The sequence below is a fragment of the Dermochelys coriacea genome, chromosome 10 (assembly GCF_009764565.3).
Source record: "Dermochelys coriacea isolate rDerCor1 chromosome 10, rDerCor1.pri.v4, whole genome shotgun sequence".
Lineage (NCBI taxonomy): Eukaryota > Metazoa > Chordata > Testudines > Dermochelyidae > Dermochelys > Dermochelys coriacea.
This window is the reverse complement of record NC_050077.1, coordinates 8,864,034-8,925,469: the sequence shown is the minus strand read 5'-3', so window position 1 is coordinate 8,925,469 and position 61,436 is coordinate 8,864,034. Positions and strand designations below refer to the sequence as shown.

The window sequence follows — 61,436 nt, the reverse complement described above, 5'->3', positions numbered from 1 at the left end:
TGGGAGGGGTTTTGCTCATGCCTGCCTCAGCCATGTACAGCCCCACCCAGTCTGCTTGAAGACAAGCAGGTTTCCCAACCTGCAATGCTGCTGCCCTGGTTTCATAACTCTACCTGCAAACATGTGACCCAAAGCTCGCACCTCCAGTGGGCCATCCTCGCATTTGAGTTCAGCACAGCTTCCAGACAGGTGGGGGCTTTTCAAAGATGCAAATAACAAGCTGTGTGGTGTGTGCACGTTATCTTTCCAAAGCACTTAAAGATACAAGGGGATAAAGATGGAAGAAAAAAAAAAAGAAATCGTTCCTATTGGATTTTAACCAGTCGTGTCCACTTCTAAACATCTCCTTCTCCAGACAATGCCAGGTCATTGCATTGCTTCCTGCTCATTTATACAGACTTCCAAGGATCATGTTCTGGCGCTCAGCTAGAGGACAACTCTCTCCCAGTAGCAGAGTGGTATTTTTGATTGTTGGAGTTTACATCCCCACTGTGTCTGATCACAGGCGGTTCTGAGAGACACTTATGAAACAGGTGTTTAACATGGAAGACTCCATGCAGATCAGATTATCAGACACTGATCAAACCTTTACGGATACATCATACTCCCTCTACAAACATTCAAGTCAGGGCTTTCCATGCTAAATACATCCTCTTTTTCCTCCCTCCAGAAACCCCACACTAACCCCCACTCTGATGCCACTCAATTCTGAAAGGTGTAACAGTCCAGGGTTAGCTCTATCCACACCGAAGAGGACATGGATTGAAAGAAGCTAGAGGACAATTATCCCCTTCCACTAAGCTAGCCAAATGCGTGTGTAGAGCAGATCGAATGAGATGTCCACCCGAGCCAAGCAGGGAAAGCACATTACCTTCAGGCTGTAGCTGTCGGTACAGTCCAGACGCTCCAGTCAGACTTGTCCTATTGGCTCCATTTTGACAGTGCAAGCAGCGCAAAATGCCAGGCAAGCAGCACAAAACTGACATGAAATAGCAAGTCACCATCATAGCTCACAGGCACTGGGCATCTCCCACAAGTTGTAACTGGAAACCCCGCAGAAGCACACCCGGTGCCCATGAAGTTTCATGCTGACATGCACAAAAGACAAGGGCAAAGCATTTACGATAATTTAAATTTTAATCAGCCAAATATACATGTTTGGGTTGGGTTTTTTTTTTGTTTTTTTTTTGTTTTAAATTTATCGAGTTTTTCTTTTTACCTGGGTGTTTGTACAACCAATGAAGGCTTTGCTTTAAACAAAGGATGATGTGGTTAAAAACGGACACTATCCCTAGTCAGAGGAGAAAAAAAAGGAGGGAAAAGGGTGGGGGTGGAGGGTGAAAATGGGAATGAACAGCACTGCAGAAAAACAGCCATGAAGTTAGGCTTCCAGACTATTCTTACAACACTCTGCAGCTCAATTTCATGGGCTGTTTGTTTGCAGAAGAGGGTCCTTACAATACACGCCCCCCCCCGACCTTTGGATTTTCATCAAGATTGCCCACCCCATGCCCCACCCCCAAGCTGACAGAAAATCTAGGTTTTGCAATCTAATATATGAAGCATTTCCCCTCCCACCTTGCTCCCCCACCCTGCCCCTAATGTGTTTAGTCCTAAAAACAGCAAAAACATTCAGGTTTCCAAACTGTTACACAGAGAACTGCTGTTCAGCACGGTTCTGCCCCGAAGATAGCAGCTGCCCCCCCAACCCAAAATGGAATTCTGTGCCAAGATGAAGACAAACACACTGTCAGTGTCTCTTGGAGGTGAATTTGACTTCGATGTTGCAGTACACCCTACGTGGTATGCAACATGGCAGAGTTCCTGGCAGGCACCAGGCACAGTTCCCTGGAATTCTTCCTCCTGCATGTCCTGTGCTTATTTGTTAAGGGATAGTGATTGCAGTCTTTTTCCTGCCACAGACGCGTCATCTTTTGCTGTGGGAGTGGGGAGGAGGGAGGGGAAAAAAAAAAAAAAAAAAAAAAGAGACTTGTCAATGTTTCTAGATGCACGTGGGGAATTGGTGCTGTCTCAGTGGCCCTAGAGAGACGGAGCTCCATTTAGCCACACCACACACATAGCAGCTTAGCAAGTGTCCCTCTGTCATCCCCCTCCTTGGATGCTAAAATTCCTGGTGGGCCCACATCCAGAGTTAAAGGAGAATTCCATCTCTCTGGTCCATTCTGACCCTGGTCTCTGTCATTCATGCCAGCTGTGGAGAGATTTGTGCAGGCCGAAATGGACTGAGACCAAACCCCCATCACCAATTTGGTTCACTAGAGACTTCAGCTGAATTAAGAGTCAGCCTGTGAGCTGGAAGTGCAAAGCTCTATATCCCATTACCAATTCCCTGAGCCATTTAGGTAATGTCATATGTAATTCTGGTAAACAAGATCCACGCTGCTTGCAAGGAATTCACTGAACTGCTGGTGTGAACATGTACAAAAATCCCTTTCCCTGTTCAGCTGAAGCATTGTAGGTGTAGAGAGCAATTCCCTCCTTACTTTGCCTGCTCACTGCCTACCTAATCTACCACTTTATGAAGCAGCATAAAGCAGAGATGAAATACAACTGACTCTAGGGTTGAACAGAATAGCTGTTTAACAGCACTGGTAGGAAGGGAATACTATGCCTACTTCACTTGTGATACTGAGATCACAGGTCCTGGTGGCATGGCTGTCGGTGAGGGCAGTTACAGGTGGACTGAATGAGGAACCATTAATATAATTTTAACAGCCTTACCTTTTCTTTCCTCCTCTTTCTTTTTGGCAGCTTCTTCCCTCTGTTTCCGGATGATGGCTAGTCGAGCGAGATCTGCCTTTGCCTGTTCTGTTTTACCAGCTAGGTGCATTTTCATGTATCTTTCTTTTGCTTTCTGCTTCTCTATTTCTTCTCTGTTTGAGTGAAATACACTAGTCAACATGATATCCAAATTAACACACAGGTATCGTTAGAGTTAGAAAGGGGATTAAGAGAAGGCATGATCTCAAGCAGCCTCGACCTCTGACCTTGGAGCACAAATACATACAGTCATTTCAATCTCCAATGATCATGTTAATGATCTAGCAATTCAAGGAGGCTGAAGATCAAAATAATGTTTAAATTTTTCAAAGTAGTCCTGGGGCTTGGGAAGAACCATGCTGAAGATAGCTTTTCAAGCCAGAAACTATTCAATATAATGAATATCTAAATAAAGGCTTCTTTCTAACATTCATTATCACCTCACCCAAGTATCTCACAGTAGTCCAGTGAATTAGGGATTGTTTCTGTTCCCACTGTGCCAGGGAAAACTCTGGCACAAAGAGTTGTGACTTAGCCTAATATCCCACAGCAGGACAGTGTCAAAACAGAGCACAGTCCTCCTGTTTCCTAGTCTAGTGCCCTACCCAGAAGCTGTCCTCCAGCTGAAGGAATTGAATCAAACTCGCACTTTTCTCTCTAAAAACTCACATGTGAAATGGCAACTGAGTTCAAGACTGAAAACAAAATTTAAGCGTCCACTGGGGCAAGTAACTTCACTCTGACCCGAGGAATCTGGAAAACGCACTCCCATCAATACCAGGGCTCCCGCCACACCAGGAATTAACAGGGTGACCCTTGGTATGGTATTTTTCTGGCACTACGTGCTAATGCACAGGGGCAGTTATTTCTGATTATTGACATCAGGCTTTTAGAAAGGAAAACTAGATAGCCATGGTCCATGACTAGGGCTCTTAGGCGCTTAACACAAATAATTAATAATCATTATAATAATTATCAGAGGAACAAACATTTATGCCCATCTCAATGCATTTCGCAAAGCTGCCTGATTTTAGGATGACAAGGCGGGTGAGGTAATATCTTTTATTGGACCTACTTCTGCTGGTGAAAGAGACAAGCTTCCAAGCTTGTACAGAGCTCTTCTTCAGGTCTGGGAAAGGTGCTCAGAGTGTCACAGCTAACTACAGATTGTATAGCATAAGTAGTTAACACATGAAGGATGGCAGCCACCAACATAGGCTGGCTCTACTAAACCATGTAAGTTCCTACCCAATGAAACTGGGATCCAAAGCGAATCCCGATAATTATCTTCACACCTACTGTGACGGTGGGCTCAAATAAATAAAGGACCTCACTGAGAAATCAGCTTCCCTCCCAAAGGATCAGATTTACTGGCACCACATGGCTTGGCCATTGCAGGGGGAAGAGCATTATTCTAGGAACAAACAGCACACACACATCTCCAAGCTATAAGAGAGTAGGAGGATTGTTACCGCTCTCTCCGCGACAGCTCCTTGGGTCCATCCAGATCCAGCTGAGTTACTTTTTTGGCTGTCTGAACAACTCGATTGGGATTCTCTATGTCTATCAACCCTTCCACGCCTTTGCGCTTTTGCTGGAGTTTAGAAACAAAGGACATGCATGTTATCAATGAGTTCTGTAGCTGTCAAGGCTCAATGAGTCTTCTTCACATTCGTCCTGGTGGAGAAAGTTTGCTCATGTGGTCATTGCCTCTGAAACCAAACCTAGACAGATACTAAAAAAATTCTTAATTACCAGGGAATACACCTGCTGCCACATCATATTTTACTTTACCACATGTTTTCAACCCCACTGTTAATCATGAAAGCTATCACCTCTGTTTCTTACACTTCAGTGTACGGCAACGAACAAATTATTAATGGAGCGAAGATTAACTGGGAGGAGACACACACTAAGTTTAACTTTAAAAAATCCCACCATTTTTACAAATCTGGGCTCAGGAGCCAGAAGATTCATGGGGAAAATAAAAATCAATGATTAGCAGGTTGGTTGTGCCTTGAGACTGTGGGGTGTTCATCTACATTAAATGCATTGGGAGTTACGGTACCTGATAGTCCTCGTCATCTTCATCACTCTCGTCTGAATCTAAGGATTTCTTCTCTTTTTTGGGGTCTCCTATTGCCCCTTCTCCCCCTTCTTCTTGCTCCTCCTCTTCCTGTGAGTTTACAGGAGATTAAGAAAAAATATAAACTGATGAAATTGCAACCTCTAGCAATGATTCTTTAAAAGAAGTGAAAACATTAGCAGGTAAGGGATACAACTACATGGTCGAGAATGTCAGTATTATTTGCACATTTCCTATAATCAATTTTATTTTTATTGCATCCAAGAGCAAGATACATTTAGGGCACAAAATGTGTCCCATTATTCACATCACCTGCATTAACAGGGTCCTCAATAAGAGACTCCACTGCTTTCTATATACAATATGATATCCATTGCTAGGTAACTTGATCACCGTATTCTATGTTTCACATTTTACTTCCCACAGAGGCAGAGAATAAAGGACACATTCAGACTTTGGTTTCAAGTGCTCGATACCCCATTGATTTTGAAAGAAACTGTCCAAACATTACTACAAACTAGATCCAGCTCTAAAACTCTAGGTCACCAACAGAAAATCTGGAGAATAGCAGATTGTCAAACCCAACATAAAAGCTTTTCCTCATATTGTAATTAGGTGACAGAATGATTTACAACACTTGACTCTAAGCTGCCTTTGCTCATGAACTGCAAAATAATTGAACTATAAGAGCAGCAGTTTATCTCACTAAATATGTGACCAGAGAGAACACATACCCTGGCCTTTTGTTTTTCTGCTTGGAGCTGTGCATCAATCTCTTCAGGGCTTGTGTACTGTCTTGCTCGGCCTTTGTGGCCTCCTTTTCTACCTGCATGAGAAATTAAGTCAGTAGCTGATTTAGTGAGATGTTTCCACAAACTCAAAAGCCTGTCCCCCATTTTCTCTTGGCTGTGGTTGTGCATAGTACAGACCAGTTCTTCTTCTAGTAAAAGCTAAAAGAACACAGAAGGAGCCCAATAATTCACCGACCTTAGTCGAGCACTTTGAGCCCTTGGATAAATACACAGAGAACTGTTCTTGAACCACAAAAGTGTTCAGAGAAAAACTTTCAGACCACCCAACAGTTAACTTACCCCCTCCAGATTCTAGGGAAGCCTGCACCACTTGGACCACCTAATCCAATGGTCTGTATTTGAGAGGGCCCAGTTTATACCTGGCATCACCAGAAAAGAACATAGCCCATCATCTCCATAAGTATATCTACATCATGTTAGCAAATAACAGCTATGATCAATTTCAACTTTTCCTGTAGTTCACTAGGTATGTTCTCATCACTCATCAAGGTAGGTACTACTGTTCTCATCCCTCAGCTACTACAGACACCAGGCATTGCAGCACAGTTCTGTCAGGCTATAGAAGATTAGGAGAATTATGCTTCCAAGTGCTCAGACAGTGAGTAACGACACCATCCTTCCCCTTCCATCCACATCCACAATTGCCTCTGATTCACTTCCTGGGTTGGCAACCAAATATAAATCCCACAACTGTTCCTTACTCGGCATTTCCTGCACAGCAAGGCGCTGCACTCTAACTATGCTGCCAGAGAAACACTAGAGAATGACAGCAATTGTAAGCGAGTTTCTACTAGAACCCTGATTTTTCCTGGCTGCCCGCTGCCCCTACACACACACACTGAAAAATGAGAGATGAAATCAGTTTCCCTGGATGGACTGCCCTGGCTGAGATCTGGTACCTACCACCAAATGTTAATTGATTGATGTGAAATCACTGAAACTATTAATGTTTCCTGAAGTATGGCAGCTCCTGTGGTCTTGGCACAAGACATCCAAAGACTGATGGAGACCTGAGCTTTCTTTTTTAAAACAGTCTCTACCTTTCTGCCTGCAGACACAGAGCTCAGAGTACAATCTGACCATTAAAAGTACTTTGCAATTATTTTTTTTGCCAAACAGTTCATTAAGAGGTTCTCTTCTCCTGCAGATCTCAGGAGGGCCATGGGCAGGAGCCATGGGACATCCCTCTGACCTCTTTATCCCTCCCTGTTTATTCCCTGAGGTCAGTCGGTAGCCTTGGGGGGAAGGGGTCGGAGGAGAGAGATCAAGGGAACACTTCTTGAGATCTGTATGAGGGGAGAGCCCCCAGCTCCCCTACAGAGGTTCATTAGCGCCTAACTAACCTAATTTGCTGAGCTGGTTGAATAATTGGAAAATGTTCATGAAAAAAACTGTCCCTTTTTTGGCTGTAAGTTTGGCAACCAGCATTAGTAAGTTGGTTCAGCAGAGGCAGGCAACCCCTGTTTTCTTGATCAGAGCTGAGTCATTTACTGTGACTGTGGGAGGAGTCATCTTGAGGAGCCTACCAAGGCTGGGGGGGCACAACTGTTCATGAGGAGGGCTCTCAATAACTCAGTAGCTCCAACATACCTCCTCGCCCCATCCCCTTTCTTCACACTGTTTATCACTGCAGATTTTCTGATCTCTCTAGGAAGGGAGCCTTGAACCTGCAGCTCTTAGAAGATCCGAAGGGGGCAATGAGAAAAGCAGGCGGCTTGAGGGAGAATTCCCAGCCAATCTTAGGGAGCTCAATGAGCTACCTCCTCACAAATTTTAGGAAGCCTGATGGCCACCTTCACCTCTGCATTTCTAAGTTTTCTAACATGAGAGGTGAGGTTCTGTACACCAGAGGTCTTGAAAGGTGATATTCACTCAAGGAACTTATATGTGCCTGCCGCCTTCACTTCACCTTAAAAAAGCATGTGATGGATTTTCAGTTGTGATTTCAACAAGAGCGTCTGCTGCCACCGATAGATGGTGCTGTACATTAAAGGACTTTTATCTACCCCTTTAAACCACCCTTTCTTCTCACAGCTTACTAGAGCTGCCAGAGTAGAATTACAACTCAAAATTGGCTACTTATTTAAAAAAAAGTGTGGAATGACCGATACAGGTACAAAGTAACTACTATGATGTCAACTTTATGCATTATTCTACACCATGAAGGGCTACATGATCTAAAACAATGATCTGCTACAATACTACCAGGGTAACTAGGCTTATTGTTGTCTGGCAGATGCATTTTCAGACATTTGTTTTCTTTATGTGTAAGGTCAGCTTATAACAGCAGATTTCAATGTACTTTTTCAAGAAAGAAAACTAGCCTGTAACCCTTTGGTCTTCACATTAGGTGTTGTCAAAAGCAATAGATAGGAAGAGCAAAGCTTATTAGTTCTAAGCTTTACTCATTCTATATTCAAGCCTGTACCAAAGAATTAAGTATTGTACCACTCAATACTTTTACTATCACCTCATCAACTAGAATGAGATGAGACTTGAGTCACATTAGTATGCAGATATTTCATCAAGGAGGGCATAGGAAAGGCCTTTGCTCATGGTAAGGAGGCAGGACTGTAAGGGGCTTTGGACTGCGAGTCATGCAACCTGAGTTCTATTCCTAGCTCTGCCACTGACCTGCTGCATTACGTTGGGCAAGTCACTTCACCTCTGTGCCTCAGTTTCCCCATCTGTAAAATAGGGATAATGATTCTTATCCTCCTTTGCAAAGCACTTTGAAACCCACAGATGATTGTATTTTTAAATTATGGTAAAGGCACACAGAGCCTAAACTAGGCATGGTTTTAAATACATATTTATTTCAGTTTATAAGAGTTTTACTATTAATGTGAATTTAAGCTTAGCAGAATTTTATGGAGCTATGAGTTAAAAAAAAAATTTGGGAAAACTCCTAGTTTCTACAGCCTTTAAACAGAGATTGAGAAGTACTTCAGAAACTACTTGTTCTGTATTAGCAGAGAAGCTCATATTTGTGCAGCAGAAAGGGTCTCTCCCCCCAACACATTAGGAACTACTTCTTCAATAGCGCTATTTCTATACAGAATAGAAATGATAAAAAATTACACACACACATATTACAGAAAAGAGAAGAGCATTCACTGAGTGGATCATTTTGGAGCAAGATGTATTTGTAACATACGCAGCTGGGGTTTTTGTTTTTGTTAATTATTGACAGGATTAAATCCAAGTCTGCTACCAAACACTGCAGGCAAAACCCTTACCCCCCTGAAGTAAATGGCAAAACATCCACTGATTTCAATGGGGTCAGGGTTTCACCCCGCAAAGCCATAGACAAACTTGAGGGGCATGTTTAGAATTGTGTGATGAATTTGGAATGGGAAAAATTGAATTGATTGAGTTTTCATTACAAAAATAATTATATAATTATTATCAATACAAATAAGTCTGGATCCTTTTCTTTATCTAGGAATAGTTTTATATAGTATGAACTGGTATAAAGGATGTCTGGCCTAGATCAAGACATCAAAGAAACTGTATAAAAAAACTGGGAAACAAATCTCATGATGTTAAAGGGGGGGGAGGGCGGGAGGAATACTGTATTTGTTGCCTAAAGAATTCTCTAACGGTCTGGCAACAATTCACAAACTCAGTTAATAGACACTAATAAAGTAAATTGGCAGAGACTACAGGAAGGGCAGAATGGGGAATAATAATTGACATTAACATAGTAAGATTTGATTCCATAGTAAGTATGCCAGAGCCAATTATATGGACAGATTTAGTGCATCTAGAGAATGATCTGGGTAGATCCAGCTCAGACTTGATGACCTCTCATTCCCTCATTAGCTCTCCTGTATCACACGCAGGCAGGTTGGTACCTGCTACATAACAGCAAGATGCTGTGAGTGAAGCTATTATGGTGGTGGGTTTGGAGCCACTAAAAACTCTAAAATGATATATTAAAAGTCATCTGTGTGTTTTCTTCTGTACTGTCTCTTACACAGCAAGTAACCACCTTCTCTTCTTTTAGTTCCTTTCTCCATATCCCCAGAGGCCTCTCAAATATTAATCCACTGAAAGAAGAATCTTAAAGAACCACATGCCATTAGCATCCCTTTGAAACAGGCCCCATCCCGTCAGTACATTGGGTACATGTGAACTGCATTCTGTGCCTGATTTAGCTTGTGAGCTCAGTGCCTCGTGTATTCAGTACAGCACCCATCATACGCTCCATGCTCAACAAATGCCAGCCTCCTCCCCAGTGCAGAACAAACCCCATCACTCTGCACTAGATCTGCGATGGGCCACTAGTCCCACTACTTTTCCCCTGCACACAGTACCCCTACAGCTTGCACCCCCCCCCAGGGGCTTATGCCCCCTCATGCTTCTCCCATCAGCCACATGGGCTTTAAGCTTGTGCTCCCCTGAACCGTCCATCAGTCCATGGGGACTTGCACCCCAAAACCCACCGCTCCATACCTGAGGTTTGCCTCTCCCTCTTAACCCAATCGCTCCTGGGGGCTTATACCGCTCCCCCAGGGCTTGTGCCCTCCCTTGATCCCATCACTCCTGGGGGGCTTACACCCCTCCCCAGAGCCCTAAGTGTTACCTCCACTAACCCCACTGCTCCTGGGGGGCTTATGCCCCTCCCCCAGGGACCTAGAGCGTGGGCCCGCCCTTCTCCCACCACTCGTGGGGGGCTTATATCCCTCCCCCAAGAACCTAGGGATTGCCCCCCCCAACCCCCTCGCTCCTGGGGGGCTTATATCCCTCCCTCAGGGATTTAGGGCTTGGCCCCCCCTTAGCCCCACCGATCCTGGGGCCTGTTTCCTCTCATCCGCCCCTCCCTCACCTCCTTTAGGCATAGCGGCGGCGATGGCGGCTCCGGCAGCAGCGGCCCCCCCCAGCCTCCAGTCCCCGACCCGGAAGCGGAAACCGCAGCCCCAACGCGCGGCTCTCTCCTCAGCCCAGTCACCAAGCCTGGCCCTGGAGCACGAGGCCCCCAGCACAAGGGCTACCCGCGGCACTGCCTGCGTACAAACCGGGCCGCTAGCTTCCCACGGCACCAGTGCGGGAGGCCTGTCCCTGCTCCTTCCTTCCGCACCCGCCACCCGGGGAGAGGGGAGGAGAGGGAGATTCCTTACAGGCATTGCGATAGACACCAAATGCACGCGCCGATTGCTGTGACGAGCCTGGAACGCGATAAACCCGCGCTCCCCACCCAGAAAACAGCGAGCGAGTAGACGGTCATTAAAGCGACTAGGCAACTGAAGGACCCCCAGCTGCTTGCGACGTGATACGGGAGCGACGGATTTGAAAAGGCGGAAGCAGTAAGTAGCGATCGTCTTTCTCTCCCCACTTGGCAGGTGAGCTCCCTTCTTTCAGGGAGGGCGACGTCCCCTGGGGCGGCTGTGGGTCGCGTTGCACTGCCCGACACGCTGCTGGGCGGGCTGAGAGTCGGCCAGGGGGTACTAGGCCATTGTAAGGGGTAGCACGTTCTCCCTTCGAGCCTCGCAACAAGAGACCGCGCCTGCTCCTTATTCCCCCCAGCCCGCTTCGACCATCCTTGGGGCGTCTAGGCTGGGTCTCGTACAGAGATAGTCCCCTAGGTACACGCAGCAACCACGGGTCAATATTACTAGCTTTCAGCCCAGGATGTTTAAACTCGGGTTTTCTTTGACTTGGCTAGGTGGTTTCACAATATTTGTGCATAATGGTTATGGCCGCAGTCCGTGGTTAAAAGCAAATGTGAGGGGAGCTAAAACTCTGAGATTTCCATCAAAGTCACTGACTTGCTGGGTGCTATCTGGCTTCCCTGTCATTACAATGGCAGTTATGATGCGTATGTATCTCATAGTAGTTTGTGAAGCATAATAGATAGGTCTTGCTTTTCTCTAATGCCTTTAGTCCAAAGTACTATTAACTGGGAAACCTTCCCTAGTTGGCCCTCAAAAGTGAAGAAATATTTTATGAATTATAAGGGCAGTTAGGAAAGGCTCACTCCCTCCTATACCCTGGTAACACGTTAAACACTTATTCATTGTATAAAAAAAAAAGTGTTGGTTTTGTTCCTTAGTTTCATTTATCTCTAAATTAAAAAAAACCACACCTTTATCATTGAAAAAGGAGTAATGACAGCAAGGGAGTCAAAATAATCCTGAAAAGTCTCATGGGCTTCCTTATGCTTCCCGCCCCCCACGGTGGGGACATGATGACTTTATGGTGTCTGGAAACAAGTGCTATTAAAACTTGACCTGCATTTGTCTCTTGAACAGCCTTTTTTGAGAAGATGCCCAAAGTAAAAAGAAGCAGGAAAGCTCCTCCGGATGGCTGGGAACTGATTGAACCAACATTGGATGAGCTGGATCAAAAAATGAGAGAAGGTAAGTTATGAAGCCAGATGCTGGTTAGCATGTGACTTTGTGATTGTACAAACCGTAAGAGCTTCAGGATACATGTTTTATAAAAGGACAGCAAGTGTGTTTTCAGTAGGGGCTAATAATGATGAAACATTTTGATGGTGATAACTTAGTATGTAATTTCCTGCATTGAAAGTTACCCCTAGAAGACAAATTCCTAATTCTAATTTAAGACACGTGGGGTTGGGACATGGCTGAATGAGTTAGGTGGATCATCTCTGGATCTATGGCTTGATTTGCAAATGAAATGAATGTTGTTGTGAGTGAATACTACTCCACCCAACCTCTAAGGACTACTATAGGCCAGGATTAAAGCACACTGGTATAACTATGTGCAGGGGGAAGCTTGCATTGCAAAGGCCAGCAGTGTTTGGTTCCAGTCTGTGCTGTCACTCTTGGTTTCATGGGTATTCAGATGTGCCTGTCTTATCCAATCACTATACCTGCATTTTCCTTACCATAATCCCTTTAGCTCTCTGACTCTCTTTCCAACGGGAGTGCATGAGAGTTAAATACCTCCCTTGTGTGTTTTTTCTACAGTGAATTTTGTTTCTTACTATCTCCCCAGGCCCCTTTAAAAAGTACATTTTTTTTCTCAGAATAATGGTGCTTTTTTAGGATATATACTGCTGTAATAACTTGCAGGCCACTGACAGCAAAATCTGACTTCTGTGCCCTCTTTCCTCAGCGGAGACTGAGCCTCATGAAGGGAAGAGGAAGGTAGAATCCCTCTGGCCCATCTTCAGAATTCATCACCAGAAAACACGCTACATCTTTGATCTCTTCTATAAGAGAAAAGCAATTAGCAGAGGTAAAAAGCTTAAATATTTGCTCTTGTAGTGAAAAGATCTCAGCTTCCAGATGGACGGTCTGAGTCATTAGCCAGTGAGTGTAAACCAGAATTAGATTGATGAGGAAAGGATTAAATAATTATTTTAAAAAAAACAACAACTTTTCCCTCTGCTAGTTCCACTTGCTACCAAATACAGACAATGAGAACTAGATTCAGTGTAAAGACTAAAACTTTTTAAATAAACTATCCATTTATCTTCCCGCAATGAGAATTCTGTAGTGCTGACCAGTCACCTCTCTCACGCAGAACTGTATGAATACTGTATCAGAGAAGGATACGCTGACAAAAACCTGATTGCAAAGTGGAAGAAACAGGGTTATGAGAACCTTTGCTGCCTGCGCTGTATCCAGACTCGGGATACCAACTTCGGAACTAACTGCATTTGCAGGGTCCCAAAAAGCAAGTTGGAAGTGGTATGAATTTTTTATTTGCTCTGCTATTTTCCTTGCTTGGATTTTGAGCCAGCAGTTTGATTTACCGTAATTATACTCTACTACCTTTGACAATAGTATCAATTTCTAATTTCCTTACCACGGGATTCTGCTGTTAAGTGGCTATCCTCTGTTTTTCCTATGTTTGTTGAAGCATTTGCTCATGAAAAATGACATTAAGGGGGCAATATACACTTGTCCCAGTTACCGTCACACTTAACCAACTAAAATTCTGGTGCAGTGTTTAGGGTGCTAGAACAACACTTGAGACCAGAGCACTGACTTCCTTTATATAGTGTCTGGAACCTAATTAGATGCCACAGCAATACACATAGGAGCCCTAGTCCTAGACCAGGACCTGATTGTACTAGGCGCTGCACAAACACCGAACAAAGAATGGTCCTTGTCCCCTGCAAGTCAGACTGAGCTATTTTTGAGAGGGATTTGACTGTGGCAAAGTGCAGTGAAAGGAATCTTAAAATACCCAAAAGGAAATACAACCGTTTAGTTTCTGATGTGTTCGCTTTCTTTTTCATAACTTGAGCTTAGAACATCGCTATAGTGCAGAAGCTCCGACTGCTTTAAATGAAAATTTGTATAGTAGGAAGGAAAACTGATTAACTGGTCCAGTGACTATTCCTTGAATCTTCTATTCATAGTTCCAGACAGCAGAGCCCCAGTGATGCACTTCTTGGCCAAACCAAGTTCTGTAGGATTCCATAATGTTTCCTGGTGGAATATTCACTTCCATTTGTTTTTATAGTAATGCCTGATTCCTCTGCATAATGTTGAGTAAAGTGGTGGTAGAGACTGTATGTAGAGTAGCAGGAAATTTAGAGCTATGGTCGCTTCAGAGGACTTCCCCTGTTCGAGACATAGCATACTGCACTAGCTTATTAAGAATAATTGTTCTCTGTATAAAGTAACTTATCTGGAATGTGGTGACTAATGCTTGTTTTTGCTTTATAGGGGAGAATCATTGAGTGTACTCACTGTGGATGCAGAGGCTGCTCAGGGTGAAATCTTTAAAAAACTGGACACTTTTGAGGTTCTGAAAAGTGCTGATTCCACATCATGGACTATTACTGCTATAATTGTCTTGTATAAACCCTGCTGTGAGTCAAGCTTCCTTTAACAGTCTGAACAGCAATATAGCCACCTGGATCGTAAAATGCAGTAGTGAGTGATTTTGATTAGTCTTGTATATCAATTTTATTTTAAAATAAAATCTTATTTCCCCCACAGTGGAGTGGCACAGTCCTGTGACAAGGTTCAAAGATTGATTACACATTCTCACGCACACGCACACAGAATGGCATATGGCTCTTAGCAGCAGAGCTGTATTGTCAGTAGTAGAGGCACCTGTGAATGGGGTGTAATCCTTAACAAGTGACAACTCTATGCCATACCCAGGAAGCTGACTTTGTATAACTATCCTTTGGTCTCTAATAGTAATGTCCTAATTACTAAGTGACTCACTAAAGCAAGATAGGGAGGCAGGTATACAGAAACTAGTACAAACTTCAATACAGGTTTTCTATTACTTCAAATTTCAGTACTAGTGAGGCTAGCTGGCCTGGTTGTGTGTTGTACCACTGGAAAGTCAATCTTCCTCGTTCTCCCTGGGTTACAGCTTTCTGTTAGGAATGAGTTCCTGGGGTTTGGAATTCTTGTCTGTTACTAAATCTAGCAAGTCCCAGACTGCCAACTTTCAAGCCCTGAAAGCTTCTCTAGGTGGAGGGGATGGCAGCTTTCAATAAATTGCTTAATGAGAATTGCATTGTAAGTTAGTGGGACAGCATGGAGGTACAAACTGAGTACTTAATTTCATGGATAATCACACCATTGGCAAATACTAAGGAAAGTAACATAGGGTCAAATCTGTATTGTCTCCTATTTGAGCCAAGAACTGGCCTTAGGTTGGTCATTCACATTACAAATGCTTAGCAACTGTATTCCACAAGCAGCTGTTAGTGTTAAGTATTTTAAGTTCTCCATCTCCTCTGCCACATATGATCACATTGTATCCCTTCTAAAAACAGCAGGAATGCTTCTCTGGAAAAGTAATGGGAAAGCGTTTGCATCTAATAGGTGTTTTGGCCTTTGAAAAAGAGATAATCCTCTTACTTTTTACTTTATTTCCTTTGTTGCTTATGTTTTAGGGGTGAAGTTAGTTTCCTCTCCTAGGGAGCAGCAGACATTGGTTGCTGTTCAGTTCTAAAGGCCCTCTTCTTCAGTAATGCCTGGACACAGAGAGGCAGATAGAATCAAAACCTGCCTTATGATCTACCTCTGCAGATGAATTAGAGAACCACTAAGTTGTTTCTAACAACTCTGGCAATTCAAACCTCTAACACAAGTGCACCACTACTAACAAAGCATCTGTTAACAGTAGTGGTAAGCTATGCTATGACCACCCACTTATTTCTGTTGAGATGGTACTTTATTAAAATAGTCAGTACATACAAATCAAGTGTTGCCTGCTATAAGGCACCTGAAGGAAACAGCCCTCCAAATTCCTCTGTCTAGGTAATTCCAGCATCTGAAATAGTGCACATTCCACACATGGAAAATACTGACTTGCTCTCAATAGTTACTGTTCCATGGTGCCCTGGGACTGCATGTCCTCTGCACTGCCCTTGGCTGCTGAATCCTTAGTTCTGTATTTTGCCCACGGGTGTGGAGTCTCCTCTGCTACCATTGCTTTCAGCCAGCGGAAATAGTAGCCTCGGAACCCATCAATCTTCTCCAGATATGTGTTTTTTGACTTATACTGCAAGTAAAAACCCAATAGTACATGTTATACTATGGAAGAGTAACTAGGCTGCTCTGATTTTGCAGATTGGAAGACAGAATATTCCACTACTAAGCCAATATAGAAAATATTTGGCAGGTGCACTGGACTCTCAACTGTCACTATTTCAGCTGATGCTAAAACAGGTGGTAGATGAGGAAGATATAAATTTATTCAGGTAGGGAGGAAAGATAAAGATCTTAAAAATTACTCATTCTCCTGCTAGGCATTATAAACAGACAGTCCTTATCCAAAAGAGCTTAGTCTCATCTGTGCTTTTCCACATTACAATGTTCACTTCAGCCTTAATCAGTTAATAAATGACTGTGGTACTTACCCTGTCAAACTGAGGTGGATACTGAGCTGCAAACTCCAGCTGGCGTATGACAACTTCGTTTGGGGGGACCTGGTTCTCTCTCATGTCTCGTAGGATTTCTGTGAGGTAAGTATAGTCCAGCTGCTTCACCGCTGCATTGATAAGGGTGCTGTATATGTGGGTGTTAGGAGTAATCCCAGACTTCTGAAAACACATCAGTGGCAGAATTGCTAGTGCCTGCTATCTACTACAGAGCTGATCTCTGCAGACCTTTCTGCCTGAGAGAGATGAGCACATCCTAATTGAGGATCTTTGACCAATGTTATTATGTGACCTCAGTGCTGGCAAGTCACATCACCACTTAGGCATCCGATGAAGTGAGCTGTAGCTCACGAAAGCTTATGCTCTAATAAATTTGTTAGTCTCTAAGGTGCCACAAGTCCTCCTTTTCTTTTTGCGAATACAGACTAACACGGCTGCTACTCTGAAACCTAGGCTAAGAGTGCAAGAGCTGAAACAAATACTTTTGCCTGCCAACATGCACTTTGGGAGACACGTGTCACAACTCCACTACAGATAAGAGGGAAGGGTCCATTGCCTTGGGATTGCAGCTGCCTTTCCTATTATGTTTTTGGTTACCTGTTCAATATTATTAGGTAAGTTTACAATCCACTCCTCCTTCCCATGACTCATGCATTAAGCTAGGATACTGTACCACAAAGGAGGAGTTGCAGAAGATCTGACTAGAGGGAGTTCAGCTATTTTAGCCTCAGTGAAAGCTCATATAGAGAAAGGTGTAGAATCACTGAATGAAGGAACCCCATAGTTACTCCTATACCAATAACAAAGTAACAACACTTTCCAGTAGCCAGAGCTGTAGTTTTTGTACCTTCATGTCCAAAAGTAACTGCAGTCCATCTTTCTCTCTGCGGCAGGCTATTGCCAAGTTACAAAACGTCTGCATGTTGGGTGATATTCCCCTCTGCACTAGAGCAGTCAGCATGCCCTGCAAAACAAATACTTAAATACTCATAGACCATTCTAGATGATTTACAGTGCAGCACTGATGGTTTCCAAAAGAAGTTCCACCTATAGTTCTCTTTAGATAGAAGGCTCCTATCTGAGAATGCAACAGAATCCTCAGGGCTCCAATAAGTACTTTAAGGGTCACTTATGGGGCAGGAGAGAGGATATAGGATTCTCTGCCTTCTGCTGTGAGCGGAGAGTTGATCTCCTCAGAGGTTAAAAGGCAGCTAACACAACACCAGTAGGAAGATAAAAATTTGCAGTATAGTCATCATTTAGGGGCTCTTATTCTCACCTTTGCACCTTCTAGGTCTCCCAGTTTACTCTTCTTTCTCAACAAAGTATTAAAAAAGGTCACATCTACTTTCACTTTATATTCATCCAGGACTGTCAATAAAGAGGATTCTGACTGGCTCAGAGGTTCAACCAGCTCAGCCAACAGGGTGAAAGTCTTAATGTTGGGTGCCACATTGTCCTCTTTCATTTTATTCAAAAACCCTTCCATGTTCCCCATCAAAGCCAGCTTATCGGACGGCGTTGCTATTGTCCCTAAGGAAACCAAGTTCTTACTGGAGATTTTCAAGTCCAACAAATTGGGGAGGTTGCAAGCAGGCTCAAAAAATTGACCTCGGTTTGCTTGAGGTGAATCTGAAATAGCCTGGTTTCTACTGAAGTCTCCAGTCCTATGGCATTCTACTGTCTTATTGGTGATTCCAGCCAATCCAGTTCCTGGCTCAGGCTGAACCTCACTCACTTTGTCTTCATGGTTGATTAAATGTTCCTCAGCTTTTCTGGAATTTTCTTGAAATATTTGTTTTTCCATGGTTTCCACATCCAACTGGGTAGAAATTCGACTGTCTGCTCTCTTCCTTTTCTGATCTTTCACCTTTTGACCCCATCTACCCGATATGAGCTTTACTTCAGCAGGGTTTTCATCTGTGCTTGTTAGCAACAAGTCAGAAGCCACAACTGGGTCACCTATTCCACAATCTCTTGCAGCATGGAGCATCAAATTGTAATTGTAACCATCAGGTTTAATTCCCAATTTAGTCATTTGTCGCCAAACCTGTTTTGAAAGAGAAAAATGTAGAGAAGCTTAGATAGAGTTAATGTATGTGAAATGTGTACAGCATTAAAGTGAGGTATTTTTAGCCAGAAGTAATCAGTCATATGTATTGTCCAATTATTGTAACATTTTAGGTGCCCACCATCAGGGTTTCTAGCTGCACAAATGGGAATGAATACACTTCCTCAACAGAAAGACCTCCACACCAGAGAGTGGACACTCATCCAAACTATGATTAGTACAATCCTGTAGTGCACATGGCACTTTATGGGCATCAGATAAGGAGCCTGACTGAGAAGCTTACAGTTTAAGCACTTTCCACCTCCATCAGCTCCAAAGGCATGCCCCCGCAGGTTCCAATCCCAAGTTACAGATACAAGAGTTACATGAAGAAACACTTTAATGGCAAAACACAGGATAGAGCTAGACCTGCAAGGCATATCTGAGGCCACTCTCCTTGTCCTTTATGCAGCCCATGAGAAGGAAGCTGAAGGTCTCTGTGGTGACAGCATGGCCTTTATGCACAATTTCCTAGAGAAGGAAAAGGAAGCTTACAGTTACCAAGGCAGCTTATTCAGCAGCTGATTGCTTAATTGAAAGTACTGCCTCTCTTGCTGCTCAATGGAATCACTTTTTGGAGACACATCTGCAGCAAACTGCATGGGACGTCTACGGACTCCCAAGTATTTTAAGCAGAATGATAGCAGTAGAAAAGAGGAAAACATCTGACAGCTACTTCAATCTCAGCCTGTCCCAGCTGAAGGTACTATAAAGGAATAGTGTAGGAAATTTGGGTGGGATATGGGAAGGAACCACTCAGCTGCTCCACTGTCAGCCTTTCAAGGGGGAGCTGCAATAGGGGCAAAAGCAATCGCTTTAGATGAATACACATTTGCAAAAAAGGGGACTGTAAACCTGACCTTTACACAACAATACTTCAGGTTTCAGAGTAGCAGCCGTTTTAGTCTGTATTCGCAAAAAGAAAAAGGAGTACTTGTGGCACCTTAGAGACTAATAAATTTATTTGAGCATAAGCTTTTGTGAGCTACAGCTCACTTCAACAGTTGCATCAAATAAATTTGTTAGTCTCTAAGATGCCACAAGTACAACAACACTTAATACTTAAGGGCAGAATTTCAAAACCTTTAAGTTCGAGTCTGCAAAATCCTGTTTTTGTCTGTTTAAACCGAATACTTAAGATATCAAACTACCCAGTTTGATTGCACAACTCAACGCAAGCACAAAAGTGTGATTTTCCTTTTTTTTTTTTTTTTTTTATAAAAAGGACCTATCTATTCTTCCAAGCTTAAAGGCTAATATAACAATGTATAATTACAACCTGTCTGCAAGGAAAGCCACATGCTTCCCTAAAGTGCTTTGATTAGAGATGGAGATATGTATAGTACAAGAAGAGACTCCTCTTTACCTTCAGTACGTCAAAGCATGTCCTGAGATCTGAGCAGATGGCACATACTTTCAGCAGAGCGTGGTATGTTATCAGATTCAGCTCCAGATTTTTGCTCTTTAGTTCTTGCCGTAGTTTTAGCGCACTCTGCAGGCCTGAATCTTTCCATGGCGACTCAGCACAGGCATTGAAGAGGGCTGTGTATGTAGCATCTGTGGGGACTAAACCCCGCTTTTTCATCTACTCTCAGGGGAAAAAAAAGTTAAGGAAATAATATTAAATAAAGAGCCCAGAATTAAGATAAAAAATAGTTCCACTTTGTACGGATACCATGGAGATAGGCACATTAGGAAAACCTAAATAGATTAGATACAACATATATGATTCAAGGCTACAGTAAATTCTTGAGCTCCAGTCTTCCGAGTCCCCAAGCAAAGTGGAAACATCCATGGAAAGGCATTTGGAGGAAGCATCTCCAGAATGGGCTCTTTCTATGGGATAGAATGTGAATGGGCATACTTTAATTCATGAACGATCCCGCACTGTACTACCTGGCCCCTTTCTTAGGGAAACAGCTATAATATTTACATCGTTGTAAAGTCTGAATGCCTTCTTCACATAGCCGACCCTGCCACAGCCACCAATCAGAACAGTGTAGTTGCTCTCCTCTGGCTGCAGACGCTCTTCCTTCAGCATCTGCACCTCAAATAGCTCCAGAGCCTCTCCCAGCTACGGACAGGAGAGACAAAGATGAGAAGAGAAGCAGTTCCTTAACTAACATTTAATAAAACAGATACATATACAAATATGGAGACACACACTGAGACAAGGGGTGCATGTTTATATTTCACCTTAGAATAGAAACCACTATCCCTCCATTCCTTATGAAGCCACAGAAATGTCATCATAATTCCTTTGCCTAAAGGGGTGACTAGTGAGAGGCTCTCTCCTTCCCACTCAGAGGTTAAGAGCAATTATCATTATTTATTATTCATATTACCATGGTGCCTAGGAGCCCCAGTCACGGACCAGGACTTCCTTGTGCTAGGTGCTGTACAAATACAGAACAAAGAGACAGTTCTCTGCCCCCCAAAAGCATACAATCCAAGCATGGCTATGCAATACTCACAGTCCATGCTAGCCTGGAGAAAGACCAGGACGTGAATGAACATTCACATGACATGGATTAGCATTTGTTTGCCTCGTTTCTCACCTACAAGAAAGGACTTGATGCCAGGTGAGCAAATTGACTTTTTTTGCACAGTAGAGATGGGACAGAGAGCTGCAGGGCTTGGGATGAAGAACTGCAAAAGGTGAGGTGGAGAGCCACTGAACAGGGAATTAGTACCTGAGCTCAGGGTGTTTTCCTGAACCAGGGTTGATGGAAGCAACAAGCACACAGAAAGGGCATGCACCAGGACTGTACTGTTGCACTTTTTGTATTAGTATACTTTGCATCTTATTAGTAGTGTATTTCTCCAGATGGTATCATGATGGACTGATGCTTTTACAGAGAGAAGATAGGTGAGGTAATATCTTTCATTGGACCAACTTATGCTGGTGAAAGAGACAAGCTTTCACGCTTATACAAAGCTCTTCTTCAGGTCTTTTAACGTCTCTATTACAGCATCTATATATGTTTGTGGTGGTCCCTGCATGAACTTCTTCCTCTCCCTACTCACTGTCCAGAAACAACTACCATGTTTCCTTGACCCAGACATCAAAGTCACTGGGGCAACAAGTCCAACAAAAGAAGAACTTTTAAACATGGCATCTGAACAAAAAAGAATATAGCTGGACTGTGCTTTTGACCTATACTGATGACTTGGTTCAAGAAGTATGAAAATGCTGTATTTCCTGTGCTCTTCAGAGGCCACAAGACTGATAATACACTAGTAGTCATTTTTGTGCGGTTTATTAAGATACTCTAATATAGACTAGTGTTCATTGCTCAGCACTTTTATTAGGGTTTCACCAGCCACTAAACACCATTTAGCATTCAGACAGATTGCACTCTTTAATGAATTAATCCTCTCAACACCCCTGTGAATTAGGTAGATAGATATTATCCCTGGGGAAACTGAGGTATATAAGGAAGTAGGCAAACTGTCCTGGGCTTTAATTCTACTTCAGAATTTTTGTCTCCCAGTCTCACAATCAATCTAATAGATCATACTGCCCCATAATCATCAAATGCCGTTAACTACTCCAGTGATTACAAGACTTGAGAAACCAACCTTGTCTTTCTTTATCAATGCCTTGCATTGCAGGAAGTACCAGTATGGTGTGTTCCTACGACCTCGTCTAGGTTTCCATTCTGGCTCTTTTTCCTCCTCTGCTTGAAATCTTAAATTCTGCAACTCTGATGTTGTTTTGTGAAAATATTTTCTAGAAGAAAATTTATTAGATAGTGTTCCAAAGCCTTCATCTGCATCACCATCTTCCAATTCTTCTTCATGTTTCCTGATAGCTTCAGGAGAGCTGGCAGGGTCAATCTGTTTCAAGTCTCTGTTGTGTAACTTATAGAGACCCTGTGATGAGCTGAAAGGCCTCAGCCTCATGCACTGCAGTCTCTGGCCCAGCAATCTGAGCAGACTCGGTATATTTTTGGGACACCCTGAAAAGCTCTTTGGAGTTGCCCACACCATTCGAGTGTGACACACCGAGGGATAGCAGCATTTCAGGGAGAACAATCCCACAGGGAGCTGGCGGGGCACCAACTGCGTGAACCTCATGATACACCTCTTGGGTCACTCCCCTTCATTACGAGGTTAGACGTCCATCTCCTAAAGCCAACAAGAAAAAAAAGAGATCCGATGAGAGGAGCCTGAATGGGGTCCGCGAGGGGAGCCCTCGGAGACAGCGGGTGGTAAGAGGCACGGGCTGAAGGGGCTTCCCCGGCGGAGGGTGGAGAAAGCCCAGGATCCTGCACACGCTGCCAGGGCTAGTCCCGGCCACTGCACCTGGCTCCTTCCTGAGCACCGAGTTGGGGGGGGCGGGGGCGGGGGCGGGGGGTGTCCGTGCACCTTGTGAGCTGCTCCCTCCCGCCCCGGCCTGCAGGGGCCAGGCCCCACGAGGTGCCGCTGCCCCCGGGAGGGAGGGAGGGAGCGGGGGGGGGTCTATACCGGGTAGTGCTCGCGGGGGAGGGGACGGGACCTGGCCCATCCCGCCCCTCAGCCCAGAGCGCGCGGCACAAACCCCTTCCACTCACCCGCCGGCCCGGCCTCAGCTCGCGCTAAGGGGCGGAGTCACGGCAGGCTCCCCTTCCCATTGGCGGAGGCGGCCCCGCGCGGTGCATGCTGGGAGGAGGGGGTCAGAGGCGGCGGCGGGTGAGAGTTGAGGTCCCAGCATCCCGCGGGCGGGCGGTCCGGAGCGGCTGAGCCGGTGGCCCCCCCCCGCCCCCCTCCCCGTCCCCTCCTCGCCGGCCCAGGCCCCGGCCCAGGCCCCCCGCCCCGCCGCCACCATGCAGGAGCTCATCGCCAGCGTGGACCACATCAAGTTCGACCTGGAGATCGCGGTGGAGCAGCAGCTGGGGGCGCAGCCGCTGCCCTTCCCCGGCATGGACAGTGCGTGAGGGGCCGGGAAGTCCGCTCCGCATCGCCACCCCCGGGAGACCCCCGCCCTCGGGACCGGGGATGGGAACACCCCCCTCCTTTCCTGGGGAGACCCCGCCTCGCGGCCCCGGGCGGGGGGGAAACACTCGCCCTCTCCTGGGGAGCCCCCCCCCCCACGGACCTGGGGGGGAACACCCCCTGCCCGCTCTCCTGGAGAAACTTCTCCCCTCACGGCCCCCGAGGGGGGAAACCCCCCTGGACCCCGGGGGTGGGACACCCGTCTCTCTCCTGGGGAGCCCCCCCCCACGGACCTGGGGGGGAACACCCCCCGCCCGCTCTCCTGGAGAAACTTCTCCCCTCACGGCCCCCGAGGGGGGAAACCTCCCTGGACCCCGGGGGTGGGACACCCGTCTCTCTCCTGGGGAGCCCCCCCCACGGACCTGGGGGGGAACACCCCCTGCCCGCTCTCCTGGAGAAACTTCTCCCCTCACGGCCCCCGAGGGGGGAAACCTCCCTGGACCCCGGGGGTGGGACACCCGTCTCTCTCCTGGGGAGCCCCCCCCACGGACCTGGGGGGGAACACCCCCTGCCCGCTCTCCTGGAGAAACTTCTCCCCTCACGGCCCCCGAGGGGGGAAACCTCCCTGGACCCCGGGGGTGGGACACCCGTCTCTCTCCTGGGGAGCCCCCCCCACGGACCTGGGGGGGAACACCCCCCGCCCGCTCTCCTGGAGAAACTTCTCCCCTCACGGCCCCCGAGGGGGGAAACCCCCCTGGACCCCGGGGGTGGGACATCCGTCTCTCTCCTGGGGAGCCCCCCCACGGACCTGGGGGGGAACACCCCCCTGCTCTCCTGGGGAGACTTCCCTTCTCACGGCCCCCGAGGGGGGAAACACCTCCTCCTTCCTTTCCTCACCCCACCCTTGTGTGAGAGACTCCTCCAGATCTTTCTTCCTAGGGGAACGTTCCCCTCAAGGCCTTGAGGAGACACTTCCTTCATCCCTTTAACCTCCCCCCACCACCCCAGCATTGAGTAGATGGCCCCACAGGTTCTCATTCATGGCCTAATGCAATGTTTTTTGTATTTTGATGTCTGATCTGCATGCTTATTGCTTGAAAACAGACGTTATCTCATTAATGCTGGATAAGGGACACTAGGGACCAAATTACTGTGAGGTAGGTCAGCATCAGAATCCCCACCTTATTGATGGGGAAAACAGTTGGACAGAGGGGTGAAGTGACTTGTCCCTGGTCACACCAAGTCTGTGGCTGAGCCTCAAAACCTTGTGTCCTGATGATAGGACACCAGTAGTGGGAGGAGAGTCACAGTTTAACAATATGTGCTGGCGAGCCTAGTGTCCCTGTGTTTGACTCTGCTTGCACTCTTCAGATGCTCTAAGTCAGGGTCATCGTATATCACAAGGGGCAGTGTGCTGCTGACCATGCTGTACTTGGTCAGTGGATCAATACTGTATGAGATGTCCGTCTCCAGGACTGTCAATTTCTTTCACAAATGTGAAACTGACATAAAAGTAACAAAAAATACTCTGAAAAGCCAAATGGCTGAGACTTGCACAAGAAAGTTCATATATTCCATTAACATGCAGTCTGCCAGGGGTATTTTTAATACTGCTCTACTGCTTTTGATGCCCAGAACTAGCTCATCTCCAGATGGAAGGAAACACTTTTAACATGGCTGCCGAGTTTCAGAAACCTTCATTGTGAATTTTTTTCTCCACAGAATCAGGTGCTGCTGTCTGTGAATTTTTTTTAAGAGCTGCTTGTGGAAAAGGCAAGTGACATCCCTAATACTGTATTCTGACAGAAACAAAAATAGGAGAAATAGGGGGGTTGGCAGTTCATTAATTATATTATCTTAATTTATAATACCCTAGTTATATTGCAGGGGTTGGGGAGATAGAGAGAGACAGTGAGATGGAGATCAAGAGGGACCATATTTCACGCACTGGAGCTCTCCAAAGCGAAGATGCAATGGTGGGATCCCTGTAAAGTGGATGATGCGTGAACTGAGATATTCAGGAGGGTGAGGCTTGAATTGATTACATGCAAACCCTTTTGAGGGGTTTGGGCAATGGTAGTGGAAGGCACTGGGTACTAGACTGCCATGCAGAGGATCTGGCTGTTGAACTCCTAGCCATCTACATGGATAAACAGAAGACCTCGCTTTCTAGGGCTGTCAGTTCAGAACATGTCACCAGCACTAAATGGTAAATTCATATGCAAATGTAAAGACTTCTGAAATTCCTCCTCTTCCTGGATTCAAACAAAGGACCATCACTGCCTTGTAAGCCTGCATGAAACTTCTTGCACTAAAAGTTCCAACTTTTCATTCTTGCTTCTCCCCTCTCCATCCACAGGAGGCATGTGTCCTTTCCGACACATCAGTGGAGAAAAGACAGTTGTTTGCAAACACTGGCTCCGAGGGCTGTGCAAGAAGGGAGACCAGTGCGAATTCCTGCATGAGTATGACATGACCAAGATGCCTGAGTGTTATTTCTACTCCAAATTCGGTAAGGGGTGTTGTGGCTCCTCATTGACTTCACTTGCTAGTATGGGAATAGGCAAAGAGGACCACCACCTTCTATGTCTGCTACTGATGCTTGTTAGATTGTAATTTACGAGCTCTGATCAGATCGGTTTAGTCCCACATTATATTTTACCCCCTTAACGCTTCACACATTTAAAATGTTTTGTCTTTCACTGCTTGTCCCTAACTTGAACTCTTTGCCCTTTGACTTTAATGGATTTTGTACCCGTTATGCTGATTTGGATCAGAGTTGATTTGGATGAATAGGTGGTCTCTACATAAATTAATTTTTCAGCAGATGATGAGTGACAAGAGGCTCAAGGGTCCAGAAATTTAATGCATCAGCCTTTCAGCTCTGGAGACCTGGGCTAAATTAACATATTGAGGCAACTTGTTAGAAAATTATAGTCCTGTAGGTTTCCTTGAATCAAGATTAGCATGTAATTTGTAATTTCGCCACACTTTTGCTGCATTAAATGTTTAATTTGGCTGTAATGGCTTCCCTTTCCAGTGTACTTTATTTTTAAATGCGCGTCTAAATAACCCAGTTGAGCAAAATCTTTCTCACCTGCAGTGAGTATTTGTTGTTGTTCGTAAAGGGCAGCAAATAGATTTTGTGCCTGGATTTAGAAATATTCATGACAGTTTTGCTGGGACTAGTTGACTTAGGAAACACAGCATGAATGAGGTTGAATCCCCTCCCAAAACAATACCTAAGGTGTGTGTTTGGCTTTGGTACAGGAGAGTGCAGTAACAAAGAATGCCCATTCTTGCACATTGACCCGGAGTCTAAGATCAAAGACTGCCCCTGGTATGACAGAGGCTTCTGTAAACACGGTATGTATGGTTCATAGGTGCTGCTTTTGTGGCTATAAAAATGAGGCTAATGTAATCCACCTCCCATATGTGCTACTGGTAGGTGCTGGGGTATGTGTGTAATATATGTGATCTATGAAGTTTTATGTTGTAGGTCCCCTCTGCAGACACAGACACACTCGAAGAGTCATTTGTGTGAATTACCTGGTGGGATTCTGTCCAGAGGGGCCTGCTTGTAAATTCATGCAGTGAGTATGTTCTAGGGCCTTTTCTATCATCTGTAGTTTCCTTTCTGATCAGTTACCCATCAGGTCTGTTTTACCTATATTGCACCCATCAGTGTAGAATATTTGCAGCACTGATGCAATAACTGTACTGTACCACAAAGCTGAAGTTTTGTTCATATTTGAGTTTACCTCTTAAAAGTGAAAAGAATTTGTAGTCAGGATGACCAAAAGGGATTGGGCAAATCACACCAATGTTCCCCAAGAAGACATTGAAAATGTCAGTCAGTGCTTACATGGTCAATACAACTTGTACAAAGCAGTTTAATTAATGACAGTTGATCTGGTCCTCTTAACTCGAGACTTGTTACTCCAACTGTTATGCTTTCAGCTGCACATCTGTTTTATTTTGTAGTATATATTTTTTTAATCCTTGCATATGAGTCAGTTAATTCAATGGCCAAAATTGGTATGGACATTTACTATATTGCATTGCATTTTCCAAATATCAGATTAAGGAGGCAAGTGGCTATTTACATATTTACAAACACAACTCTGGGACATCAAACAAAGGTTGTGAGGACACCTGCAGATTCCATGAGTATATATCCCAGAATGCTTCACAGCTGCATACAGAAATACTCTTTACTGTCTCAGTACCTCCCCTACCACTTTAGTTTATAAAGGCTAAGCAGCAGAACGCAGGAGAGAAGGTCCACCTGTTGTGAAGCACAGTTTAAATAACTAAACGTTTGCTTTGCTCTCTGGACAGTTATTGGTCTCTTAAGGAACTGGTTCAGTGCTGTGCTGGTGGTATATGCCAATTTCTGGTTTTAGTATCAATTCTCTGTGTGTTTTTTCTCTTTGTGTGTTTATAAACCAGTCCTCGATTTGAACTGCCTATGGGAACCACAGAGCAACCACCGCTGCCTCAGCCGACACAACCCCAGCAAAAGGTACATGACTTCCCTGCCTTTCCCAGAGACAACATATTTGAAGCATAGCTCAATTAGATAACAAACAGATTTGACTTTGTTTTTTAAGAGGGCGTATGGTGTAATGGTTAGAACAGGAACAAGCCATCAGGACTCTTATCCCACTCATTGTGTCTTGGAAAACAGCTGTAAAATGGGTATAATCCTTTCCTATTTCACAGGCATATTGAAACTTGACCAAAAGTTTTTAAAGAACTTTGAGATCATTGGAGGAAATCCACCATAAAAATGCAAAGTATTATCCTTTTCCTCTCTCCTCTTACTTCTGGCATTGATCACAATTGCTGCCTTCTTCATTCTGGGGTTGTTTTTTTTTTTTCTCCTAACTGAACCCATGATTTCCCTCTTCCACAGTCATCATTCTGCTGCTGCTACCTTCCTTCAGCTGAGAGAGCAAATGCATGGCCAGTAGTGACAGTTCTGTTCCGTGGACTGTCTGGAAGGTGGGCACTGTGTAAGCATTAAGCAGTGCACCTGAGCTCTGCTACACTGACAAGCACAAGTCCTAAGATTACTCGTATATTGCCCTGTAAGCCCTTGGTCACAGAGCACTACCATGTTACATAGTATATCATATACATCTGTTTTTTCTTTATTCCAAGAACCGTCTGCCAGATTAAAAAAAAAATCTGCTTGACACCTGTCACAGAGCTATAATGGACATATCTGGCAGCCTAGCCCAGCTCTGTAGATCTGTTTTGTGAGGGAAGTCTCGGTTGCTAGGTCAAGCCCTGTATGCTCTACTGTTTCTGAACTTTCATCTCTGGTGCTTGGGCTGGCAGATAACCTTCTAAATAAATTCAGAGGAAAATTTTTCATTCAATGTATGGGATGTTCTCTTCCCTCCCAGCAAAATAACAATCCGCCATTACAAAGGTCATCATCCTTGATCCAGTTAACAAGTCAGAACTCTTCTCCCAACCAGCAGAGGACCCCACAAGTCATCGGAGTTATGCAGTCTCAAAACAACAACGTGGGGAACAGAGGTCCCCGGCCACTGGAGCAGGTCACATGTTACAAGGTAACTCTCAGAGGGTGTTTGCATTTGAAAAATGCAAGGTAAAAGTCACCTAAACTGACTAGTGCATCCTTTGTGCTGCTAGTCACCTGTCACATCACTTTTCACCTTGGTGCAGAGTGCAGTAAAGGGAACAGGTGGCTGAGTTGCTGGGGCAGCAGACCCTGTGAAGAAGCATTGACGTGAAGAAAAGTATTGAAATGTATGCACTGGTTATTCAACATGTATTTTGGGTAGGGGGTGCAGCTTGGGATCAGGGCGTTAGTATTGAGCTATGGAACCAGTGGGTTGGTAATGACGGTCAGGTGGCTCCTCAGTGGTCTGTATGAAATGATTCAATGCACTTGATCCACTTGCTAATCACAGAAAACCCCACTGGTGGCAGTTAAAAGGACATTGTCAACCCGAAATTGAGCCAGTTTCAAAAACATTGTTAAAAGTAGTTTCAGATGCTACCCCTGCCCCTGAATGTTCTTCCTTGCATTTTCCTATTTTTAAAAAGGCCTCTACCCTGTTGCTGTGTGGAAAAAATCACCCAAACAGGGGAAAGTGACTATACACAATGCAGTTAAATCCAGAAAGGCTGAAGATGGTTATGCCACAGCACACTTAGTTCCTGACAAACTGAGGAACAAGACATCAAACCCAAATTTCTCAGTTAGTGTTGCAGGCAGCTCCTCAATTAAATTGAAACCTCTGTTTCCATTAACATTTTGCAGAAACATCCCCAAATGCTACTGTAGGTAGCAAGGATCTTCTTAGCCACTCTTTTCAGTGAGTCGGGCCAAGATGAGCATTAGCACTGAACCTAAACATTTCTTTATTCAAAACTAAGTCACTTAATAATCCAAACATACAACTAAGACTGTTTTGTTTTTTGGACTCAGACTCCATCATTATCTTCTATAACTTGACATTTATTCTGGCTAGATGATTATAACAGCAAACATCCAAATCAGTTTCATTGACAAACCTCTAAGGTTCCAATTTAATACAAGACTTGGGTTTCAGTGAAGGCAAAGGGCCTAAACCTACCCACTAAAGTTATCCTTGTGAGTTTTGCTATTAACTTCCTTTGTAGCAGAAACTCTAATTGGGGCTAGTTGTATGTCATAGTTCGGGGGGAGGTGGGGAAGGGACAACAGGGGAGAAGTCATAGGCTTCCAATGCTCTTTTACGTCTGATCTAGGCAATGCTGTTGCCTTTGTCAAAGATAAAGCAGGAAAGCAGCACAAAAGAGGACATGGGGGCAGCAGCAGTTGTCTTCTCCCTCCCTCCTGCCCTGTTCTCTCTTACCACAGAGCTTCCCCACCAGGCACTGAGATCGTATGTTTAATGGTTTCTAACTTTCAAGTCAGATTTTTATTGAAAAATAAAGGATATTCCGATTTAAATTAGTTACCCCATGACTCTTGTCATGCATTTGTTTGGTTTGATTATCAATGCATGACTTTCCATTTTTCTGCAGCTGGAGCACTGAAGTCACTACCCTACCCAAGGCTCAGCAGTTTTTCTGCATAGTCATCAATAAAAGAGTGCTGTCAGGCTGGGATTTAAAGAAGTAATTCAAATAAATTGTACATCTGGAGAAAGTAGGAGGGTTGGACTACGATATGTCATGGCTTCATAGCTTAGAAGGCTATTGCAGAGCATAGAAAGCATCTTTTGTTCAAATTGAGTTTTATCCTTGTAGTCCAGAGTGGCTGACAAGGAAACTCTCATATCTGAACTTCCATGTTCATCATACACATTGGTCGGAGCAGAGTCCTTGAGGCTTCAGGTGCTGAAATACAGCAGGTAAAAAGCCGCCTCTACAGCAGAGTAATGCAGTTAAATCTCCTCAGGGCTTTGAGTGTCTCTATTGCAGCCCTTTCCCATTGGTAGTGCCAAGAACCCCAATGTTCAGATGAAACCTGGGTCTTCAGGTTATAGTGGCAGGTAAGTTCTGGTCCTAACAGTCAAGTGGCCCTAAAAGGGTCTATGACAATCTCCTTTATGGTATAGTACAGAATGCATTAACTTGCTGAATATTGAGTCTCTTGTGTACAAATGGCATCATTTCCAAACTAGAACTACTTGCCAGTTGATTTGTTAAAGCCACTTTTGGGAAAAGCCACAATAATGTCTCACTTTTTTCCTTCCTAGTGTGGTGAAAAAGGACATTACGCCAACAGATGCACCAAAGGACATCTGGCCTTTCTTAGCGGACAGTGAGACAGCTCAGAGGGAGGAGAGTGCAAGGAAGATCTTTACACTGGGGAAAGGTTTCTGCCTAGCACTATTCCTTGAACTATTGATCGGGTTGTTTTTTGTTTTGTTTTTTTAACGCCATTAGTGAAAGAACTGCGGCCAGAGGCTGGCTGCTGATAAACATTTTTGTAACTGTCCAATTTTTTATGTTTTAACCTTTTAAAATAGATCTTGGCCTCTGCCTTCTTTCACTGAGCCTAGCTGGGAGATAGCTCTAAAGGCAAATAGATGTGCAAGCCCTCACCAATACAACATTCAGTATAATACACATCTTGCACCAGTGTGTTTCTGTAAAGGATAGCCTTTGGGAACCTCCAACCTTACATTAATCCTTGTGCAAGGAGGAAGACAAACAGGAAGAACTAGTACTTGAAATGCCTCCCACTTCAGTGAGGGAGCTTGTCATGCAACTCTTGAAAGGAGGCCCCATCTTCCCTTATTCAAGCTGAGGTTTCTTAACCTGCTCTGATGGCTCACATAACATGTACCAAGATGTAAAGTATTTGTCCAACTGCAATAAAAGTTTTTATGCTTTGGCTGGAAGCATTTCCCCCTCGCTGTTCTGCAGGGTGAGAAGTTGGTCCTTGTATGTGAAAACCACTTCTAGTGGAATGAACTTACATTTATGGTTTTAGCTGAAATCACGAAAGCATTGGCTGTAGAAGAGGTGCAGGTCTGTTCTCACCACAGCAACCCTGAACTCAGAGCTGAAGTAGCTTTGAAGGTATAACAGTGTATGGCTACCAACAGATGAAGTTAGTGGGTATTCCCACAAGCAGTCAAATTGCACAAATACCTTCACAGGCTCTCAAAACAAATAAATGAAACTATGTTTTCTTGAGATTGCTTTTAACTTGGACTCTTGCGTGTGAGAGTATCCTCTTAAGAGGATGTTTTTCCAAGCCAAAACACTTTAATTTTGTAAGAATTTATTTCAGAGGGCCAATGACAAAGGGAATTAAAAAAAAGCCCCACTGTTGCATCTGGAATATGTGAACCTTTTCTATTCTCGAGCATCTATCTACATTTGCCAATCTGCCTTGTTTTCCTTGCTGTTTTAAAGTTGGCTGTGAAAATTAGGTTGTGATTTCTCAGGAAAAGGGTAATGTATGCCTGGGAAGAGATAAGGCCCTGTGTTGATTTAAACTGATTAATTTAAAAAAAAAAATGTAGTCATGTTGTAGAAGCTGTACTTACTGATACTCCCTCTAGTACACAGTGGGATAGTCAGGCTTAAAAGTTAAAATTAAATCCACAAATGTAAATTGGCTGACTGTAGCACTGCTCATTCTGCATTTTTCAGAACACACACATCAAGACTTCTGTCCCTGAAATCTATAAACAGGTACCAAATTTGTGTTTATACTTCCAGCACAGGGCTGTGAGAGACTCTACATCTCTAAGCAAGTACCCAGTCTACACTTACTCTCATGCAGATATGCTATGTTTCACTATAGTCAGATTGTTAGTACTTTTTTTCAAGCCAGACTGTAATTACATCTTAATACAGCTGAACAGAAAAGTGCCCCCTACCATCCTCCAGGAAGACCTTTATTCTAATCATGTTCTTCACAGGTAGGTGCCTCTGTACCCCATTAACAGCTGTTATCAAACACTTATCACTGTTAGCTTTAGCCAAACAACTTCTTGTAATTCATCCATAAAGCACTGGCCCCTGCATCCTTCTGAACACAGTGACATCATTACTTACTGATGTGTTTTGTTAGTATAGGTGGTTCTGAGTATATCGAAGCTGTGCTGCTTTAAGTGACAACCATGTACTCTCCATTGCTCATTTAGACTTTCACCATCATGGTTGGAAGTGTCAGCTGGCAAACATGACTTTGCTGCTGTAGAAGTTTAAATTAATCTCCACCCTGCCCCTTTATTTAAAAAAATAGCTTTAGCATAGTTGGTTTTCCCTGGTGTTTAGAATAATCTGTCACATTCCATTTCAAATACAGGCTACTCTTTTGCTTTCATTCTGCCTTTACCATCACTTGGGCAAGGGTAGTTCTACACACATCTATGGAAGCCTTTTAGGACTAGTGGCAGGAGCTGCTTGGCAACATACTGTTGAAGACAACCACGATCAGAGATCTTACTTAGTAAAACAGTACAGAATAAAAAGGATGAAAGGGTTCCTCCAGCAGAGAAACTTTGTTTTGTATGAGGCAACCATGATTGAGTTTTAGGCATCTGTGGCTACAATAAAGTGTCTGTTGGCATCTTAAACAATTGAATTCTCCTTTGCTCCACTCACAACAGTAAGAATCCTCTTAAAATAAGTTCTGACCAGTAACATTTGCACCAATTTGGTTGAAGTGAAGGAATCGTTAAAGTTAGAGGTACCCTATACAGTGGTAATACTGCTCAGTAAAATAGTTAAAAAGATCAATCAGTCTTATCCTTAGTCACTTGCACTGCACATTAGACCAATTTATTATTACATGGCAAAAGGCTTTCTAACCATCTTCATTGTACCTACCATTAGGGAAGACAAAAAACGAGACACATACTTTTCAGCACCAGAAAGTGAAAGTCTCACAATATTAAGAATATTAGCTACATAAACCAACCAACCTTAAATGTATATATTTTATTGGTCATAAAATCTGCCTGGAATTATAACAGTACAGAATTCAATGAATGGCTTATATGCCTTCATCAGGGAAAGTTGTTCCAGCAGCTGAGTCCAGGTCCAGGGCTGCAACTTGCATTGCTGCAGTAAATTAATGTTTCAATGATACTTCCTCCAACGATCATGCTCTGCATTATTTAAATTAAAACAAGTCAGTATGGTGAAGTCAAAGACCATTTTTAGTACTTAGGTATTTAAAGTACAGTCTAAGATTGCACTACACAGCAGGTAGTTCTCGACTACTGTTGGACAATAAAAGTGAGATAATCTTTGTTCACCATTAGCACAAGTACTGTTTTGTAAATTATATAATTCCTAAATATTACCAAACTGCTAATTCATCTTCACAACTTCTGCCAGGCAAATATTATGCACATTTTCTATATTGGTTAAAATTAAGTGAAGGTCACAAAATAGCAGAAGCAGGTTAGAATTTAGCCCCCCAATTCCTAGTCCCATGCTCAATCTGTTAGTATGCGTCTTGTCAAGTGTTTCTCTGATATATAAATAAAGTTAAGCAGTCTCTCTCACTTTGCTTCCTCTTCCAGGAACAGTTTTTGAAATAAAACGTTTTTTCCCCCAAATAGTTCTACAGACTACACTAGTGTGCCCAACCATACAAAGTGAGGTTTTACTTACTCAAATGCTCATAGTTCCAAACGTAGCTGACAACAACATAACCAAAAAGCACCATAGCAATACCACCGATGCCCCCTTTCTTCACATTGATGTACTTATTTAAGTATCTGTCATAACCTAAATAGGGGAGAGAGTTATTTTCTTAGGTTCAGTGTCAATTATACCCTGTATACAATTATACTTACAACTCAAAAGTCATTTTGTACAGCTACTTACCGCACCCCTTTCAACAGAAATTCAGATGAGAAAAAACAAAAAAAGTCTCTGGAGATCATAGATGCTATTTTCTAAACATACTAATGCAGTGGTTCTCAACCTACTTATCATTGTGAGCCGCATCCAATACTATCTGTATGGCCCTGGGGATGTCACATGGGCCACAGCTGTGTGCTGACTGGGCCACAGGTTGAGAACCACTGTACTAAAGAAACAAGTCTACCAGAAGACAACTCTCACGTTAAGAAAAATAGGATTAGTATTAGCTTAAGACTCATGTATGGAAAGCAATAAGAGTGACTCAGTATCTTGTTTCAAGCCAGACACTACTGTGACTTTCATGAGATCAAAGTTGTTTCTCCAGTTATCCAGTTTTTTTAAAGAACTATATGCTCTAACTACCCAACTATGATTAGTCAAGAATACTTTAGCTCATTGAAAGCTTCACGTGTTTAAAGATATTTGAAGATGCATATGGCACCTACATAAACTGTGAAGTTACAACAGAAGTACAGTATTTAGAAATTGCTTAATCTTTAGGGTTTTTGCAAAATTGTTACTGAATTTCATTAGTCTTTGTATTATGTTAATCTCTACCAAAAGCTTGTTTCTTTCCAAACCACCATCACCTAAAATTACACATTTTATTTGCCTCTTGTGATAAAGTTCAGGTCCCACACACTAATTTTAAGAAAAAAGAAAAGGAGTACTTGTGGCACCTTAGAGACTAACAAATTTATTAGAGCATAAGCTTTCGTGAGCTACAGCTCACTTCATCGGATGCATCCGATGCTCACGAAAGCTCACGAAAGCTTATGCTCTAATAAATTTGTTAGTCTCTAAGGTGCCACAAGTACTCCTTTTCTTTTTGCGAATACAGACTAACACGGCTGCTACTCTGAAACTAATTTTAAGGAATAAGCAGGCCATTTTACTGACTTAAAACTTCTAAAAGATCTATTAATCTATATGTAAACTGAAAGCATATCAAACCTCTGAACAGGCTGACAAAGCAACCTTATTGAATTCTCACATACTCAAAAGAACAGAAAAATATACTATAAAAGGCAACATTTCTGTGCCTGTTTTAGGAACATAAGAATTGACATACTGAATCAGATCAGTGGGCCATCTAGTTTGGTATTTTGTCTGCAGCAGTGGCCAGTACCAGCTGCTTCAGAAGCAGCACCAAGCAATTGTGGGATAACCTGTCTCCACGGAAAATTTTTGCTTAACCTCTACAATAGTTAGAGGTTGTCTTATGCACCAAAGTTTCTTCCTCACAGGAAGGATGGTGACAGTATACTTAAATATGTGCATGGTGCTGGTCAGCCTCAGTAGAGGAGATATTCCCACTTCCTTAATGAGGGGCAGCATTCCCCACTGAGGGGAGGTCTACGCTTGTGGTGATATGCAGAGTACAGAAGCAGCATACCTAGCTAGCACAGGTATACACCACCACAGATGATGAGGCACAGCTCTGGCAAGTAGGGTCAAGTACCCTACATGCCTGAACTCTAGGGTATATGCCCTATGCGGCTCTCTACAAGTCTAGCATGCCGCTGCCACAGTGAAGCTCCAGCAGCTGGGAAAGGCAAAGCTGGCAGAGCCCTTCCTCACTGCCTCCCCCTTGCCAGAACTTTTCATTGCCATGTGTATCTACACACAGCAGTGAGTGTGGATGCAGACTGTTTTTCACTGTGATGGGTAGACAAGGTCTAAGTCTGAGAGGAGCGAGGCAGATACTACCACCTAGTGCTCCCCAGCAAAGCCAGGTATGGCCATTTAGGCCCAGATCCTGCAGTTGGCTGCGAGCAGGATCTGAGAATGTGTGCAAGGTTAGGCTATGTGGAAGGGATCTAGAGGGCAGGGAAGCTCCACATCTGTCCCTGCCGTCACTAGCTCTTAGCATTGCCCTTTACCAAGGCTAAGGCTGCTGGCTCATGGGGCAGACTCACCTCTTCGCACAGCCCCAGTCAGCCCAGAGGGGGTGAAATCCCGCATTGCAAACCAGCTAGGCAGCTGGCCCAGCTTCACGTCCAGCAGCCTGGTGTCTTTGAGGGGAACTGAGACATAGAGAAAGCCCAGTCACTGCCCGTTTGTCTGGGAGTAGCTGCAGCACCAAGACAGGGACGGAGAGAATCACATTGGAGGAGAGAGGATCCGAGAGGTGAGCAAGGGGAGCAGGGATCCTACGGGTGTGGGGTGAGCAAGGATCCCCATCCAGGGGATGAGCAAGGGGCAAGGATCCTAAGGGTGTGGGATGGGCAAGGGATCCTAGGGGTGTGGGGTGGGCAAGGGGCAGGGCTCCTGGGGGGGTGGGGTGGGCAAGGACCCCCGTCCAGGGGATGGGCAAGGGGCAGGGCTCCTGGGGGTGTGTGGGGATGGGGGCAGGGGAGGGCCAGGCAGTGGAGGGAGGGAATCCTGGGGGCACGGGGGGGGGGCAGGACTGGGGCTTGGGGCGTCCCTTTCTGGGGGAAGGGGTCACGCTGCGGAGGCCGGGCTAGGGCCAGAGACGCCCCGCAGGACCTGAACCGGGGGCTGGGCGGGAACCAGCCGCCGCCGCCTCCGGTCACCTTGGAGCCTCCGGGGCCGCACTCACCGGGCCGGTCCGCCATCTTGCAGCTGCGCGGGGTGCCAGTGCGCAAGAGAGGAAGACGGGCAGGACGTGGCGCTGAGACTCACGGGAGGAAGGGCTCAGAAGCCGGAAGTGAGGCAGCCGCTGCCGGCGTGGGCGGGGCGCCATGATAGGGAGGGCGGGGTTGCCTGGCTCCGGGCCACGTGCGAGCAGGCCCGCCCCCGCGTGTCACGTGCCAGGAGACCCCTCCCCCCCTCGTGTGACCAGACCACCCACGTGTCACTTGCAAGGAGACGCCCCCCGTGTGTCAGGTCCTGGGGCCCTGCACCCCGCAATGGCCCCCCCTGTGCGCTCGGGCCACCTTTATGTGGTGCCTGACACCCAGCAGCAGTTGTGCCCGGGCACCGTTTGGACTTTCCCCCAAACGTGACCCGGGCCTTGTGTCTGCGTGAGAACGGCTCCATTTTGCATTCAGGGCTGTCCCCCTCGCCGGACTCAGTGCCTTGGGTCGAACTGACATCACGTCTCATGAAAATAGCACGATCTAGGGATGCAAGAGGAGGAAACTGTGTGAAAACGTCGGGACTTGTGGTGACATATGGTAACATCTTTGACCCGTGACCAAGCGGTATCACCCTGGGTCGGAATGTCTGCACAGTGCATCTCTACATCGTCTTGCAGAGAGGCAGCATGAGGACTTCAGTGCACAGCTCGGTACAATGCAATGATTTTTGTATGCAAATAAGATCAAGTTACGTGCAATATCACCTACCATCTCAAGGCAAAGACATAGAAACATAGGAATTACCAGGCTGGATCAAACCCGAGGTCCATTCTGATCCAACGTCCTGCCGCTGGTAGGGGCCAACACCAGATGCTTCAGTGGAAAATGTAAGAGCCCTACACTAGGCAGATGTGGGAAACTCTATCCCCCACATTAAGGGCTTGTCTACGCTTACAGGGGGATCGACGAGCGATGCATCAGCGGTCCATTTAGCGGGCTAGTGAAGACCTGCTAAATTGACCGCCGATCACTCTCCCATCAACCCCTGTACTCCACCAGATGGAGAAGAGTAGGGGGAGTCGACGGGAGAGCGTCTCACGTCAACATCGCATAGTGTGGACCACGCGGTAAGTTGATCTAAGCTATGTCGATTTGAGTTACACTAGTCACGTAGTCACTAGTCAGCAGTTCTGCGGAAAAGGACCTAGGGGTGACAGTGGACGAGAAGCTGGATATGAGTCAGCAGTGTGCCCTTGTTGCCAAGAAGGCCAATGGCATTTTGGGATGTATAAGTAGGGGCATAGCGAGCAGATCGAGGGACGTGATCGTTCCCCTCTATTCGACACTGGTGAGGCCTCATCTGGAGTACTGTGTCCAGTTTTGGGCCCCACACTACAAGAAGGATGTGGATAAATTGGAAAGAGTACAGCGAAGGGCAACAAAAATGATTAGGGGTCTAGAGCACATGACTTACGAGGAGAGGCTGAGGGAGCTGGGATTGTTTAGTCTGCAGAAGAGAAGAATGAGGGGGGATTTGATAGCTGCTTTCAACTACCTGAAAGGGGGTTTCAAAGAGGATGGCTCTAGACTGTTCTCAATGGTAGCAGATGACAGAACGAGGAGTAATGGTCTCAAGTTGCAATGGGGGAGGTTTAGATTGGATATTAGGAAAAACTTTTTCACTAAGAGGGTGGTGAAACACTGGAATGCGTTACCTAGGGAGGTGGTAGAATCTCCTTCCTTAGAGGTTTTTAAGGTCAGGCTTGACAAAGCCCTGGCTAGGATGATTTAACTGGGACTTGGTCCTGCTTTGAGCAGGGGGTTGGACTAGATGACCTTCTGGGGTCCCTTCCAACCCTGATATTCTATGATTCTATGATTCTATGATTCTAATGAAGTCTCATCATCATGGAACCTAACAGAGAATAGCTTAATACACGACATTTAATATCCCTTCCAAAATGTATCAAACATGATGCAGTAGAACCTCAATTTTATGAACACCAATTTTATGAATAATCGGTTACATGAATTTTTTTTCCTGTGGGAGAAAAACAGTAATAACATAATGAAAGTAATGCTAATGAAGACCAAGTCAACATCCCTTAACATTCCAATGCCCTCAGTGCATCGGAAATCACGTTGCAGTGTTTTGAAGGACAAAAAGAAAACAATGCCGTGCTTCGTTCTGCAACTTATGCACCGTATCTTCTGTAATTTTTAGATGTTTAATTTTATTAATGTTTTGATCCTCCATTAGTTTGTAAAAGAAGGGGTCTACTATAACTCTGGATATTCTTGTTAGCCATGTAAAGGTCCAGACCCTTTTAGAATCTTGTTAAGTTTTTGGCTCCAGTTACTTTCTGTGGCAATGAATCCTGTATCATGTTAGAACGTTTTTGTTCATGAAAACATCACGTCGCAATGCATCATCATCATTTCATGTCTGGACATCATCAAGTCACATGAGTGTTCCCAAGGAACAATGCAGTGTGAGGACACTGAATCCGAATGACATCATGTCATGTGAAAACATCATATGGGTTAGACCAGTGGTTCTCAACCTATTTACCATTGTGGGCCGCATATGCAGCTCTCTATGTGTTATGTGGGCCGCATCCACACAATATATATACTATCTATATGGCTCTTAGGCTGTCACACAGGCCACAGCTGTGTGCGATTGGGCCGCAAGTGGCCCACAGTTTGAGAACCACATGGGAGAATGTTACGTGATGTCCAAATGGCAGCGCTACGCGATGAAGTTACATGATATTGTCGCCATAACACATCAGAACATTGCAGTGTAACAATGTTTCACAACCCTCCCAAAAGTTATTGGGGGTTTGCTAATGTCCTGCAAATGACATTTCCAGAATGTAGGATCAGTGCAACAAAAAGAGGATGATCCTGGCACTGTCAGCTCAAATGATATCAGGAGTCTAAGGGCTGGAGAGTGAAACACCCATAAAGCTCTTTCTCTTTTACCATTTTGAAGATACTAGAGAGTTGGAGGGGTTGATCTTTTTTTCTAGCTATATTACTCCAGTGTTTCTTAATGTTTCAGAAGCTGAGGACCCGCCACCTCCCTCTTCACCCAAAACAATGTGTATCTAAAATATGTTAATTTTATTGATGGAAAGAGCCCATCACTGCAGAGCCCCCAATCTCTTTCTGGGCCCTTTCCGGTGTCATGGATTTTGGTTTGTAATTACAGGTTTCAGAGTAGCATCCGTGTTAGTCTGTATTCGCAAAAAGAACAGAAGTACTTATGGCACCTTAGGGACTAACAAATTTATTTGAGCATAAACTTTCGTGAGCTACAGCTCACTTCATAATGCATCTGATGAAGTGAGCTGTAGCTCACAAAAGCTTATGCTCAAATAAATTTGTTAGTCTCTAAGGTGCCACAAGTATTCCTTTCGGTTTGTAATTAGCATCTGCATTGATCTTCCTACTCCTCTTGTTTCTGTTCCCCACACACCTGTGCTCTCACCGCATCCCTCTTCTGTCTCAGGATTGTATCTTACAGAATGGTCTCCAATGCTGTGTATGCGCTGCTATTAAATTACCTATAGGATGAAGGGGGTGAGTTAGGCCACTAGCTTTTCATATACTAGTGATTATGTGTCAAGTGGAAAATGAATAATGTGGTCCCATCTTCGTCCCTTTTGGGCTTTTTTTTTACATGTCAAAACCATCCCACCCTGTAGCACCACAGGTGAAAGTGGCCAAGGACTAGTACAGCAGGAGCCGTAACTAAGAACTTCTATGCTTCTTAGCTTCAGAGTGTAAGGATAGTTAGCATATTACCTACAGGAACTGCGCCTTGCTGTGATGAGTGCTATTCCCTCATTTCCATATATATTAACAGAGCATCCAGATTTGTTTCTTGTTTAATTTTCTTTGCCCATGAGTCACTATTGGGGTCCCTGGGCTTGTGTGGGCTGGGCAGTAAGGAGATCTCTTTAGGCAAGGGGTGGGGGAGGGACATACACCTACTGAGTAGATTCTGAGAAACTAGATATGATTAAATGAATGATCGTTTTAACAAGCAGAAAACCCCAGCAGGTGTCAGCCTTGCTTAGCAGAACTGTTCATCTAGAAATAATCTCTACATTAGGCCGACCTCTAGAAGTTTTAAAATGACATAATTCAAACTCATGAAATAAGCGTTGGGTTTTCTATGAAAGCAAAATGATACAGCAGGGAACGGAGACTAGCTGTCACGGTGCCTTTGGAGTGCCAGGGAAAGCCCGAGCTTTGCTACCACTTATCCTGATAGTACTATTCTACAGTTTAATAGACTTTATCCTCTGGTGTTCTACATGTTCAGGTCATATTTTGCCTTAATCAATTTCTTAACTTAGAAGAATGCTCTCTCCCTTAAATAAGAAAAAGGATGGAATAGCTTAATGCCAGTTATTTTCTTTTAGTTATTAGTAGGAACCAGTATTAGGAAAATGTAATGTGCTCAGTCAGTTAAAGGAATTATTTCTCCCCAATTCTCAGTTAAATGAGTTAAAAATCCTTCTATTCAATTAAGTTTTATTTTATTATTGCACTTACCGGTAATGTTTTTTTTTTTTATTGCAAAAGTGGCCCTCTCATATGGCTTTTTTCTTATATTGCTAGACTCTATAGGCTCAGCCCTGCTTCCTTTCCTGAGGCATATAGTCCTGTTGTCTGAAATGGGACTATTCATGTGAGTAAAGATAATTTGCAGGGGGAAAATCTGTAGGATCAGGTCCTTTCCAGTGGAAAAGTGCCTGGCACTGTGCAAAGAAGATAATGTCAGGCTGGTGGCGATTATGAACTGTCCTCCTTCTTTTAGAGTAAGAGTAGAGATAGTAGCTGTTTAGGTCCAGAGCCCTAAAGGTGTTTAGGTTCCTAACTTCCACAGAAATCAATGAGAGTTAGGTGCCTAAATAAGTTTTGAGGAGCTGAGTTTTAGTCTATAAACAACCTCAACCCTGAGCGGAGCACAATATTTACCTGATGTAAATATGTGCAGTGGTTCTGAGACACATAATGGCCTCCTGAAGTGCTGCCCTGAGGCTTTCACGCATTTCTCCAGGGACCTCCTAAATGGTGGGAAGTTACTTCCCAAGTAATCCCATGGAAACACTAGGGATTCCATCTATCAAATATACAGAGTGTTTTGTAAAAGAATTCAATCAATGCTATGGACATTTTTCTTTTTATATAGCATCCTTGATGCACAGTATTACAGTATGCTTCATTGGGAAAGCCAATTGTAAGCTAAAGAGTAATGACAGAGATGGATTATGGTTCTGTGGGGCCCTGGGCCAGAGCAAGTGGGGGCCCCTCCCGACCCCTTCCTCCTGCAATTCACTCCTGCTGGTGAAATGAGATTGGGGCACGGGGTCCTGCCTCCCTCTCCCATGCTCCTGCTGGGGAGCAGGGTCAAGGTGTGGGAGCTTCCCCCACCCACCTGGCACTCCTGCCAGGGAGCGGGAGAAGCCCCGCAGGAGCGCTGGGTGGGCAGAGCAAATTGGGGCATGGCAGCGCCCATTTTTCCAGGGCCCCTGAATTGGCCAGGGCCCCTGGGCATGGGCCCCATTGGCCCAGTGGCTAATCTGCCACTGAGTAAAGAAAAGGAGTACTTGTGGCACCTTAGAGACTCTAAGAAGAATGCCACAAGTACTCCTGTTCTTTTTGCGGCTACAGACTAACACGGCTGCTACTCTGAAACCTGAGTAAAGAAAGGTTTTATAGCCAGATGAATGAGAAGTGGTTTAAAATTAAGGTTTGTACAGTGCCTAGCACAAGGAGTCCTGGTCCTACATGTTGTGGTAATACAAATAATAATAATAACTTCCTTGTGCCTCGTAAAATATTTTGAGATTCTTGGATGATGAGCACTACAAAAGTGCAAAGTATTATTTAATATTATTATTGTATTACTGAAGTAGCAGATTGTTTACATAAATCAAACCAATCCAAACTGCAAAGGGTCCACACTTAGCTTTTATCATACAGTAATGATACTTTGCATTTCTCTAGCTCCTTCCCTCTGAGTTCCTCAAAGCACTTTACAAACATTAATGAATTAAGGTAGGTAAGGGATATGTGAGGACCCCTCCATCCATTGCTATAATGCAGCAGTTTAGCAACACATAGCAGCACTACTTAGCAATAAGGACAGGAAGTAAAGAAGGCTACCACAGCTAACTGAAACTGTAGAGAGAATTCAAGCAGGCAGATTGCAATTATCTATAGTGGAATTTGGTCAGAACACAAGGATTAATTTCCTACGCTAACAAAAAGTACTACGGGATCTTCAATGGCTATGGTGATCAGACCCTCGGTTTTACATCACATCCAGAAGACTGTCCTCCCACCGAACACCTTAATGGAATATTGGTTTACCAATGACTGGAGAGGCGGGTACCACTTAATGAATTGCTAGCACAACTCCCTAGAACAGGAAGATGTTACTTGCAGGTCTCCTAGCCAAGTAGTGATGCAACCCAATCCTACTTATCTTTTGAGATCTCGGGGCAATCACAGCAGATGATAGTTTGGCTGCAGTCATAGTGTTAAGTTTGGTGCGCACAGGGCATGCAAAACATAGCAGCAGCCAGCGCATTTGGCACTTTGCTATCATTAATGTTTCCTTAGAATGGCTGCCCTGGCAAGCCCTCATATCCTGGGTCCTCTTCCTCTTCCCTCTTTTGGTCCGAGGCTCTTTTTCAGCTGGGGTTTTCCCTAAGATGAAAAGGAAGAAGAGGAAGATGGCAGCTGCAGAGATATTGTCTCTCTGGGTTGGGAAGGTAAAGAGGAGGCCTGAGACATGATCTGTTAAGACAGAGATGAAGCAAGAAGGGAGATTGAGACATTTTAGAGAAAGACTGGCCAAGCAGTCTCCTATCTCATAAGCACTTGCTGCTTCTCCATTGTCATGAAATACAGTGGCTGGAGTAGCACAAGGCCTTTCTTCTGAAGACCTTGAGCTGGTGCGTCATGAGAACTGAAAAGGCTGAGCAGAGCTGAAAACTGGAGCTAGGTTCCACAGGTGGGCATGCAGCTGCAGAACCTGAACCTGATGCAGACAGAGTCCTGAATTTTCCAAGTTGGCTTTAGATTTGTAAGATGCTCAGATATCACTGTAAAAACAAGGAGGAGTCCTTGTGGCACCTTAGAGACTAACAAATTTGTTAGTCTCTAAGGTGCCACAAGGACTCCTCGTTGTTTTTGCTGATACAGACTAACATGGCTACCACTCAGATATCGCTGTGTTGGGCATGGTATAAGAACCTAGGTAGGTTAGCTGAGAGTGGATTGCAATATCATTATCCTAGCTTTGTTATTTACCACTCTTGACCATTGAAGTATCTGGCCCTGGTGACTGGGCAACAAATGGCAGATGAAATTCAGTGTTGCTAAATGCAAAGTAATGCACATTGGAAAACACAGTCTCAACTATACATACAAAATGGCAGGGGTCTAAATTAGCTCCTACCACTCAAGAGAGAGATCATGGATTCATTGTGGCTAGTTCTATGAAAACATCCACTCAATGTGCAGCAGCCGTCAAAAAAATCTAACAATGTCAGGGGCCATTAGGAAAGGGTTTGATAATAAGACAATAGATATCATAATGCCACTATATAAAGCCATGGTACGCTCACACCGTGAATACTACATACAGTTCTGGTTGCCCCATCTCAGCAAAGGCGTATTAGAAATGGTAAAAGGTACAGAGAAGGGCAACAAAAATGAGTAAGGGTCTGGAACAGCTTCTGTGTAAAGAGAGATTGGAAAGATTGGGATTATTCAGTTTGGAAAAGAGACGACTAAAAGGGGATATGATGGAGGTCTATAAAATCATGAACAGTGGGGAGAAATTGAATAAGGAAGGGTTATTTACTCCTTCCTATAACACAAGAACCAGAGGTCATCCAATGAAATTAATAGGGAGCAAGTGTAAAAACAAATAAAAGGAAGTACTTCTTCACACAACATAGAGCCAACCTGTGGAGCTCATTGCCAGGGGATGTTGTAAAGGCCAAAACTGGGTTAAAAAGATTAGACAAGTTAATGGAGGATGGTCAGGGATGAAACCCCATTCTCTGGGTGTCCTTAAGCCTTTTACTGTCAGGTGCTTGGATTGGATGACAGGGGATGGATCACTTGATAATTACTCTGTTCTGTTCATTCCCTTTGAAATATCTGCCATTGGACACAGTTGGAAGACAGGATACTGGGCTAGATGGACCATTATTTCTGACTCAGTATGGCCATTCTTATGTTCTTATAGCCCTGTTTTAATTAAGGTGCAGGAAAATGACTCGGGTGATGGATCTAGGTATGCGTGACAGCAGATCAATCCCCTATGACCTGACTGAGCTAGTGTGATCTACAGGCGTTCACAGGACAGTTGACAACTAAGAGGTGCCCTTGTTCCTTGCTTGTGAATATATCTCATTTCAGATTTCTGTATACATAGCATTTTCTCGGATGCCAGCCTAAGGGACAATTATACATTAATAGCTACTTCTTTCAGAAGCAGCCAGCCCTGCTCCTGAGAAACAGCTATTTTCAGGCAGCCCTGTTTCTGCAGAGCTGCTATTTTTAGTGACTTCTATTTCTGCGGGGAAAAAAGCCATTTCTTTATCTCTAAACCATGGCCCAGACCCACTGGCTGTCTCACATTTTGCAATAAACGTTTCCTCTTTACATTTCAGTAGCCGATGGAAAGTGGCTCTCCAGTCATTACACAAAGCAACTAGGCAGACAAAGACTTGCGGGAGTTGGTCTGTGCACACGTACCTTTGATTCCTTTTCTGTTAACAGGGAAATGTAACAGTTCCCTCCTGAAAAATGCAGGACTTTGGGATGCCTACTTTGGAAGTCCAATCTGCTGTCCCGGTTCATCAGCTCAAGAGTAATGATTAATCTTGAGCTTCAGGTTTTTGTGAATCAGTCAGTCTGGAGGTGTGGTAATATGTGTTGCGCATGTGTGATGGGTCTCACTCACAGCTGGGGAACTGCCTTGCGATCGGGTCTGGGAATTAGCTCTTGCCCACTCTGGAACCCCTTTTCATCAATTGCTCGCACTGTTCTCCCATCTGTCTTTGTGACTTGGCCCTCCGGGCAGGTCACTATTTAATCCTCCCTTTCCAGAGTATCAGAGTCCCCCTAGACAAACTGTTCACATGCAGTGTCAGGCAGTTTTCTGATCAAAGTGCAGGTCCAGTACCTCTTTCCCAGTGGCTGGTAAGGGAACCTGGGTCCACCCACTACTCTGACCTCCAGCCCAGGGACCCTATGCGTAGCAACCATGGTCTACTCAATCTCCAACCTTGTTGCTGTTTCGCTGGGCTTCTTCCTACCTCACTTCTTCTTTTCCTGCCCCACTGTATTTCCTGCCCCAGCCCAGGCTTCCTCCATTCCCAGTGGCTACTTCAGCCCCTCAGCTTCTTTCCAAACGCTGTAGTCCAGGGCAGGATCCAAGGGCTTACGACCCGCCCTAAAACTACTTCTTATCCCTAGCCAGCTCCCTTTCTCCCTCAGCAGGGACTGCAGCGCTCCTCCCTGCTAGCCCCTTTTGTGCTCAATGTCCTAACTTTGTACAAGTCCAGCCTGCCTCTGCCCAGCAGGGCTGCACCTTCAATTAGGCTTTATCAGGCCCTGACTCTCCTTCAGGTGCAGCCTATAAGTTAACTGGCCCTTTTTAACCTGCTCAGGCCTTGGTAATGACACTATGTAAATGACTCAAGGCAACAGATGTCCCAGCTTTATGGTCATTAACCTATTGCACGAACACATCTGGCTGAGATTGGAACTCAGAATCTGCAGCTTTAAGGTACAGTTTTCCCTCTCTGGAAGATAATAGAGGCTCCATGCGTGCAGAAGAAGCTGTTGTATTGCAGTAGATCTCATTAATATGATCCGGATCCTATTGAAGTTAATGGGAGTTTTATCATTGACTTAAATTGGTGGACTGTTCCAGCATGATGCAGTATCGTCTTGTGCTCCCCCCCATTTCCAAAGTGCTATATGAGGGATGAGATTATAGTAATATACCAGTAATACTTCTTTCTTATTAGCGGAACTAGCTCTAAACAGGTCGCCAGATACTAGAATGAAGCAACTCTCGTAAGAGTTAAGACTAAGCTTGTCTCAGCTGGAAGTAGCTAGTTTTATAGCTTGTGACTGCTCTGAACATTCCAGGCAGATTGCAACAGCCGTGTGGCTGAATGTAGCCAATTTGGGTGACAACAGCATCAGTGGAGAGTTAGACCATAAAAGAACCATTGGAGCTGCTCTTTTAGTTTATAGGCTAGATGCCAGGCATTCTAGAGGCGAAACTAGCAAGTTTGAATTCCTTGGCCTCTTCTGGATGTTGTGCCTATGGGAATCACTACAGATTGGTGTCCAACCAGTCAGGGCCGGCTCCAGGCACCAGCTTTCCAAGCAGTTGCTTGGGGCGGCATTCAGAATGGAGCGGCAGTCCGTGTCCCGTGGCAGCAATTTGGCGGCAGCTCCGCCGCTCTTCCCACGGCGGCGGCTTTTGGGCGGCAGCTCCGCCGCTCTTCCAGGGGCGGCGGCAATTCGGCGGCGACTGTTTGGGGCAGCAAAATTGGTAGACCCGCTCCTGCAACCAGTTGGTGAATGTCAGCTACTCTGTCTCTTGCTGGAGGCCATAGCTACAGAAGGAAGTATGTGCTGATTTGTGGTGCATGGACAACACCACCCTCTGCTGGAGAATAGGAGAATTGATCATAATACTGAACTAGCAGAGTTTGCCCTTTAAATGGCCTGATAGAGGACAGACTTTCAGGCTACTCTTGTCCTAAGTTCAAATCCATTGTGTTCTTTCAGTGTCGCTTTTTATACAGTTCAGCCACACAACCCAGCCAGCTAATCTTTTTTCTTTCTCCAGTGGATTGTCCCTTCCCAGAGTTTGACATGGAGATTTAGATGCTGTCAGGCAGAGCAAGACAGTAAGTTGGTCCCATTTGCTCTACAGTCACAGCTGGCATCTCATTCACTCTGGGCTTGTTACTATTTACAGTGTTACTGTTGGCAGGACAAGAAAATCATTTCTACTGGAGCTGGATTTGCTGCTTGTAGTGGGATGCTCCTGATTTTAAGAGAGCTGAACCAAAATATATAACTATAAATCTTCATTCCACTGGAAAACATCCCCTCTGGCTGCATGGAAATATGAACAAGCAGCTCTAACAGGGTATCCTATACACACTGGTTACCACAGGCACTGCTGATGCATCAGAGTTACTGCTCCCTCATCAGCACAAGGGTTTTCATAGCAAGACAAAAGGCAGAACAAATCCCCAGCAAATCCCATAAAGGGAGAAGGCTGGAAGAAGTTTCCGTAGCACACAGGAACGATACAGGAAGGGAAGTGCCTTTTCTTCCAGAATTATTACTTAATATATTGAAGTTTCATGGTACCATAAAGCCCCATGGATCAGGGTGCAATGGGGAAGGAGCTTGTTGCCGAGTAGACAAATGGCCCTTTAAAACGGGCTCTTGAATTGGCATGAGGAAGCTCTCAGTGTCCTTCCAACAGGGGGTGCTGTGATAATCAGGCCAGAGCATTCTGTTGCCATGACAGCAGGGGGCATCCATTGTGTGGCAAACAGCCGGGAGCTGCCATTCCACCCCCAGCACGAGGGAAGCTGGCTGGAGAGCTGCGTAAGACCAGCAAGCGGGAGGGAGATAACTGCAGAGAGGAGCAACGTGGCTGGGTGAAGAGAAACACAGAATGCCCATATATAAATAGAATAAGAAAGGACAGGATGAGGGGCTAGAGCTAGTTACGTGCAAAGTGTCTGTGTCTGGGCCTTTACGCAGGTGGAACCGGTTTTAATTACAGCATGAGATTTGCAGAGGAAATGAAACCCACTCACCAGCCAAATCCAAAGCCATTCCACTGAACGAACTTTCATCTTGTTTATTGGAAGAAACCTGCCTTGTAAGGGGAGAAAAGTCAGCAGAAGGGAAATGTCGAAAAAGCGAGAACTGCTGCTTGTGAGATCATCAGCAGAACACACACCTGAGCAGCTCACTTGACACCCACAACCATACAACATCAGCTGCTGCTGAAGGCCCAGGGCCAAGCAGTGGAAGGAAAGTGGTTAATAATGGATTCAGTTACCTACTAAAACAAAGGGACTGGGCAGCCAGTTTACTGGAAGCGTGTTTATGTTGTGTCCCTACTGCTAGGGGACCAGCCTCCGAGTTAGGGGTGGGACTGTGCTAGCATGTCACATCTGCACGTAAGCATGGCTACTGATAGCACCGTTTCCCTGAGCCATGTGAGCAAACATTTTTCTCTCAGCGTTATATATACTAGAGGCTATTTAGCAGGTAAGTCTCTCGCACCCCTTAAGTACAAGGACTTGCACTAATGATCCTACCTACGGTCATTGAGGTGCTGATCTGGTCTTTGGTGCAAATTGAAGGATGCTCTGATTTACAGGCAGTTCTGGCAGCTCCTTTTTCTGAGCCAGACAGTCCACACGTTCAGCAGGACAGGTTGGCAGTATAGACACGATTTAAGAGAAAGAAGCTGGGGAGGGGAACTCATCATCTGTGGTGCAGAAAATCAGAGCAATGAGACGCAAAGGAGACATTAGAGGACATAATTGCTGCAACTGATGTTTGAGATGTGTAACTGATGAATGGAAATTTCCTGGATCTCAGTGGGCTTGTAAGCCAATGAAAGGGAGAACACATTGATCTCTTAGCTTTGATCCTTGAAACCCCTCTAGAGGAGCCTTCTAAATAAAGACACAGACCTCACTAGATTTCTCTCAGCAGGATTTTACAATCTAAATGCAGCAAGAGAAGTGGGCAGCTTTTGCCTCTGGCCTGGGCTGTAGAGGAAGCAAAGATGCCACCCCTCTGCCAAACCCTCTTAGCTGAAGGCACCATTTGTTCAGAGCAGTCTCTCTAGTGACCCTGGGAAAGTGTGGACAGAAGAGTTTCCCTGAGGAGGAAGGGCAGAGAAAGGTGCTTGCTTCCTGGCCACAGTGGGGACAAGGCATGGGAGGTTGCATCGGCTCAGCTGAAGCACAGGGAAGCTCTCTGGCCTGCGTTGTTCAGGAGGTCAGACTAGGTGATCACAGGGGTCCATTCTGGAATCCATGAATTTATGAAATGCGGGTAGACCAGTCTTTCCAACCACTGCAAGCTGGGGCTTGCATCCGTCCAGGGCCATGTGCTATGCCTACTGTATTGATAGACCTGAACGGTATTAAATAAAACTTTGTCACGTTTTTAAGCCTGGTCTAAAGAGGTTCTCAACTGTGAGTAGAGCAATGTTAGTTTCTTTTTTTTACAGAGTAAGAATTCCCTAACTCCAGGAAAAGCCAAGACTCATCGGCAGCCTTTCTAAGCCCTGACCGCCTTTGTATTCTGGACAAAGGCAAAGGACAGTATCTGAAGCACGAGTGAGTCTCGGCCGCTTCTATCAGAATGGGAGCTCATTATTTGGCACTTTCTCCTTTTACTGCCTTGCTACTGAAAGGAGAAAAGAAATGAGACAGAAATCTGAGAACTGAAGGGTAATTTACAGCTCATGAAAGAGCAGATCAAATTAATTAGCTGTCTGAGGGGCCACTCTGAACTGTGCTACAGTGCTCATGCAGGCTTTTCTGTATCACGAGGTCTGTCTGTGCTCTGCTTCTGAGATTAGATGTGCTGGGAGATTAAGGGCGTAATTGTTAAAGAATTTAAGTGCCCAGTGAGGGATGCAAAATGTGTATGCAATTGAATGCCTAATTTGTGTGCAAAATAGACACGACTGGGTGTTCAGATCAGGTAATCACATGCTTAGAAGGCTACTTATGGCACTACCTGTTACTAGTCACAGTAACTACATGTAAATTATGTGTGCAATCACCCATATAATTGCACATCTAACATCTTTGAAAATCCAGGCCTAATTCAATTCCTAATACTCCTCCTTTTTCCTCTTGCTCGGCCACGTTAATACTTGTCATCGCCATGAATGAAACGGTTTTCAAACATGATGTCATAAAGGACCATCTACAACAGCAAATCAAGCCTATTGTGGAATTGCATAGCCCAGTAGCACTTCCGGGCCCTGTTATTAGCCACCTTGGTCCTTCTGGTGGAGATGGGAACAAACAGTGTTTTTATCATGTTTCAGCCTGTTCCACCTAGCCTAAGAACCCTACCTGGAGAAAGAACATCACAGTCAGAAATGTCCTAAAATGTGTTCTTTTTTGTGTGCATATTTAAAAAAAACTGATTTCCATCTGAGAACTATTTGTCCTGATCCCGAGCTTCTGCAGTTTAATTTAGTCAGCAGATGCCATCTGAATGTTAATACCTTCTTAATTCTCACCTACATGCTTTTATTCTTATTAATTTGGTATCTGGGGCTTTAATATTCCTTTTTTCCTCTATTCTGATCAGTTGAACTCATTTGATGGCAGTATTTCTGTGGCCCTTGCACTGTGTGATGTATAATTACGCGTAGCAGCGATATGTATGCAGTGTATCTTGCTTGACCATTGCATTGTGTGTGAGCATGAATGATGTGATGTGCCAGGTGATTTGAAGTGAAGAGGGATCTGATGGGAATAACCGAAGAAGGATCTGAAGATCATTTCCCTTCACCCCCCCCCCAATCATTCTGGTGCCATATCCCTTCACTGAGTTTTCCTGGTAAACTGGAAAGCCAAGAGAGCAGAGTGATATTGTAGTGGTATGTAGACTGCAGGCATAGGTACTGTAGCTTTGGTGCAGTCAGCTTTCCCTGACCAATACATCTATTAGTAAGTCACATGTCACATGCTGCTCATGTCAGATATGTATAATAATATATATTACCTTTCCTCCTGAAGGAACCCAAAGTGACCACATATGTATTATATTATAGGTGAGGTTGGTGGCATCACCTATTATTAAGATTGCCTGACGCTTCCTATTACCAGATCTTTTTAAAGTTGTTTATAACTCTGACAAACTTTAACCATTTGGGGTGAAATAGACTCATAGACTTTAAGGTCAGAAAGGACCATCATGATCATCTAACCTGACCTCCTGCACGTTGCAGGCCACAGAAACTCACCCATCCACTCCTAAAATAGACCCCTAGCCTCTGGCTGAGTTATTGAAGTCCTCAAATCATGGTTTAAAGACTTCAAGTTACAGAGAATTCATCATTTACACTAGTTTAAACCTGCAAGTGACGCATGCCCCATGCTTCAGAGGAAGGTGAAACCCCCCCGAGTTTCTGCCAGTCTGACCAGTAGCCTAGGTGGGGGGGAAGCGGGGCAGCAACCGCTCTCCCACTTTGCACAAGTGGCGCCTTTTTAATTTTTTGGTGCCTTTTTAATGTTTACTCACTCAGCAGCGCTCCGTGTCTTTGACTGCATTTCGGAGGCGGGTCCTTCACTCGCTCCAGGTCTTCAGCGGCATTTCAGCGGCAGGTCCTTCAGTGCTACCAAAGACCCGGAGCGAGTGAAGGACCCACCGCCGAAGTGCCGCTGAAAACCCGGCGCGCCGCCGGGTGAGTACAAACACCTGGCACCCTTTTTGTATGTCCGCTCCTCCTGTTCGCGCCACCTGGCTATGCCACTGAATGTGACCCAGGGGAAAATTCCCTTCTTACCACAAATATGATGATCAATTAGACCCTGAGCATGTGGGCAAGACAAGCCAGGCAGATACCTGGGAAAGAATTCCCAGTAGTAACTTAGAGCCTCCCTTTTTAGTGTCCTGTCTCCAACAACTGGAGATTTTTGCTACTGGCAGTCGCTGATGGGCCACATGCCATCGCTGGCAGTCCCATCATCCCCTCCCCTCCATAAACTTATCAAGCCCAGTCTTGAACCCAGTTAGGTTTTTTCCCCCACTGCTCCCCTTGGAAGGCTGTTCCAGACTCCTCTGAGGGTTAGAAACCTTCACCTAATTTTGAGCCTAAACTTGTTGATGGCCAGTTTATAGCCATTTGTGCTTTATAGCCATGGGGGGGTATCTGCCTCAGCCTGAATGTTTTTGCAACAGTTCCGCCAAAATCACTCAGATATTTCCAAGGATGAGGCTAGGAAAAGATATTTTGTTTTGCCCATATTAAAAAATCCTGGTGGCCTTTTCTTTGAAAAACTCTAGCACCCCCTGGCTTTGGAGCAGGGACTTGAAAATTGGCAGGGGGGTGACCGACCTTTACAGATAGTGATAGGGAGATCACAGCTTCATCTTCCACTGAAATAATGCAATAATGGAGCCATCTCTGAGGTGGGGCTATTCAACAGTGAACAGCAACCCTGTGAATATTTCCTTCATATGAAACCATTAGAGGAATTTTAGGTAGGCAGAATCTAATCATTTCTTGTTCTGGAATTAGGCCAGGACTGAGACTACTCTGTTCTGGCAAGAGCATGGACTCTTTAATGACCACAGTGCTCAGGACCTTTGTGGGCACATGCCATTCTTTGGTTGAGATATAAAACTAGTATTGGATTGGGGCATTGGTTTGATACAGACTGAGAGAAGAGTGCCACCTACTGAATCATTGACATCACTTTCTGAAGCCCCCAGAGTTTTCTTCGGAGGTCTCCCATCCACCTGCAAACTGTGCCCTACCTAGCTTGCATGACGGGTCTCCAGCAGAGCCCAAGGTAGCCAGACTAGAAGTTTCTAGGTATTTGTAAAATGGGACTTTTGTCATAGATGTTTCGCATGTATTTTGTCATGCACAGTTGTGTAAAACAAGGGGAGTCTCTTTGGGCGTGTCATGGCCAAAAGAAACAGGAATGATGACACACAGACCTTGAGTGTGTCCAGTGAACACAGGCACTGACATGAGGCTGCTCACAGACTCTTCAAGGGCAAAGTGCAAGAAATTGCTGACTCCTATTTTTGGCTGGGAACTGCAGTTGGTCTGCACTTTTGTTTTGATTGCAGGCCCGATAACGTGCCCTTGGAGACCCGCACCGGGAATGTTACATACGAAAGGAGGGTTCATTCGGGGCCAAAAGCAACACCAAGTTAGAGAATGAAGGAGAAAATAGCCAGTTTTATGAACACAGCCACATATTTGTGCTGCAAAGAAAGAGGGAAAAAATGCCCAAGTCCCAGTCTCGCAGCCTTTGGAGTTCACACCCTGCTGGCAGGAGGGAGAAAGAGAGCATATACCCTGAATCACCTCAATCTAGCTGGCTGAGGGTAACATTAACTGAATTCCAAAGCAAGTACTCCAGCCTGGAGGACAGTCAGGATGACATGAATCCTTAGACAAGGAAATTAATTAAATTGGGGGAATAAGGTGCCTTTTACCAGGTGCATCTGGATCCCTTACTGACTGGATCCCTTTATGTCATGACTGGTTCCCACTTTTAGAAATATATCAGCTAGCATGGTTTGAGGCTAGAAGCAGCAAGGTCTTATCACAGCTGTTAGAGCCAGGCTGAGATTTGGGGGGAAGCTCTCCAAATGGGAAGGGAGAGGAGAGAAGGGAAAGGAAGAGAGAGAAAGAAAGACGTGTACAATGATTTGAAACTCACCATCCTTGTCTTTAACACATTTAAAGCCACATTTTCGTGAACAGTAGCTACATTTGCACACTGGTGACCTAAACCTGGCTTTGCGCCCTCAAGCTATCTAATTTTTCCTGAGCAAATCTAAGCATATGGACATGCAAACATGCCATCTCCTAATGCAGCAGGCTCCAAAATATGGGGAAACCAATGCAGAGGCCAAGTTAAATCGCCTTTTGAAACGTGAGCCAGTTCTTGCAACTTCTTGTTATTGTAGGGAAGGGAATACATCCCCAGAGCCTCCCCAGGAACTCCACTTTCTGGGGAGGATGATTTTCTCAAGGGCTCAAGCTTTCTCCCTACAATGTTGTATGAAGATACCAGCAGACCAGAGCTTCTTTTGGATGCCTTCCCACCTTGTTTCAGAGTAGCAGCCGTGTTAGTCTGTATTTGCAAGAAGAAAGGAATACTTGTGGCACCTTAGAGACTAACAAATTTGTTAGTCTCTAAGGTGCCACAAGCATTCCTTTCTTTTTTCCCACCTTGTGTTACTTTCAGTGGATCACTTTGGTTCTGTAGAAAGTTACGTGTGTATGTGGTTGTCTTTTAATGCAGTGAAGGGTTTGAAAATGAATGCATTTGTTTGCAGGGCATATCCCCTGGAAAGCAGGGATACCTGAACTGCATATGCCAATTAGATATTTGATTGTGCAAATTAGAAAACAATGATTATTCTGTATTTTGGTCAGCTTTCAAGTTCAAATTTCAGTCCTTTATTTCTACGGCATGGGGACAGCAGCTGATACTATTTATCACAAAAGATGCTTATTGCCATAGTATCTGGACCCCATCACAACATAAACCATTTCTGTCACTTGCCATACCCGGTAGGTAAGCTGATTCTGCCACAAACCAACTCCCACTTTGACCAACCTGCTAGAGCAGAGGTGGCCAGCCTGTGGCTCCGGAGCCCCATGCGGCTCTTCAGACATTAATATGCAGCTCCTTGTATAGGCACCAACTCCGGGGCTGGAGCAACAGGTGCCAACTTCCCAGTGTGCCGAGGGGTGCTCACTGCTCAACCTCTGGCTCTGCCACAGGCCTTGCCCCCACTCCACCCCTTCCCTGAGCCTGCCATGCCCTCACTCCTCCCTCCCCCCGAGCCTTCTGCACACCACAAAACAGCTGATCGGGAGGTGGGGGAAGGACAGGGAGACGCTGATCGGCACGGCTGCCGGTAGGTGGGAGGCACTGGTAGTGGGGGGGAAAATTGATGGGGGGCTGCTTACGTGTTACTGTGGCTCTTTGGCAATGTACATTGGTAAATTCTGGCTCCTTCTCAGGTTCAGGTTGGCCACCTCTGTGCTAGAAGGAGCAAGTTCCAGAACCCTGGCCTCTCTACGGGACGCCCAGCTACCCAGCCCATGAAGTTCAGCACCATCAAGAGACAACAGCTTTCTGGCTGATGGCAGCTGCTGCACGAGACAGCAGAGACTGGTTATAACACTAGAGAGGGTAAACGAGAGCTAGCTGAATAATTCATTACACCTGTGAGTTAGGGAGTATGTGGTGTTGTCCTCATTCTCTAACTGGAGCACAGAGAGGTTGAGAGACTAGTCCAAGGCCACAGAGAGAATCAGTGTCAGAGCTAGGGTTCAAACCCAGGAGATTCTGGTTTCTCAGTCCTATGCTCAGACAACTAGATCACATCAGCCGCTCTCCTTGAAAACCACGATCTATATCAGGGATCATTATTAGATCTGGTTACATTATTCATTATGCATATCTTTAGATGTGAATTTGGCCCTCTCCTCTGTTTGTGAATAGTTCATGACTCAGTTTTTATTTTATGTATGTGCTCACCAGATACCTTGGATGGACAGTTATCAGAGTGTCTGTTCAAGGGTATCAATGAGCTGAACATAGTACTCTTAATTGTTTGTGCCTGATTCATGTAGCTCTAATGCAGACATAAGAAGAAAATACTAGAAAGAGACAGAACAGGAGAGAGAACTGCTTGAGTTAAATATTTGGGGTGATGTCTGGACGGTAGGAAAGAGAAATTCCTTCCTACATCAAGAACATAAGAACAATGTCAGACCAACAGTCCATCTAGCCCAAGATCCTGTCTTTGACAGCAGCCAGTATCAGAGCTTCTGGGGAAGTGTACAGAACAGGGCAATTTTTGAAAGATTCACCCCTGTCATCCCCTCGTGGCAGTGGTTTAGGGTTGTCCTGAGCATTGGGCTACAACCCTGACCATCCTGGCTAATAGCCATCGATGGACCTGTCCTCCATGATCTTATCTAGTTCTTTTTTGAACCCAGTTATACTTTTGGCCTTCACAACATCCCATCGCAATGAGTTCCACAAGTTACTTGTGCATTGTGTGAAAAAGTATTTCCTTCTCTTTTTTGCATTAAACCTGCTGCCTGTTAATTTCATCGGGTGACCCAAGGACTTATATAGTGGCTTTATGATATTTTCTGCCTTATTTTCTATCCCTTTCCTAATAGTTTCTAACATTCTGTTAGCCTTTTTGACCACTGCTGCATATTGAGCTGAAGTTTTCAGAGAACTATCTACAATGATTTCAACATCTCTTTCTTAAGTGGTGACAGCTAATTTAGAACCCATCATTATATATGTATAGATAAGATTATTTTTTCTAATGTGCATTACTTTGGATTTATCAATGTAGAATTTCATCTGCCATTTTGTTGCCCAGTTACCCAGTTTTGTGAGATCCTCCTGTAACTTTTTGCAGTCAGCTTTGGACTTAGCTACTGTGAATAATTTTGTATCACCTACAAACTTTGCCATTTCACTGTTCTCTCTCTTTTCCAGATCATTAATGAATATGCTGAACAGCACAGGTCCCAGTACAGAGCTTCAGGAGACCTTGCTGTTTACTCTCTCCTTCATGAAAACTGACCATTTATTCCTACCTTTGCTTCCTGTCTTTTAACCAATCCATGAGAGGACCATCCCTCCTATCCCATGGCTACTTAGTTTCCTTACAAGTCATTGGTGAGACACCTTGTCAAAGGCTTTTTGAAAATCCAAGTACACTATATCCACTGGCTCACATACTTGTTGACACTCTCAAAGAATTCAAAGATTGGTGAGGCATGACTTCCCTTAGAAAAGCCATGTTGATTCTTCCCCAACAAATCTTGTTAATCTGAGTCTGATAATTCTGTTCTTTACTCTAGTTGCTACCACTTTTAATGGTATTGAAGTTAGGCTCACCGGCCTGTAATTGCCAGGATTGCCTCTGGAGTCCTTTTTGAAAACCAGCGTTACATGAACTACCTTCCAGTCCTCTAGAACAGAAGCTTGTTTCAGCCTTAGGTTACATACCAGAGCTAATAGTTCTGCAATTTCATATTTGAATTCCTTCTGAACTCTTGGGTGAAAACCATCTGGTCCTGCAAAAAGAAAAGGAGTACTTGTGGCACCTTAGAGACTAACAAATTTATTTGAGCATAAGCTTTCGTGAGCTACAGCTCACTTCATCGGATGCATTCAGTAGAAAATACAGTGGGGAGATTTATATACACAGAGAACATTAAACAATGGGTGTTACCATACACACTGTAATGAGAGTGGTCAGGTAAGGTGAGCTATTACCAGCAGGAGAGCGGGGGGGAAAAAACCTTTTGTAGTGGTAATCGAGGTGGGATATTTCCAGCAATTGACAAGAACGTCTGAGGAACAGTGGGGGCTGCAGTGGGTGGGTGGGAAATAAACATGGGGAAATCTGGTCCTGGTGACTTACTAGTGTTTAATATATCAATTTGTCCTAAAACTTCTTCTGTGGGCACATCAGCATGGGACAATACTTCAGATTTGTCATCCAAAAAGAATAGCTCTGCTGTGTTGATCTTCCCCACCTCCTCTGGAGTGAAGATGGATGCAAGGAATTCATTTAACTTCTCTACAGTGGCCTCGTCTTTCTTGAGCTCTCCTTTAGCACCTTTGTCGTCTAGCAGCCCTACTGTCTGTTTGGCCAGCTTCCTGCTTCTGACGTACTTACAAAAATTCTTACTGTTAGTTTTTTGTGCCTTTAGCAAGTTGCTTCTCAGATCCTTCCTTGGCCTATTGTATGATACTTTTACACTTGACCTGCCAGCATTTGTACTCCTTCCTATTATCCTCACTAGGTTTTCACCTCCAAATTTTAAGGTGCCTTTTCACCTTAACAGCCTCTATTACTCAGCTGTCTTGCCACAATGGCATTCTTTTAGTCCTCTGATTGTCTTTTCTGATTTGGGGTATATGTTTTGTCTGAAACTCTCTTATGGGGTTTTTACATAGCCCCTTGGTAAGTGTGCATACCGAGAGCATCTGTCAGACCCCGGTACACATAGGAACAACGAGAATTATTATTAACAAAGTCTGGCAGTTTGTGTGGCAACAAGGGTTTAAACCAACTAGAGACCCAACCCCTGGATTCTATGCTTTTTGCAATGTCTGTTTATTACTGTGTTTCTGTTTCCCAGCCTAATGTCTTAAACATGCCCAGAAAAGACTGCATCTCTGCAGAGAGAATCTGAAACCCTCATCCATTTCAGGCCTGTCTGACCTTGCATTGCAACTAGATGTTTCACTGGAGAGTGACACTAAGGAAAGCCCAAGCTGTACGTAGCTGCCAATGAACTCTCTGGCTTGGTCAAGCAGTTGTAAACACAAAGAGAACAAGACAAACAAACCTTTCTAAGCGGAGTCAGTTGAAGGCAGAGCTAAATCCGAACATGTGCACAGCTATTTGTAGATCATGTGAGCTGGGCTCACACCTGTTGGAGCAAGACAACTGCCAGCAAGGGACTGGATCTCAGCTTTGACTTCACAGGTCATCTTAAATCCTGTAGCCACACATAGCTGAGTCATTGTGTTTTGCAGATACCGAGTATTGTCCCCGCTTGTTTGAATAGCAGATGTTGGCTAAGCCCACCACAGCAGCCCCTGTTCTTTCTGTGTCCCCAGCCTATTCAGCACCCCAATCCCAATCCAATCATGGCTCATCACCAGGCTGGAGCAGAGGAATAACCTGTTACATGGCCCAGCCATGCTGCTGTACTTGAGCAGGCTTCTAGGGGTAGAAATCTGAAATCCTTGCAGCAAGTGCTGTGAAAGGCTGCCCTGCTGGGCTCACTTAAGGTAGCAGTTCCTAGGCAGTGAGGCAGGAAAGGACCATTTTGGTCATTCCCTGTGGGCCCCATTGTGGCACTGGACTTTTTTCTCTAAGCATGAAGTTTGCTCGGCAGGGCCTCAATCTAATGTCAATCATTTACCCCCCAGCCTCAAATTCTGCCTGACTTACCACTTGTGCAAACCAACGGACGCAGGTGAAAGAGGCTGCACAGGGTGGAAGTCAGGGCAGAATTTGGTTTGAAATCTTTGGACTATCCAGATGCAAAGATCAGATAAAGAGGGGCTGAGGACTCCTATTGCAACACGGGGCTAGGGAGGGTCTTGTGAGTCAAGACACTGGCCTGGGACCCAGAAGACCCCATTTCAATTCCTGGGTCAGCCGCAGACTTGTGTGACATTGGGTAAGAGTCAGAGTCCTCTTTCTCTGTGTCTGAGCTCTCCATCTGTAAAATGGGCTAATGAGGCTGCCCTCCAGGGGGCTTGTGTGGGTCGAGTCTTTGATGATTGTGAGACATGCAGATACTAGGGTGATAGGGGCCACAGAATACTTAGCTAGATATTCCTTGAAACTCACAAGGGGAGGTCACCAAGCTAGTGGCATAATGGTTACAAATAGTGTGACATTTGACATAGTACCTTTCATCCCGATGGATCTGTACAACATGTACTATCCATATATCAGGATCTCTCACCTCCCATTGAAATATCTTCATTCTGCACAAGCAACATTATCCTACATAGTTTGTTTAGCAGAGGAAGCGAAGAGAAATGTCAGCTGTTGAAACTGTAGGGGGAATTTAGACTGGCAGAATGTAATTACCCAGGCTGGAATTTGGTCAGGCCCCCTCGAGTTTTACTCTTGCCCAAATTTCAATGGGATCAGGCGAAGATCCAGTTTAATGTTTCATTTGAAAGGTGGCCCCTACAACATCCCAGTGCCCCCCTAATACTCTTGTTATGATCGGTATCACTGGTTGGCATTGCTATCCAGAGCCCTCCAGGTTCTTTTACATGCTGGGCAAGCAAATGTTCAGTCTTGGGAAGATGTGCCTTGTAGTTGTTAGTTTTGTAGGAAAAGTTAGAGGGCTTGGGGAGCTGTGTGAGCTGTTGGAGAGTTTGCTCTCTGCCCTGGTCTCTGATTGGAGTCAATTCTTGAGGCAGACTTATTTCCTGGTGGTGGGCTGAGATCCCTGCAAGAAGAGATTTCCCTGCATGCTGTTTGACCAGTGCTGCTCCAGGTCTGGTGTATATATGTGTAAATAAGCAAGTTACACCTAGAATAGACCCATACGCCACATCACTGATTTCTCCTCCAGTGGGAA

The 61,436-nt window shown here is 44.8% G+C and overlaps 5 protein-coding genes across 11 annotated transcripts; 2 read left to right on the top strand and 3 right to left on the bottom strand.

Moving 5' to 3' along the window:
- Positions 1 to 1,118: 1,118 nt before the first annotated feature.
- Positions 1,119 to 10,838, bottom strand: PDAP1 (PDGFA associated protein 1). The gene is made up of 6 exons (XM_038418262.2): positions 10,511 to 10,838; positions 5,602 to 5,693; positions 4,850 to 4,957; positions 4,254 to 4,375; positions 2,743 to 2,894; positions 1,119 to 1,937 (listed from the first exon to the last, which is right to left on the bottom strand). The coding sequence occupies exons 1-6, from the start codon at positions 10,806 to 10,808 to the stop codon at positions 1,879 to 1,881; spliced, it is 831 nt and encodes a 276-aa protein (XP_038274190.2). The 5' UTR covers positions 10,809 to 10,838; the 3' UTR covers positions 1,119 to 1,878.
- Positions 10,839 to 10,999: 161 nt separating this feature from the next.
- Positions 11,000 to 14,605, top strand: BUD31 (BUD31 homolog). The gene is made up of 5 exons (XM_043493687.1): positions 11,000 to 11,024; positions 11,932 to 12,041; positions 12,766 to 12,888; positions 13,177 to 13,343; positions 14,331 to 14,605. The coding sequence occupies exons 2-5, from the start codon at positions 11,948 to 11,950 to the stop codon at positions 14,379 to 14,381; spliced, it is 435 nt and encodes a 144-aa protein (XP_043349622.1). The 5' UTR covers positions 11,000 to 11,024; positions 11,932 to 11,947; the 3' UTR covers positions 14,382 to 14,605.
- Positions 14,606 to 15,785: 1,180 nt separating this feature from the next.
- Positions 15,786 to 23,275, bottom strand: PTCD1 (pentatricopeptide repeat domain 1). 3 transcript variants are annotated; one of them, XM_038418256.2, is made up of 9 exons: positions 23,180 to 23,275; positions 22,206 to 22,754; positions 20,557 to 20,697; positions 19,990 to 20,208; positions 18,993 to 19,094; positions 17,793 to 18,563; positions 17,361 to 17,477; positions 16,493 to 16,675; positions 15,786 to 16,134 (listed from the first exon to the last, which is right to left on the bottom strand). In XM_038418256.2, exons 2-9 carry the CDS (start codon positions 22,701 to 22,703, stop codon positions 15,955 to 15,957), a joined length of 2,211 nt encoding a protein of 736 aa, XP_038274184.1. In that variant the 5' UTR covers positions 22,704 to 22,754; positions 23,180 to 23,275; the 3' UTR covers positions 15,786 to 15,954. The 3 variants fall into 3 exon arrangements, with proteins under 3 accessions (XP_038274184.1, XP_038274185.1, XP_038274187.1); XM_038418257.1 differs by having other exon boundaries at positions 23,094 to 23,210; XM_038418259.1 differs by having other exon boundaries at positions 22,995 to 23,189.
- CPSF4 (cleavage and polyadenylation specific factor 4) lies at positions 23,253 to 32,637 on the top strand. 5 transcript variants are annotated; one of them, XM_043493685.1, is made up of 10 exons: positions 23,253 to 23,260; positions 23,399 to 23,534; positions 25,263 to 25,313; positions 25,900 to 26,052; positions 26,811 to 26,906; positions 27,040 to 27,133; positions 27,993 to 28,065; positions 28,459 to 28,547; positions 29,030 to 29,125; positions 31,268 to 32,637. In XM_043493685.1, the coding sequence occupies exons 2-10, from the start codon at positions 23,432 to 23,434 to the stop codon at positions 31,446 to 31,448; spliced, it is 936 nt and encodes a 311-aa protein (XP_043349620.1). In that variant the 5' UTR covers positions 23,253 to 23,260; positions 23,399 to 23,431; the 3' UTR covers positions 31,449 to 32,637. The 5 variants fall into 5 exon arrangements, with proteins under 5 accessions (XP_043349620.1, XP_038274189.1, XP_043349619.1 ...); XM_043493684.1 differs by lacking the exon at positions 23,253 to 23,260 and having other exon boundaries at positions 23,311 to 23,534; XM_038418261.2 differs by lacking the exons at positions 23,253 to 23,260; positions 31,268 to 32,637 and having other exon boundaries at positions 23,306 to 23,534; positions 28,955 to 29,124.
- Positions 32,638 to 33,956: 1,319 nt separating this feature from the next.
- Positions 33,957 to 37,615, bottom strand: ATP5MF (ATP synthase membrane subunit f). Its single transcript, XM_038418265.2, has 4 exons — positions 37,471 to 37,615; positions 36,827 to 36,934; positions 34,653 to 34,769; positions 33,957 to 34,141 (listed from the first exon to the last, which is right to left on the bottom strand). The coding sequence occupies exons 1-4, from the start codon at positions 37,484 to 37,486 to the stop codon at positions 34,113 to 34,115; spliced, it is 270 nt and encodes an 89-aa protein (XP_038274193.1). The 5' UTR covers positions 37,487 to 37,615; the 3' UTR covers positions 33,957 to 34,112.
- Between the last annotated feature and the right edge of the window lie 23,821 nt (positions 37,616 to 61,436).

Coding starts and splice junctions, on each gene's coding strand:
- BUD31 (XM_043493687.1), top strand. CDS start 11,948: ATGCCCAAAGTAAAAAGAAGCAGGAAAGCTCCTCCGGATGGCTGGGAA. Junction 12,042..12,765: donor GGATCAAAAAATGAGAGAAG/GTAAGTTATGAA, acceptor CTCTTTCCTCAG/CGGAGACTGAGCCTCATGAA. Junction 13,344..14,330: donor CAAAAAGCAAGTTGGAAGTG/GTATGAATTTTT, acceptor TTTGCTTTATAG/GGGAGAATCATTGAGTGTAC.
- PDAP1 (XM_038418262.2), bottom strand. CDS start 10,808: ATGCCTGTAAGGAATCTCCCTCTCCTCCCCTCTCCCCGGGTGGCGGGT. Junction 4,376..4,849: donor AAGATGACGAGGACTATCAG/GTACCGTAACTC, acceptor TCTAAACTCCAG/CAAAAGCGCAAAGGCGTGGA. Junction 1,938..2,742: donor GAAAGAGGAGGAAAGAAAAG/GTAAGGCTGTTA, acceptor CCACTCCCACAG/CAAAAGATGACGCGTCTGTG.
- ATP5MF (XM_038418265.2), bottom strand. Junction 34,770..36,826: donor GACTGGGGCTGTGCGAAGAG/GTGAGTCTGCCC, acceptor TCCCCTATTTAG/GTTATGACAGATACTTAAAT. Junction 34,142..34,652: donor TTGGAACTATGAGCATTTGA/GTAAGTAAAACC, acceptor TAAATAATGCAG/AGCATGATCGTTGGAGGAAG.
- PTCD1 (XM_038418256.2), bottom strand. CDS start 22,703: ATGAGGTTCACGCAGTTGGTGCCCCGCCAGCTCCCTGTGGGATTGTTC. Junction 19,095..19,989: donor CATGCTTTGACGTACTGAAG/GTAAAGAGGAGT, acceptor TTCCTTCTCTAG/GAAATTGTGCATAAAGGCCA. Junction 18,564..18,992: donor GCCTCAGATATGCCTTGCAG/GTCTAGCTCTAT, acceptor CTTTCAAAACAG/GTTTGGCGACAAATGACTAA.
- CPSF4 (XM_043493685.1), top strand. CDS start 23,432: ATGCAGGAGCTCATCGCCAGCGTGGACCACATCAAGTTCGACCTGGAG. Junction 28,548..29,029: donor TTCCGTGGACTGTCTGGAAG/GTGGGCACTGTG, acceptor TCTCCCAACCAG/CAGAGGACCCCACAAGTCAT. Junction 29,126..31,267: donor AGCAGGTCACATGTTACAAG/GTAACTCTCAGA, acceptor TTTCCTTCCTAG/TGTGGTGAAAAAGGACATTA.